The sequence below is a fragment of the Serinus canaria genome, chromosome Z, assembly GCF_022539315.1.
Source record: "Serinus canaria isolate serCan28SL12 chromosome Z, serCan2020, whole genome shotgun sequence".
In the NCBI taxonomy this organism is placed as follows: domain Eukaryota; kingdom Metazoa; phylum Chordata; class Aves; order Passeriformes; family Fringillidae; genus Serinus; species Serinus canaria.
Window position 1 is genome coordinate 422,022 of NC_066343.1, and position 64,976 is coordinate 486,997.

A 64,976-nucleotide genomic window follows, 5' to 3' on the forward strand; every position below is an offset into this window, starting at 1 on the left:
GATGCTGTCTTCAAGATAAAATAATTTCTTCAGGCTTATGCACTGTGATCCTCTAGTACTAAGACAAAATGTGATGTCTGCACAGTGAGAAGGAAGACAGAGGTATCCGCTAGCCTTCCCACACAAGGACAGTGAAAGGACTGTCCATGGGTTATGTTGCAGGTAAAATGGACCTATGGCTACACCACTGCTGAAGAAGACTGAGCATCACGGAGAGCAGAGGCTAGAGGGATCAGACAGATTCGTGTATTAAAAGATGCTCTGTCCTACCTTATCCAGTCACATTACCCACTGCCCATCTGCATGTTACATCAGAGGTTCCCTTCCAAACAGTCCCTGAAAATGTTCCAGACCAGGCTGGACGGGGACTTGAGCAACCTGGTCTAGTTGAAGGTGTCCATAGCAGGAGAATTTGAACCAGATGATCTTTAAGATCTTTTCCAATTCAAACCATTCTGAGATTCCATGATTCGTATTTGACCCCCTACTTGGGCTACCAATAGCTGTAAGAGCAGTGGCCAGACAAACCTTTTCAGCATATAAAACTACCATATCAGCCAATAATGCATGAATAAGGGTAAGCTTTGTCTTTTGGCTTCAGGTCCACAAGGAGTAAACAAGCACTGCATCTCACCCAGCTTACAAGAAGGTGTAAAATGGAGATTTCCAGTTGAGACGTGGGACTGAGTTTGTCTTGAAATTCTAAACCCTCTGCAGCTTTGTCCCTGCAAAATTCAAATGTGAGCTTACCTAGCAACAACACGTAAGATGTGCCTGCTCAAAAATATCCAAAATACAGCCTTTCTGGAGGAAATAATTACAGCATTTTGATTATTGGAATGTGTCATAGTCACCTGGTGGGTGTGCTCTACAGAGAAGAGTCTATATGCTTGTACACATCCATCTGATTTCCCCAGGTGTGCAGGCAGAACTTCCCTTTTCATTTCACCTGGAAAATGTCTTCATAATGCTATTCATCAGTTCCTGAGGATTTTCAAGCCCCTTGCTGTTAGCACAAAGTATTTCTCCATTTCAGAGGCATATGTTAGCACCTCAACTGTGCCACCATTGCTGTGAATCCCAACCTGTGAAACAGTCTTAAAAAAGCCAAAACCAAACCAAACCAAACCAAACCAAACCAAACCAAACCAAACCAAACCACACTGCTAGAAATTGGAGAAAAATGTATATATAGATGCACAGTGCAGCTGTGCTGTGGTTTTATTTTTTTATAACAATATAAGACACTAAGTAACAGATGGCCCAACAGTGACTAAAAAGCAGTAATATGTGAAGGGCTCTGATCATGTTATGAGCAGTGAAAGCACAGATACAGTGATTTAAAATGAGAACTAATTAATCTGAACAGATAAAACCAAAACTAACTAGATTCTGATTTTAACTATACCCAATGATGTTTCCTCCTCCCATCCCTCTCCAGGAAAAAATAAATTAGTAAAGTTAAACCAGCATAAAAAAAAAAAAAACACCAAAAGAAAAAAAAAAAGGAGGAAATAGGCTGTTCTTACATAATTTCTAGTTTTATTATTTGCAACTCCTAACTTTGGACATCTAAGATATTGTAAGAAACGAAGGCAGTTCAAAACCAGATACATTAATCTAGTTTTTCTAAAAAGTAAATGTGAAAAGTGAAATGAAACAGCCCATCATTTCAGTGCCACAGGCCTAAAGATTTATTTTAATATATTTTTCTGAGCTGAACCCTCTCTGGAGTTCAAAAATGCCAAATGTAGAATAACAAACCCTTTGGCTTCTGAAGTTCCCTGCCTGAACTCTGCAGCAGAAAGCCTCAGCACTCAGAGGTACAGAGTTTTGTAAGAACCTCAGACAAATATAAATCGTATCAGCAGAAAACAGGTAACAACCACAAAAACTGTGCTGGAAACCTCAGCCTAGTGCCACAAATTTGAGTGCACTTCAACACAGTTGGAAGGTCATTATGCTGTACTGATGAAAATGCAGAAGTGCAGGAAAACAAGGCTGTAGAAAAAGTTTAAAATCTCTTATTTGACAGACAAATATTGTGGGAAAAGATAGAAGGGTTGGGCTTACAGTCCTTTCCACAGTTACAATAAAAAGCATAAATATCCATTCTTAAAAAGCATAAATATCCATTCTTGACTTTCTGCAGTCAAGTTCAAGGCATAAATGATGACAAAGTATTAAAAATTATAGTACTGTAAATCTCTTGATGTATTGCTCTCCCTTCCCATCTACCACCTACCTTTCAAAAGGCAAGAGACCCCTTTCTTCTTTCACCAGGTTCAGTGTAGCATACAGCAAACACACCTGTAAACAATAGCTTAGCAATGTCAGGAGCTGTGCTCAGGTCTCGGAGTTCTTGGCAAGGGACTTTCTCCAAGAGGGCCAGAAATTTCAGATGAGGGTCTCTTCTTCAGTGGTCCCCAATGACAATTGTGAGGCAGATGAGAGAAACTTGGGACACAGTCTCACAGCGGGTGATATCTCCTCCTAACACGTGCACATCCAGGCACACAGCAAATTACAATATATGGTGACATGTCATGTATATTCATTGTTTTCCTCTGAAAAGGTGTGGTTATGCAAAGTACTGAAATGATGCAATTCTAAATTAAAAAAAAAACCTTTTTGCTTTTATAAATCAGTCTTTAAAATTATTTGGTTAAGCAGCTGATTAAAGGTACAGAAGTATAAGGCTCTTAGTAATTGGGCTCTCTCAACTTTGATCAGTCAGCTACAAAAGTATTTTCACTTTAATAATGACATTTACTTAATTATGCTTAATTAAGTATATTTCAATTAATACTTAATTATTCTTACTACAAAAAGTGAGTAATTCCGCTCCCTTCATCAATGCATATATTTAAGCCACTTGCAGAGCAACAAGGAGATGTTGCCACTGCATTTTCCAGTCAATTCCAAGAGAAATTGACAGCACAAATAGATTGCCTTCACCTTTTGGTGTATATTTACTTTTGTAGCCAAAGGCTCTTATTTCTCTCAGAATGTGAACTTGTTGAATGTGGATCATTTGGTAGTATAAAGCATATACAATGCATTGGCTAAAATGGATCCCAGCAACTCTAACTTCAAATTTCAGTCTGAGCACTGATATTTTTGGTTCCTTCATTTTGGGGTGACAAAGAAATAATTAAAACCAAAATTCAGAGTCAGCCAATTATTTTACATTTCAATGATAAGTTCCCTGTTTTGGACCACTGAGGTTGGCCATGTAGATCTACTTCCTTACCAGAGGTTTCACAGTATATTCACACATAATTGAAAATGAAAATACTTGAAAAATCATTTGAAAACCATTAAAAATTAATTTTTGCCTTTGAAAGTTTGGCTGTGAGAAGGTTTCTTACACTGCTGAGATCTTTGTCCTGCTTAGAGTGATTTAGCAAGGGCTTTTTCTGAGCTGTAAATTTCAAAGCAATGCACAAGAAGATGGCTATTAATATCGATGAAATGGCATGTTCTAGATGCAGCACAAAGTTTCTAGAACAGTTTTGTTAGCATTCTTACATAACAACTTCATTTTTTGCTGTGAGTGGTGAGGAACTGCCAGAGTGCCAGAGAAGCTGTGGGTGCCCCAGCACTTAATATCCACGCCTAGGTAGGCAGGCTAAGAGCAACCTGGTCCAGTGGAAGGTCTTCTTGGCCCTGGCATGGGTGTGGAATGAGATGAGCTTTAAGGTCCTTTCCAAACCAAAGGTCCTTTCCAAACCAAATCATTCTACTATAGCAACAATGACCACAAAACCCCACTTCTCACCTGATTTCCCTCTCCCTGTGTTTATTTTTGTCATTCTTTGTCAACAAAACAGCTTAGAGGACCCAGGCAAACCAGACAAGACAGGTTGAAGCTGCAAAGAGAACTTAAAGGGAAGAGCAAGACAGTTGTCTGGTACAGCCATAACCCAGCTGTGCACTCTGAATCTCTCAAAACTAGATGAAGGGAGTTAAATTATCTTAGAAGATGATGGCCTTGACCCTCATGCAGGGAGACATATACACATCCTCTGAGCATTACCACTGTGACATCCATAAGCACTGATTAATAGCTCAGTGGGAGAATGAATCATCTATCCATCAAATCCTGCTGCTGGGCCACAGCAAACAGGCAAACATAAGGTTAGGGAGGTAGGACCAGATAATCCTGCAAGTGATCCCTTGCAACCTTACTGTGGTTCTGTTTATGATCTAGGGTTTACACTCATTCAGAAGACAAAATACAATTTGAAGCACAGCTGAGAAGATGTTGGATTCCAGAAGATAAAAGCAATCCATGAAAAAAAGGCACAGATCATTCAAAATGTGTAATGCTGAAAAAAAAATCAAGCTTCTGCAACAAAGTTAGAGTAAATTTATCAGGAAATTTTACTTTATTCTGTGTAACATTGACTAGAAAATGCACATTGATAGGATTTGTAAAAGCTAGTAATTTCAGGGCAAAACGTCTATATTATAAATCCACAGCTTTGAGGCATTTCTGACTGACAAGGATGGACAACTGAAATTGCTGAGCAAAACAAACTATTTCTCATATTGCTTTTCAAAATAAGATGAAAAAATTGAGGCAAAGCCATGATTTACACTCCAAATATCCAAACCACACCATTGCATGATGAGACAGTTTCTCTACCATTCCTAAGACAACTTTGAACAGGAAAATAATTTCATGTCCTGGATAGTTAGTAAGAAAGTGACAACTTTGGGTTTTTGTGTTTGGGTTGTTTTTGATTTTTACTAGCATGTAATTTTTTTAAAACTCATTTTTGCAAACTGTTTAGTCATCAGATATGTGAGGGTAAAATGCACCCTCTTTTTCCACAGCAAGGGGGTGATGTCCCTCTCACATGAATACTGTCACCATCAGGATTGGGGTATGGTGGTAGAGCTGCACTGATTCCCCTTCCTTTTGCCTGACCAGGCTGAGACTGGGATGCTGAGGCTCACCAGAAATAGTTATACAAGCTGAGGGAGACTTACAGCAGTAGCACCAACATGCACATGGGGAAAAAAGACAGGAAAAATTACAAGACCATTTATTGGTTGTTCACACAACCTTGCTAAGAGCTTTACAAAACTCACTACAACACTACTGGAGTCACTAACTTACTGAAGCACTTTACAAAACCTGTTGCTCTTCAATAATTCTGAATTGCTCTGAAACACTTGTGCTCCAAACACTCATACTCCATAAAGTCTCCTTCAACCACTGCAGATTTATAAAAGGAATATAGTCAAAATTATGGTAATTCAACTCCTTCAGTCACAGGTTCTGTTGGTTCTGTGGTGGTGGCGTTCACAGGGGTCCCAGGACAAGGGAAGAGATGAGAATCTTGACTCCATGTTTCAGAAGGCTGATTTATTATTTTATGACATATATATTATATTAAAACTATACTAAAAGAATAGAAGAAAGGATTTCATAAGAAGGCTTGAAAGGAAAGAAATTGAATGGAATGATAATAAAATCTTGTGACTGACCAGAGAGTCCAAGACAGCTGGACTGTGATTGGCCATTAATTAAAAACAACCACATGAGACCAATCAAAGATCCACCTGTTGCATTCCACAGCAGCAGATAATTTTTGTTTATCTTTTCCTCTGAGGCTTCTCAGCTTCTCAGGAGAAAAAATCCAAGCAAAAGGATTTTTCATAAAATATGTGTGACAATTCTGTATTTTTCTCTTGTAATTTTTGCTAGGAACCAAATAAAAAAGTGGATTATAGAATGCAAGAAAAAAAGAAAAAGAGAATTTCTTTTTCTGGATTAAAAAAAAAAAAATCAGTTATCTTATGCAACACTGTCTAAGCTATCATGAATTCTTTTTCTTTACTTAATATCCACTTCATGAGCAAAAATACCTCAAAACATGGAGGGGCTGGACAATCTTCAGAGATTTTCCTTTAGCATTGAAAGTGTTTTATGGTCAGGAGAAGATGCACACTTGAAGCATGTTGTACTGGAACTGAAAATATATTAGAAAATATATTAAGTTTACCACTTTTTTTCCTATTACATCATACAGCAGAGTGCAGCACTGAATTGTCTAGATCAGACATTCTTAATTAGGAAGTTGTGCCAATAAGACTTATCTCAGTTTAGCTACTAAAACAAAAGAGTATTGGTGTGTGGAAAGAAAAATTTCAGAATAACTCAAAAGGACGGGAGAATTTATTCAGCTTCAATTAAGAAACCAATTACAAAAACATCCCAAACTCTAATAAAAATTAAAATAATTAGAAAATATGGGTTTCACCACAGTTATTAATTTAATTCACAAATATCTTAGTTCCTTGAAGAGAGTGGTCCTTTGGATTTTGATTTTAAGAAAACACCACTTCCTCTCATGCTGGTTACTGATGAAGTATAAACTTATCTTCCCAAGAAAACGCATTTCTGCTCACACTGTTGTTCCAAAAATCCTCCTGTCTCTGCCCCAAGGAGAGGCTTGAGGAGACATCTGCTGAAGCTGATTATCATGCAGTGGCACAGTATGGGGGTATATGAGCAATCCCACACTTAAAAGGTGCAAAAAACCAGAGAAAGCTGTAAGGGAGAAAAATGAATGCATTGACAGAACTGGATGCAAAAACTTCTTTCTTTTTTCTTGTTTCCACCCCCATCCCCTCTTTTTTTTTTTTTTTTTTTCACCTTTTCATTCTTCCCCTCCTACTAACTAAATTAATCACAAAATCTAGGTCAGCACAAATGAACAAGGTGACCCAACTTCAAACTAAATGGGTAAAACAGCAACAAGTGAGGTAGCTGTGATATGCCCCAGAGTTCAAATTGTTAGGGAACAGCTTCATGCACTTCTAACCAATTTTTATATGTGCTTACTCTTGGTTTTTACAAGTGAGTTTAAAACCACATATTGAACACTAATTTCTGGAATATATTTTGAATTAAACAACATAATAAACCAGTCACTAAACTGCAAAAAACTTCAAATTAAGTTTCTTTTCTTTTTCAAATTAATCAAAAACCATCCCTTTTGATTCAGCACGGACTGAGAGAGCATCTCTCTTGGTTTGAAAGACAGGTGTCAGCTAAGGAAGGCAGGAGCCTCCCTTGGAATGGAAAATGAAAACCCCTTCCCTCTGAATTACTGTAATTTTGAAATTAAGGGGCTATCAGGCAAAGATACGGGAAAAAGGAGTAACAGTTATTTACTAATATGTATAACAAGGCAAACAACCAACGACAATGGCAGTGAAAAAAGCCAGAACCAGAAACCCAGTAACAGCCTTCTTGGCAGCAGGCACTTTACCCTTTGGTGTAGTTATGGTCACAGCCGGCAGGAATGAGCAAAACTCCTGGTGTGGTGGATGATGTATCAGAAGCTCCACAGCTGCTCTCATAAGCAGAGGCTCACCCCACAGCAGAGAGAGAGAGAGAGAGAGAGACAGACAGACAGAGACAGAGACAGAGACAGAGACAGAGACAGAGACCAGAGACCGAGGTTTCCAGTGGGAAAGAGATCTCTGCCCTACACTGGAAACCTCAGGTTAAGAGTGAGTAGCCAGCTTCAGAGTAGTACAACTTCTTTTCTATTATGTACCCAGTTGTTAATGTCTCCTGGTAGCGTGTATGCGGGAAAATTCCTTAAGAGGAAAAATACAAAAGGAGAACTCCTAGAACCCCAACAGCATTTGTGCCCAGATTCCCTTAAAAGCTTTCCACACATGAAGTCTGTAAAACATGTATATTTATCAGTGAAAAACAAGTTTAAAAAAAAACAAACCACAACCAAACCAAAACAAACAACAACAAAAAACACCAAAAAACCTGCTGTCGGTACATGCCAATTCTCTCAAAGAGTAAGAAAAATTATGGGATACAGGAAGACCAGAACAAGACACTTTCAGAAGGTTGCATACAAAAAGAAAACGCCTGCAAAAGTAAACTACATGACATTCCTCAAGAGTTCAAAACCAGTTCTGTGAAAAGGAACCACACGTCCTACATGAAACAAATGAAGTAACTCTCATGTAGTGATGGATCTCATACCCATCTTTGTCCAGAACACAGAAGGGGAACCTGCTGCCTCCTGGATTGTTCCTCATCCTTGGGGCAATATCCAACCCTCATGTAAAGGGTGACTGTTCATGGGGAAAAATAAAGGAGAATTCAGTTGTGATTTGCAATGGGCTATACACTGCTATATCCAAATCCAGTATCAATGTGCTTCTACTTAACCAACAGAAGACCAGTTAGAGACATGCCCAAGTATAAACCTCTGTGGTAATCACATATTCTCTGAACAGAGAGAGACATAGCTGTCCCAGGATTTTCTTGGGAAGCTGTGAGAAGCTGTGAGAAAGCTCAGAGAAAGAATTAAAATAATTATTATCCCTCTTTCAGTAACTGTTGTTTATAGATATGATTCTCCAGAGTGTGCTATTCATAGTTCACCAAAAGTGTGAGAGAAGATTTCTAAAGGCCAATCAGGTCTTAAGTCCAACATTGCTTCTAGATGAATTGTAGATTTTTAATAATAAAGTGTTTTTTTTCATGCCTGCTGATGATGGAGTCTGTATCATCTTTGTCTGCCCCCAATCCCCCTTCAGTGATAAACATCTTCACAAAACAAGACCAGGGAATCCACAAACATTTAAGAAATCCTTCTGAGGTGGACAGGCTTGAACACTTCACCCTGTAAAACTCTCTCCCTATGTTTCTAACCATGTAACGGTCTAGCATTTACCCACTAAACAAACTATTTAGTCTTGTTCCTCACACAGTGGGCACCAATTGTTCAGGATACAGAAAGATGGAGATGAGGCAATTGAAAGAAGTTTTATTGGAAAATCAGTCTTATGGAAGGGTGAGACTGAAAGGTTGTTACATCCGAAGCCATCGCATCAGAAGCCATTCTAATTGTACAGCTTCCAACTCTTCACTGTAATTCTAGTTACAATGTCTTTTATAAGTTCCTTATCCAATCAGCTACTTCCACAAAGCATCTTCATAAATCAATTGCTGATTGCTACGTTTTACACAATTTGCCGCAATGCCTATTTTTCTATCCAATCGTATAACTCTACAGAAACTTACTGCTGTATCTTCTACTTTTTACCACCTTTATAACAAGTTCTATTGTTAGACTTGAAAACTATTTTTTTGCTTACCAAATTTATTTGCTTTCATGAGGCATATTTCTACTTGCTTAAAACATTTCTGCTTAAACTACAAATCCTTATTTTTATTTTGTCCTTGTTTCACTATTCTATTTAAAAACCTTCAACCTTTCTCCAAGTTCTTAGGTGAAACACTATCCATCTCTATCTCTGAGCTTCTATGTATGAGGCCTTGGGAACTCTCGGTGCTGCATTTCCCACACACTGCTAGTTCAGATTCATTGCAATATTGCTTGTTCAGGAAACTTCATGTAAAAACCTTTTTAATTGAATGACCTCCTAGAAGTATATTAAAGTTATGTCATGATTTTAAAATTTTTTAAAAGAAAGGTCATTTGCATAGTGATAATTTTTCACATGCAAGACCAGTGGCTTTTTTCAGCATTCAGATTCCACCTCTTCTTTCCCACCTTACACTTAATTTTCACACCCAGTAGCAGACAGGTTAAAGAGCCACCACAACCATGAAATACAGTCAAGTAATTTTAAAAGAGTTTAAAACGCAGTTTAAAAACTAATTTTATATTTTATGTCTATGAGGCACTTGTACGTTGTCATTTTCTCAGAGGGAAGATATGTATAGTATATTGTATATATATCTATATCTACAAATATACATGTATATGTATATGTGTCATGGTTTGACCCCGGTGCAATGCCAGTGCCCCCAAGAAAATATATTCCCTCTAGTGTCTACTGTGAGATGTGACCAGAAATTGAGCAAAGCAGGCTCCAACTTAGGAATAAAGGGGAAAAAAAATTTATTAACCTACAACTGTTTTTAAAAAAAGAAACACACACAGAACTCAGAATGAAAACCTTCCAAAAACGTTCCTCCTCCTCCCACCAAACTCCCAATACATCACAGTAGAACAAAACCTTGGATTCTCAATTCAGTTACCACCCTTCCGATCAATAACTCTCAGTCCAGCACCACCCTTCAGATAATCAATTCTCAGTTCATCAAGAAGAGAGGAGTCCCTCTTGTACCACAGGCTTCCCCTGGAAACACAGTTGAAACCTCTTGTGCTTCCATGTCACATGTGGCACCGCCTGGAGAACATCTGCCATCTTGACATCTTTTTATGCCTAGTGCTCTCACCACTGTGCATGGACCAGAGCTGCTTCCAGGGTTTTCCTTTCAAGGGTGCTTTGTCCAGTTCCAAAGGAGCACAATCTCTCACTTTCAGGACACCTGTCCCCCCCTGTTTCACCCTCTGGGGCCGAGGGGTCTCGAGAACAGAGATCTTCTTCTCCACTGAAGATTGAGGGCACCACCACCCTCCTCACCCATCGTCTCTGTTCACGCACTCCTTCACATAACATCACTGCACTCTCTTGGCTCCAAGCCATTGCCTCCCCCTAAATGCAGTCTCTGTGTCACAGGAAAAATGGTTTTGTCCATGGCTATACAAGAAAAGTCCAGCCAAAGGCCACTCCATCATCTCCTCCCACCTAGGATTCTTCTAAACTTCTCTCGGACACCTTTCACTTGCACAAACTTGCTACACACTTACCCATTTCCTGCTATTCCATCTCTGTCTCTCTCATTCAGCTCTGGGAGGATCAGCATTTTTAAGGTTTCCATTATCCCAGAAAAGGGTTAAAATACCAGGCTCTGCCTGCCCAGAACTCCCACGCTGCCCTGCCGGTTGCTGCCCCACCCTTCTCCTTCCCCGCTGGCCATGCTGCCAGCACATAATATTGAATTTCAAGGTGGCACAAGCTCTCTCTCTCTCTCTTTCTCTCTCTCTCTCTGGTGGGCTGCCTGATGTCTCTCAGGGTTCCTCCATCCTTCCAACCTGCAGGGGCCTTCACCTCCCTTCTCTGTCCAGGTCCTGGCCTACCTCACCCAGCTGCATGGCTTCCCTGGCAGCCAGGCAGGGGAGGTCTGACCTCTTTCACGGATGGAACCCAAGAGAGCTTCCCCCTAGGAGTTCTCTGCTTTCAACCCCGCTGTGTTCTCAGAGATGTAACCATGTCTTCAGTGGCCACACCAAGTGCCAATATTCAAATCTGAGCACCTAGTGGCTTGACCACAGCATCCCAAAAACTCACTTCCTCTCAAACCAGGACAGCATGTATATATATATACACACTATATACAGATATATATTGTACGTTGTTATTTTCTCAGATATATGCATATATGTCTCGCAATAAAGACTTTGCCAAAAATAAAACCTTTACTCTATGTAGCTGAATCAAAAGGTACAGAAGATAGAACTAAAAACAAGATTGTAGAGACTGAATGCAAATTGAGGAAATAAATTTTATTTAAGCAGAATATTCAGCCTACTTCAAAACTTACTCTTCAGTATTTCAGGTTGATGTTTACATAGCTAATTTATTTGTTAGAAAGCAGAAATACTACTAAATCCACATGAGCAAAAGAAAACAACTTTTAGGGTACTTCTGTCCTGCTGAAGAGCTGCTCTACTCCGCATAGCCGGGCATTGCAGGCAGGCATCAGCAGCTGACCTTCAGGCACATGTATCTCTATTTAATGCACATCACATATACTGCCTCCTTGGCAAATACCACCTTCCTTGGTACAGCTCTACGGTGGAGAGAAAACACCAACAAGCTTTTTTGTGTTGTTTAGCAACTTAAGAGAACAGAGACAGATAGCACTGTGTTAATCAAAATCTGGTTAAAATAATGGTAAAGCTGAAAGTAACTAATAATTTTGTAAGAAAAATCCTTTTCCTGTGAATTTAGAATAACTGTGTTTTGTATAGATGCAAACATCAGGAATATATGGAGCTGAGAGATTGGGGGTTTTTACAAAAGGCAGCAAGCCTGGACTAAATACAGTTTCCCAAAATGATAAATTCATGCTCTCTATGTTTTTAAATCTTGCAATAGCTCTTTCTCTAAAATATCTAAGAAAAGTGACTTTTCTAGTGGGAGTGAAGAGAGGTGATAAATAACAGTGGACAGAAGTAGTAACATGGAAGGAGAAAATCAGCGCAAGAAGAAAGCAGTATTTCTTTAATAACCAAACTCAAAACAAAAGCAGACAAACAGCACACCAATAAGAGGAAGCATAAAAAGAATCTACCACATGAAGACAGGGGAAAAAGCCAAGAAAGCTGAGAATGTCTAAGGGACAACAGAAATAAGAAGGAAAATTTATAGCTGTCATTTGTGGTGGTGTTTGCAGGTTTCCCAGGATGAGGGAAGAGATGAGACTCCATGTTTCAGAAGGCTGATTTATTATTTTATTATATATATTATATTTAAAGAAAATTATATACTAAAACTACACTAGAGAAAGGACACATCAGAAGGCTAGAAAAGAATGATAATAAAATCTTGTGACTGACCAGAGTCCTGACACAGCTACCCGGGATTGGTCATCAAGTGAAAACAAACACATCAAAAAGACGCACCTGCCATATTCCACAGCAGCAGAAAATTGTTGTTTACATTTTGTTTCTGAGGTCTCTCATCTTCTCAGGAGAAAAATCCTAGTGAAAGGATTTTTCAGAAAATATGTCTGCGACAGTCATTTAAGATGGAAATTAAACAAATAAGCTGTTGTGATGCCAGGATGATTTTCTGCCTTTTCTTTTATATATCTTTTATAAAACTTTCATGTAACCTCAGTATTCTTATATGCATACTTGTAATTCCTTAAGTCTGATAACAGCGTATTCCTAGTATTTTGTTAGGCCAAGAGATCAAACATCCTAAAGGCCTTGTAGTAGGAGGCCAGAAAATCTTACACTATCTTGAGAAACCAAGGCCACCTCTAGAACATATCCTGTAAACTAGAGATTTGGCCCATCCAGGAGGGTATTCCTTGGACGGGGGAGTATTATGCCATTCATCCAGGCCTTCCACTGGGACATCCTTGTTAGATATGCCAATTTGTAAGGTCTATAAATTGTACATGTGGTCCATTGTGTGTGTGCCTTGCAGCACATGCCACCTTGGTGAAACAGAGCACCATAAGTATCCTTATTAAAATACAGAGGTAAAACCCCATTATTCTCTTAACCGTATCTGACTTTCAATTTTTTCAGACCAGGAAGAGGCATTAGCTGGAATATTCTTGTTTGTTTTTCAAAATGGCAGGCCAGGATACAGGGAAAAAGCCTAGAGAATATTAAGACAAATTAAATGTATAGGCATAATTAGGAATGCTTGAGGAGTCACTGGGTACCATGGAGTTGGTGGTTATATCTTAAAAGACATATGTAAACTTACATATAATACATGTGTGCACGCCCTTCTGTGAGAGCAGCACATTTCAGTGTTTTCTTTATGATCTTGGGTTCAGGACTAGATGACCCTAAAAGGTCCATTTTAGCCCAAACTATTCTATGACTGTAAGATCCTAGTATGTTTCTGTAGAAAACAAACAAACAAACAAAAAGTTAAAATTAGTTTGAATTGAAGTAACTTTGATGCATTGGAGAAATGGTCTAAAATTAGTATTTCTTTAAAAAGAAACACAACAAAGTGCTAAGTACTACATTTAATAAAAATGAAAATGCATATACATACAAAAAAAAGGGAAACAATTGTTTTGCAATTAGTACTGTCTAAAAGGAGCTGAGAATTATCAAATATCCAGGTAAGAATCAGAGCTGCAAAGTTGTTGCAAGAAAACAAGTAAAGTTAATTGTGTATTGCATTAATAAGGCTACCTAATTAGCACTTGAGAGGTTGTTATCTTGGGGGGGGGGTAGCATAAGGGCTGTCATGAAAAGACCATGAACACAGGTCTATTTTGTATGAGTATACACAATGTAACAGTTTTGTAAATCTGTAATTACAGATTTGTGTAGGAGTATTTGTGCCTGGTGTACTTCTTTGTGAGAGAGGATGACAAAGGTAGGGGATGCAAAGAGAAATGGTAAGCATGAACCTGGGCTGCCTGACCCACTGTGTCTGTGGGAGGACACAGTCGGCACCTTTGGAGGCTGCTCCACGAAAGCAACACTCTTCAGCTAAAAACTGTGGTCAATGGAGTTGAATTCAGCAGCATTTAGAAAATGCTGCTGAATGATTTTCAGAAGAAAGTTTGCCTTTTAAGATATCATGGTCTTTAGATAGCAAAACTTTTGTATTACCTTACTTTATATTATTTTCAAATTTCTAGTACCTTTTACTAGACGCCAGCAAAATTTTAAAATCTCTTACCATTAAAACTTATTGAAAGCATTAAAAGCAATGCTGTATTAAAAAATGACAATGCATAGTCTGTGTCAAAGAAATTAGATTTGTGCCTTTAGTGTGGCAAACCAGCCACAGTTGTGCCAACCCAAAATTCCAAAATTCCAACCTTAAGATAGAAATTGATTAAATAGTGGTTTATTTGTTGATCCCTGGTGCCCTAGTTTTCCCAGACTTTCAGATGAAAAACAATACATACCACCTTATCCTCCAGTTTTACAGCATTAGTCCTACTTGTTCTGCAGTACACAACATCATCTCCAGCTTGCCCCTTGTATTTTTTAGTAACTGTCATTCCTCACATGGAAGATGATGTCTAGCAGCATGCACTGGACTGACAGAGAACCACATTATATTTTCCTGTGGAATACAAATCCCTGTCCAGAACAACTACTTTTACTTTGTAAATTGCAGCCCAAATTCCTTGATATATCTAATTCAGCTGGTGTCCCTCCCCATGTCCCTTTTCCCAATTCTGTGAGCTCATGCTGTCTATGAAATGGCAGCAACAGCTTAATCCCACTCCATGAAGAAAAGAGGAAATGGCAATCCAGAAAAGATACATATTTTAGTGCTGAAGATTTTTGTATTTTACTCTTCTTCTCAGGCTGATACCAAGATTTCACTCAAAAAAAAATGAGATTATATGACCAAATCTTGAAGGTTTGTCCTATTCACAGTATAAGCCAAATGAATGGGAAGCAAATGGACATTGCTGATGCTTGAAGACCAACCTTACTTCAACTAAGAGCCTTCTTTTAGTTTCTGACACAAATGCACAAATTCTGCACAGTATATTTATATATATCTATAGAAATGACAACTTTGGGAAATCATACAAATTTTATACTTCTTGAAAAGCTGCTTTAAAATCTGACTGTTGAGAGGAATGTGAGAGGTTGGTTATCCAGAACCACTGAAAGTAGCTTGTGAAGCTCATAATTTAAAGAGAAAAATTCTTTATTTTCCTGTCTGCTTTAAAAAGAGACATATTATGCTCCCATTTAATGAACTGAAAAGCTGACCTTCCCTCAGAGTCAACAGTGCTGCACCCCCTGGAAAGCAAAACTCTAATCTCAACTCCAGAATTATATGTTAAAAAAATACTTTCTTTTAATAAGGATTTAGATGGAACATGAATATTCCTCTAAAACAGGCATTTTCTGGTCCATTTCATGGTCCAGCAGGTAATAGCCTATTAAGGATGCAAGCCACACAGTTCTTGTGTTATGAAACACAAGAACTGTGTTTTATAATCTTTGAAAAATTGACGTGAAATCCAAATCAAATCACCAACATCTTCAACATTTTCTCTGCCCTACCTAGACCTAGCACAGGACAGGTGCCAGATTGTTGTAGTGTGTTTTTATACTTTGTAATACTTTGAAGTAGTTTTGTTTTTTGTATCCCCATAGTTTTCCCAAATAGTTTACCCCAGACTCTACCCCCTTCCCTTTACCTATGTAATTCCTCTCCCTTGATGAGATCATCCCTAAATCCCCACCCTGGCTCTCTGTCAATCACCCAGCATCCATCCCCTTCATCTAGAAGCTTCGGTCCAAGACGTCGAGCGATTAGCCAGAGGCCAGGGGTCAGCCCCCTGAGACTTGCCCTATACGCTGTCCTAAGTGTCTATCCCTTAGTGCCCATCCCTTTGGGTCATTTATTGGTTGGTAAAATGTTATCTACTTTTGGTTTCCTCCTCCCTTTATATGTAACCTGGGCACATCTCCTGGGGCGCTCAGCAGGAGTCCCCCTGAGGTGTAGGAGCTCCCCAGAGCTCCTGAATAAAACCTTGGATTAACCCCTGCTTAGAGTTGGCCCTTTATTTTCCACCTATGTCTCTGGTGTCTCCTCTGCTGCTAAGGGGACTGGCCTGGCTGCCCTCAGCACCCTCGGGGCATGAGAGATGTCCCCCCGCAGTCGGCCGCGTTGGGGTTGCTCCCCTGGTGTCTGCCAGCTCGGAGACTCTGTCCCCCCTGGGAGTCTCTCGGGCTCCTGAGAGGCTCCCAGGGGGACAGAGACACCAGATGCTTATGCTTTTGTCTGGAGGACACTTCCAGGCCTTCCTCTCCCACTGCACATACTTAGCTAAAATAAACATTTCAAAAAATTGAGTACTCCCTATGGAACTACACTGAATCGTGCATGTTTGCACATGACAGCAGAGGTCAGCTGAGGACCTTTTAAGTCCTTTGAGTTACACAGTGTGGGCCTGGTGGATTCAAAAGCAAGATTTCATGTAACCCTTAAAATCCAAGGCTTGCTTTTATTCCAGAAGCATACTGCCAAAGTTTTCACTTGTATTTTGGGCTAAACCATTCTACTGCAAAGTCCAGGGACTGTGGATTTCAAAGGCAGCCTGAAGCTTCAGGCTGCACGGATAAAGCAGAAGGCTAAGCTGAGACATAAGTAATCTCCCACTGTAGTTCTGTTCTTTCCTCATAACCATCACTTTAAACCTCACCATTGTTACACTTTCAGGAACGGGTCCCACAGCTAAAATGCCTTGTAGACTTTCAAATTCCCACCCCAAATGTCACCACTGGCTCTTCTCAGCACCATGCCATGCTTGGCTTCTGCAACACAACTGATGGCTATTGCTGAAGGGGTCTTTGGGTTTAGGCTAAAGAAGGATGTTTTCTCAAGGATTTTTTTTTTACAGCTATAGAACTGTTTGTGCAATTTTGGCATAATTCACCTGCATTTGTTGCCCACATGGAAAGAAAATGCATGCATAACTAAATCTGATATTCCAAAAATCAAATTCAAGATCGTTACAAGCTCATTAAGATTATTAAGTATACTCTTTCTTAGTGCTGCTAAGATGAAACAATTAGGAGAGACCATGTAATGCTTTTAAATAAATTTCTTTTTATAAGAAGCAAATACAACCCCTTTCTAAATGATTTCCTACTACAACAGGCGACAGTCAAGAAGGGTGACAAATCCTTTGAGTGTAAAATCCAGAAATTTCCTCCACTTATCAGGGTGTACAACCAATCTTTCTCTAGTAATGGTTCAAAAATTTAAATACTGAAATACACAGAAATGGAAACACTCATATGAAATCTCAAATGGTTCTTTGTGATTAAACTGTTTTTCACATGAATAAGACAGTACCCGCATTTAGACTCAAAAAGTATTTTTCTGCTGCACCCAAAAGAAGGAGGGAATAAATGGCCTACTCAGTTATTTCTAAAAGAAGCAAAAAATTTAGACTAGTAGAAAACTGATAAGAAGCCTGGTTATTACAGGCTCTTTGGAGATTTTACGAGCTGATAAAGAGTAGTATATACCACAAAAAGTAGGGAAAAAAGCACACTGGTAGACAATAAACATTTATTGATCTTTGGCTTTAGAAATTGTCTTATCTTCGATATGGGAAAACCTATATAAAATAATGGGTTGGTTTTTTTAAAATTATTTACAGTGCACAAGTGCAAGGCATGCAGAGTACATGTAAGGATACTAAAATACCACAGGAACATTACTGCAGTAGACATTATATGTCCAACGTGGGTTAACGCTTTACAAAGGCAAACAAATTGATGGAGCCATTTGATAAACAGCAGGTATCACAGTTTCTCTTATATTTGCTGTGGTATTACCATAAGCAACTAAAAGACATAAATTTCATTTTAATATGTGTGCATTATAAAGTGGAGTTAACACTTCAACGAAATGAATAGGGAATAGGAAAGTATAACCTTGTTCAGTTTTGTGAAATTTACTGCTGTTAAAGAAATTTAGGCATTTAAATGACAAACCAATTCTTATTATTTTCACATTAATATAAAATGAGCAAGGCAAAACTAGCTTCTTAAATGTTCTACTGTAACAAATGTAATGTAACTTCTTACAAATAGTGTAAGGAAATATTTAGCAAGCTTACTGTACCAGGTTTTCCCAAAGAGTGTACTATATACAGTACGGATTTCTATAGCCACTTTTTAGAGCTAAAAGCTCAACATGCTGTGACAAGCCTTCCTCAGAAGAAGGCTTCCTTTGGTAGATTTGAATCAAGAACACCATCTCAACTTACAAACACTTCACATGCAGAATGTATAATTAACTCAGGAGCAGGGGCCTGTTGATTCCTCACTTTTTTAACCCCCTTGCTGAACCAGTCAGGTTCTACCTTCAGCTCTAGCATTCCTGAAGGTGGACAAGCAGTTTTAGAGTAAGGCTGGTTTCACTACTGAATAACAGAATTCTACAAAATTCTACAAGGTTCAACTTTTGGAAGCTTAGTCTCAGCGGTATCACAATTGCTACTCTTTGTGCTCCAAATCCATACAGATTCAGCGACCTTCAGTGTTGCCTTCCTGAGCCCAAGCAGAACTACTTACCTGGCTGAAATCACCCAAGTGCCTGGGGTATAATTAACACCCAGGTGTCACTACAGAACTTTGTAAGTGAAACCATTCCAGATCTTGTAAATACTTGCCCTCAGTCATAAAGTAAACAATGCAGAGGTGGCAGGTGGCAGAGGGAGGAGTGTTAATTTAAATTGGGGGTGTTCAATTATCAGTCAGATATGGACAAAATCGTTAGATTACCATTTAAGTAAGAGGAATGGAAAAGATTTCTTCAAAATCTTATTTGTTTCCAATATGTAATAGCACAAAACCACACATGGATATTACATAAGCCAAAAACTGTATGAAAAAAATAATTTCATAGCAAACCCTATTTCAAGGGCTACCAGAATCACCCACGATTATGCACTTTACAGTGTACAAAAAAAGAATATTATTGGAGGTGGTTTATTAGCTGTAGTAGTTGTATCCAAGTATTATCTACACCACGAAAAAAAACCCAATATAACCAAAACAACACCCCAAAGTGAGATTTTTCAACTTGTGCTGTACTCTTCTGATCACATGAAGATCCTGATGAACATTTAAAAGCATAAGAGCCAATTTGTTTTAAACAGCAGGTAATGCAACACCAGATCCATATAATATAAATATCATTTGACACCATCCCCATTGTGAAGCATGACAGTCTTAGTACTTGTAAAGCTGTAACTATAAAAATCATATTTTAACAGTATTGTAGCAGTAACAGGAAGCTAAAATTTATACATATAACACCAGAGTCTTTTCCATTTGGCAAATACTGTAATGAAGGTAGGGGAAACTTTTTGTCTTAGGTCTTATTCTAGAGTAGAAAGTATTATGTGCTTTTCACTTAAAGACAAAAATAAAAAAGACTATTAACTGAAGAGCAACATTGAGTTTCTGTGTTCCCAGCAACAATGAGACAAGTAGATTTAAAGAAAAATATTTACAACTTGGAAGATGTGCCCTGTGCAATGTGTAACAAGTCCACCTTATGAGAAATTGTAGGCTGAAATTATTTAATAGCATATTTGCATTAATATTTGCTCACATAAATGGGAAGTCTGAAACATCAGACAGCTTTCCGTAACTTCTATTACAGAATGTTTCCATGTACATTCCTCCTAGAAAGGCTTACATACTGTTAACAATAGAACAAAGGAATGACCAAAGATAGGAAAAACAAAAACTGTTGGCACATCATGACATGGGTATGAACTGCAGTTACGAAATATAATTTTTGGTGCCTTTTTCTTCGTCCTATGTTTTTATGAAAAATACTGTGAATATGTATTCTGGAAGCTTAGAACACATACAGGAGGCAGAGTTATTATGAACAGAGGAAGAGAGAGTAAGTCTGACTTTAGGAGAGAAGAAGTCTGACTTTAAGGAATTTTAGCCAGGTTTTAAAAAATATATTGCAGCACAATAAAAGAATCAATTACTACTAAGGAGTTTGTAAAAACCTATTCAAAGCTCTTTTGAGATGTGTATTTCATAGATAGCAGGGCCATTTGGATAGTATGTTGTTGAGAAAAAATGCTGCAAGCACAGATTCTAAGGGCTCTTGACTGATGTGTAATCACATGGAAAAAAATCTGGTATTTACAGGCGGATTTTGGACTTTGCTATGAAACTGCACACCTGCTAATACTTCAGCCTAAACATTAAGCTTTAAAAAAAAAATTAGTGTAGAAGTTTTTGACTTCTAATTACAGGCACCAATATTAATTTTAAAAAATGAAAATATGAGCCATGGTATTAGGATTAAAAATAATTTCCATTAAAAACATCATTGAAATCAAAGGTATAAAAATACATATACACCGGCATGCAAAACAACATCCAGTGCAATATTACCCTCCTGGCAGTCCACAGTGAGAGACTGGAAAAAGTTAAGTGCAGCATATACAGATGTCAGTAAAAAGCAGCCTGGAAATGACATGTTGGCTTCATGATCTCACCTAGAGGAGGAAGACCTTTCAGTCTAGTAGTCAGGAATGCAAATGAGACACGCCATCTACGTCATACAGCACATGACTGTATGTGCGGCACAGGTCACACAGCATGGCAGGCCTTCCAAAAGAAGGAGTTGCACAAAAATCACTCTGAAGCACAGGTACCAATCTGAATCAGCCTGTTCAGTGAGATCAGACATCTGGCTTCTAAGCATCTGTAGCCTAGATGCTCTTTAGAGTAGGTATCTGCGAGGTCAAAATATTGCTCTTTATTTACCATTTGGGATTTAGGCTGCAGATGCTAAAAATAACAGTCATACTCATAATTTACATTTAATATTTGATTTAAGATTCGAGTAACCTGCTGTTGCCTTCCTCCATTAAGATTTTGCTCAGGCTTAACAGAGTCCTCCAAGAGAACACACAGTATTCTTTGGCCTCATTCTTGTTCAATGTCTTCATTTTGTCTGGGGACTCAATTCCTAAACTTTTATTTAAAGTATCGAGGAATCTAGTGAAAACATTAACTGTGGGGTTAAGTCTGGGTGTAGAGGGGCTGTGTCAAACAAATTAACGTTCAAAATGTGTAGTGAGAAAAATCAGGAAGCATGGTATTTAAAAACTGATCAAAATTGTCTCTGTGAAAAGCACAGCTATTTGCCTTTTACCTTGGAGAACTTTCCAACAGCTTTAAGATCAGATGTACTCAATTTTCTATTTGATATAGTCCAAATGCCTGTTACCACTTAGGTGTAGTTACTGCAATGAAGCACAGCCCTTTGAATTGTTCCTTGGAAGTTAACTGAAATTTCCATACTTGCTAACCCCTCCACAGAGTGAGGTTATGCTGCCTAAATGCTGTGTTGATGTCTTGGTAGCATTTTTGTTCTTAAGACAAATTTGACTTTACAATCTAGGGAAGAGCGTATCTCTGTTTAAACACCTTACAGTACTTGTGATCCAAATTAGAACAACTGCAACAGAAATTAACTTTCTGTAAGTATCTTCTGTACAGGGATGTTCCCTTGTACTGATGCTACTATTTAATCTGTGGATTCTTTATGCAAGCAAATTCTAGAAGAGGGAAAGACTGCACAACTAAGAAAACCCAAAACCTAGCATAACCTATAGCTTGGGAAGGAATTAAAAGAGGTCAAGCGCTGCCTGAGAATGTCACTTACAAAGTGTAAGAACAGGCTTTCTTTAATCTATTCTCCTGTTTGTAATCAACTTCTCTTAGCTCAGAAATAGCCCAAACGTTATGTATGGACCTCCCTGAACCTGCTGGAAGACTTGGATTTTTCACTGTCTAAACCCTTTGTCTAAAGGGACCCACATAATAAAAGTGTAGAGTTTAAACAAATGTTAACAAGTTTTCTCAAGTTTCAGATGGAATTTTAAGTTATTTGAACTATTTAAAGGAACTAATCCTTCAAAAATAGATAAATTTTAACTAAACAGAAGTCAAAATACAATCTTGAACTATTTTAGCCTACTTAGTTCTGAGAAGGGAACATAGGGACAGCACTGTTGATCAGCAATGGAAGTCACATCACTGAGAGAGGAAGTGAGATCTGAATTTAAGAAGAAAGAAACAGACATGGATTCTTTGCAAAAGGAACATTTCCTTCTAAAATCTCTCAGAAACTGAGGAAAATCTCAGTGTGGCCTCCCAGTAATTAAAGGGGGCTCAAAAAAAAAGAGGGAGCATGACTTTTTGCACAGGCAGGGAGTTACAGGACAAGGGGGAACACTTCTAAACCAGAAGAGGGGAGATTTAGATTAGGTGTTGGATGGAGACCCTTCCCTGTGAAGGTGGAGAGGCACTAGATAAAGTTACCCAGAGAAGCTATGGCTGCCCATCTCTGGAGGTGTTCAAGGCCATGTTTGATGGGGCTTGGAGCAACCTGGTCTGGTGAAAAGTGATCCATTCCAGATTCATTACAATCCAAACCATTCTACAATTTTTTTATTAAGTAGTGGGCAAAAAGCAAGACAAAATGTTTAAGAAACCTGAGTAACACCTACCAACCTTTCAGTCACATTTTATTGCTTTTCCATTTCTGCAAGATGCTTTCCCCCCATAGCCAGGTGTCGATAAAGGTCTCCATGAAACAAACAAAAAAAAAAAGCATTTGCCAGCTGCTGTTTCAAAGGAACTTACTACAGAAGCAAGCAGATATTCCTTTGAACCTTACAGAATATAAATGCAAGTCAGGACTATCAGGGTTGCTACTTTACTTTAAAACACATTATTGATCATATCACATACTTGTCAGAAGCACTGCTCACAACTTTAGCAATATGGTCCCTCTGGTTTCACTGTCACCATATGTTTCAAAGGATTTTATTACCATATCTTAGTTTTTCATAAGCCTTCTGGACTAACATCAGGATTAAATGGATCCAAAGAAAGACCATCTCCCACTTACTGCTGACGCCATTCCATTCTGCAGAACAATGGTCTGTAGAACAATGGAACAGCTCAGTGGCTACAAGCACTGATCTTCATGTTTGTAACACTAGGTGCCTATTTTTCACTGTGATCAGTGCAATGTCTGAATAGTAAGTCAGCATGAGCTCTTAGCAAAAGCTTTGTGAAGTTCAGCTACATGAACCTTACTAATTATGCAGAATGCATTATTATATAACCACAGTTCACTTTTGCTCATAAGCTTTCAGAATGATTATGTCAGCAAAAACAGTTAACATTATTTTGAAGTATTCTCAAGTATCCAAAATTTACTCCTTCAGATTTCAACAAGAGGTTACATCTCCTATATAGTGAGCTTCATCAGGCAAGTTCACTATCAGAATCAAAGTGTTTTGCATTGTTTTATTTTTCTGAACAAAAGACTGGCATTGAACACCTAACTCTAACTTAAAAACTGGCCTTACTAATTCTGTTAGTAATGATGCATCTTTTTCTAATGATATATCTTGAACTAATATGAAAGTGGCTGCAGTATTATTGGACCTATCATGTTTTGTCATTCAATTATTCATCTGAAAAATACTTCCAAGGAATGACTGAAATTTTAAATGAATATGAGGTCAAATATTATTCTTTAGGCCAATTCACAGTTAAGCCTTTGTCCCAATTAGTTACAAAAATCTGGTGTGAAAACGACAAAGCTTGCAGTCCCAGTCACACTGAAATACTGCAATGCAGCCAGTAGCATCATGCAAGGTGTTCTCAGATGTCCCAAACACATGCAGTAGGTACTAGGCTGGTGTACACAAATCCTTCTCCAATAAATGCAACTTAATAAACTAATAAATAACTTTAAAGGCTTTCCACACAGCAAGATAGTTTATCACCAGCTTAAAAACTTGACTTTCTGCATTCATTGAGTTTGTTCTCCCATATGGTAGGTTTGCTACATATTAAAAAATTAGTTAAGCTTTTCCATTTATAAATGCTTATTATATGCCAAAGCTGTACACAAATTCAAGAGAAAAAGAACAGTAACATAAAACCAGCTAGTATTAGCTAAAAACCCACTGACCTCTGTGAAGTTTAATATTAACTGTTTAAAAAAGCTACTGCATATAAATCCCCATTCCTGTTTTGCAAATACACAAAACATCTGAAAAACTGTAAATAATTTTATAACTGGAATCTATCTATCCAGTTAAGCAAAAATTGTAAAGCTAATACTTTGCTCTTTTTCTTATTACACAGCTGTTTTATTATACAGAAAATCTATTTCTGAAGCCAAGATATATTAATTATCATCATATGGTCAAGTTAGCACAGATTAAAGTGGCAAAAGATGATGATTTGACAGAACAGAAATTTTAAGATTAACAGTTTAGGCAGATCTTTTTTTCCAAGACATTTTAAGTTCTTTAGTATAGCTAAGTACCTCTGCAGAGGCACAAAAACCAAATAGCCCTTCCAACTGAACTAAAAAAAAACCAAAAAGGAAAAAAAGAAAAAGAAAAAAAAAGAAAAAAAAAAAATTTAAAAGTTGAATTTCAAAAGGGAATCTTGAAATTATTAGTTACATATACACCCCTCTCCTATAGCACTATAAGATACATTCAGGAATTTAAAATAAAGATTCCATATTTCATACCTTCATATATATTATATATTTGATATATAATATATATGTACATTACACATATACATACACTATCAGCAGGATTAAACTGTTTTGTTTTGAAATGTTTGACTGGTGTTACTAATTATTTTCTATTCTTTTGTAAAAGAACTCAAAAACTCAATGGAATTTATCTACTACCTCAAAAGAAGAAATTTAAAAGATCCAGACACAATGTGTGGATCAATACTAGCACCAATACAGATGGCCATTACTTCAAAATGACTGCAGGGACTGAAATAATATATTTGTTATAACTCTCTTCTTACTGTACAAGCACTCCTGCAAAATATGTAGGCAGCAATACCTGTCAGGTACATATATCTACTCCTGTTAAATTTATATTTTATACAACTTTCCTTACTGTAATATACAGTATCTCTTTTGTCCTGTTGGATTTTTAATTTTCCAAGGAGAAAAGTGATCCATAGCTATCCAACAGAATTTTTTTTTAAATCCCCTCTTTCTCCTTTCACTAGTATGGCTCAGTTTCAAGACTTAATCAATAGGCAGCCACCATCACTATGTCCAGTACCCTTTGAATGCACTTCAGTCAGTGACTGTTGATGCTTAAAAAACAAATTTTTGAGTTTGGCTTGCTGTTTATGGAAACCAAGATACTCAGAGGTCACATCTTTTCAGCATGCTTACCACCATCTACAACACAATAATGTCAGTCAGTCCCAGGACTATAACTGAATTAGTTACCTACCATTTGGGTAACAAAAATAACAAACCCAGTTGCAATTTTAAACATTTTAAGATTATTCGCCCTGAGAACACCAAGGAAGTCTTTAAAAATAATTATGATATGTTTTCTCTTCACATATATAATTTACTTTTCTCTTCATCTCCTCTTGGGTACCTGGGATACCTTGTATCTAGAATCTGACCTCACACTTGCTCTGTCCGTTGACTTGTTCATGCCACAGTCAGGTACTGGTGATAGAAGAGGCCAAAAAGGCTTGTAGAAAAAAGGCAAGCAGCAATCCACCAAGTGAGGAAAGACAGGAGTCCCCGGAACAGGAGAGGAGTGAAAATATTCTTTAGGCTTCCCAGAGCCATTGTTATTTGTACTACAGTTACTTTCATCTTTCCATCAGCAGGTGGAGACTCAGAATAAACAGAATTGGGAAGCAGACTGTTTTCTACTGGAGTGTCAGAATTCAGTCCAGGGTAGATGCCCCAAGAATAATTACCTGTTAAAAATAAAAAAGTAACAGATTTTTGTAGAATTAAATTCAATTTCTGTTAATTCAATCACTCTACAGTCTCTGGTATATTTTTAATACACACAAAATGCTAAGTTTTTATTACTTAGTAAATACAAACTACAAATTCATCTGCATGACTTCCTGGTAATACCAGGAAGTAGGATGAATCAATCCTAGTTCATCCTGGGGTAGGATTCATCTTGTATTTTGACTTCCTAACATCTACATGTGATATAGCCACCTTGAGACCTCTGTATGTCCTGGGTATGACTGATCTTACCAGATGGAGATGTCTACTCCAAGGCAGGATGAATCACAGCCCACTAAAACCTATCTCTACCCACTGCCTCTTTGCAAAGAGAATGACACAACTGCATAGCAGGCTATGAAATACAAGTCTCACAGGAAAGAAAGAAAAACACCCCAAACCAGAGCTACTTCAGATCTCCCAGTAACTACACGAACCCCCCCATCTCACAATTTCCATTCCAAAAGACTACTAATGATAAAAAAGTTGAAAAATTCATTTATGAGATGCTCAAGAAGTTAAATCAATCATACTTTATACAGTTCACTTTTAAAATACTTCTAAAAAGACAAATATTTCAACAGAAGTAAACAGTTTAATTGGTTGCATTACACAGTTTCTCAGAAATAAATAAAACAAATTAGCATGTAATTGGAAGATATCAAAAGCAGCAACAGAAATAATTACTTAAAAGCCACATATGAATGTTTTAAAGTACTGGAAACTATAAGATGTTTTTGTATTGCAAGTACCCATGAATTTTAATTCTCTTTAGTTAGGTGAAAATAAAAAAAGCCCCGTGTAGAACAGAATAAACTACCGTTGATCCAATTTTGCCTACCTAGTGTTTTCAAGAGCAGAGTTGTGTGAAGAAGCATTACCAATGGTGCAACATACTGCAGTGCAATTACACAGAGATAATAGAATACCCGAGCCACCTAAAAAAAAGAAAGAGTAAAAGTTATCATTCCTGGTTGATCAAAGCAGACCTTTATGAATATATCTAGAAAAAACAATTTATTAAAAAACCCCAGTATTTATACATTAAAGCCGTTTTAAGAATTTTCTAGTAACTCCTGGCGTGTGACATATTGTCCTCAAAAGACCTAATGAAGAAATCCCCTTAATGAATTCTAGTTTCAGGACATTTACAAATCTGAGAGGAAGGGCTGAAAGAAAATAATTAAAAGCATCAATTCTGTTAAAAAAAAGAGAATCAATTTTGATTCTGCAAACTGTATGCCATCAATGATTCCTATTTTAATAAACCAGAAACAAATATATATGTTTTATTTTTTAAGTTCCCAGTCATTTACAAACTAAATCCTGTTTCAAAAATGAAGTAGTAGTCACAGTCCAAAGCCCCATAAAAGGTAAATAAAAGCTTAGTTAAAATTACAGTCCTTTTTCAAAAGTGAGATATTTTTAAGATTTCCAACTGGAAAACACTTGTATTTTAAAAATGATGATAAATTGAGTTTTCATTAGATCAATGACAGCATTTAAATGGTCTTTATTTCAGTCCTACACCATGGTTCATCAAAGTCCATTCATACATATCCCTCCCCCTGCTCTCCCATAGGTTCCCTTTTTTAAAGATTGTAACATTACATATTTTTATCAGCTATTGACCGAAAAGATTAAATGAAATAAAGATGGAAACAAGTGATAAAATAATAGCAAGCAAGCAGTGAAATAAAACTACCCATGTTTTATAAAAGAACAAAATGCAGGTTGGCAAAAAAGATGAAGACAGACGTGACAGTTTTGGGAATATCTCTCAAGTCTCAAAGGGCTTCTTAACAAGCATGCATCAAAAAACTAACATGAGAAAGCAAAGTAATAAGACACTGATGAAAGAAAAAGCGTGAGACAAAAATATTGTAAAAAAATTGATGGAATATGACAAAAATAACAAATTAAAAAGAAATTATCACTGTATAATGACAGACAGGAAAGAATTCACTGGCAAAAGTTCCTAAAAAAGCTGAAGCAGATAAGATTAGTAAAACAAGACAAGACACAGGCCATCTAGTGACTATGGCCTTCTTAAAGAGAATATATGAAGATGGAGAAATGGATATAAGAAATGCCACATGGAGAAGACATTAATGTTTCACAGATAGGAATAAAATTCCCAGTATTAAAATAGCACATTTACAGCAACTGGCAGTTCCATCCTAACCAGCTGCTACTACATGTACTTCTTAGGTTTTTTTCTGGAGCAAATTCCTAGCCACTTTGTAAATAACTATTGCACCTTCAGACACTTAGTGTTACTACATGTAATAATGACTATCCTAGAAGAGGAGTCTTTGTCTTACAGCATGCTTCAAATACTCCTCCTGCAACAGACACCAACTCAGCAGGATCATTAGACAGCACTATCATACAACAATAGAAATTTAAGTTTATTTTGCAGACAACACACAACAGCCATTCTACCTCATCCATTTGTTCAAGGTATGCTTTCCTACTTTTCTTTTAAAAAAAGAATCCTCAGAAGTTTCACCTTTTCCACAATATGATAGGCAATTTTTTAACTAGGCTGGTACACTTCTAAGTGGTCTGACAGAATTAAACATCTGTCATTTTATTCCAAAATATAACCACCTTGTCAAAATTTTTCCCTCAATTTAAAAATCATAATTGGTAACAATATGTTACCCTTCTGTAAAATCCAATGTTTCTTTCCCATGTTGTAGTTACAGATCACCACTCATTGGAAGGGATCTTTTATAACAACTCCCAAATAACTAAGGACAAACGATCTGCATAGCACAAATGATACATCTCTCCATATTTTGGTTTGCAGAATTTCTCTGTATTTTTATAGGAGATAGTCTAGAAAGCTTCATTTAGATTTGAGCTCTGCTGCCACAGATGACAACAAATTGAAAAAAAAATCATTTGCACAATCAAAATACTACGAATATATAATCTAAGTGCCATCATACTTACCATTTTCTGTAAATCAACCATACTTATTCTACCAACTTCCTTTTTCATCTGATCCACACTTTTCTGGGCTAAATTCAGATAGGCCTGTAAATGATGACGCATCATAGCCAACCGTAAAACACACAACAGGATTATAATCCACAATCTGATGGTATCAAATGTATCTTCTGACATTCTGTGGATAATAAAAAAAGGGTAATGCTGTTTTCCAAAGACCACCTACTGCTACAGTTATTTGTTTGTATCATCTGTAAAGTAATCTTGAGGCAAACTGCAAAAGCAGTTAACACAGAAACTACAGTTATGAAGTTCACATGCAAGTAATATTTACTTTTCCCTTCTATTTCTCTTTCCTACTACTTTTCAGTAGCCCTACAGCATAGATCCCGATTAGTATTCATTTGCTGTTACATGAGCAGTTCTTAACTGCCTAAATTCTGAATAATGAAGGCTGGACACTAAAAACGAAGTTTGCTCAGATAATTACAGGTTTTCAGACACACAGGACTAGATAGTAAATAGTACTAGATTGTAAATGGGTACTTCAGTTACCTGAGATACCCAGTTACAGCTCAACCCTCATTTTAAGATGAGCTGAGGAACAGAAGACATACAAAATATTTATATCTGTTGTGTTTTATGTAATAGCTCAGTGGTCACAGGATCACTTCAGAAGCTTATCTCACCTCTTTCAAGTCTATTTTGAATTAGCAAGACTAATTGCGACAATGACAATCAACTATACTTATACATTACTTTAAATACCACTCTTCCTGGAAACTTTTTCCCTTTTTATATTTTAAGTATTTTACCTATCAATTCAATACCACTTAATCAGTATGTAAATATTACGACAAACCTACTAGCTTAGTTCTCATGCCAACATATCTTGACTGTTTTCACTGAAACCACTTCTCTCCTGCACCAATATGCAAGACACAAGGTTCCAGCAGGTAGTGAGGTGGAATTCCACCCCTACAAAAAACAACACATTACTGCCAAGGAGATGTCAAGAGACAGCAGTTTTTTGGGAACCACCACCTTAACACTCAACTTCTGCAACTCATTCTTTTGAAATAACAGAAGTTCCTTATAATTCAGCTGCACCTTCCACAATACCTCAGACAGCAGATGCAATTAAAGTCTTTCATGTTTCTTCAACTTGCAAAGAGTTCTAAGACAATGTTTTGTTCTCAATACCCCAGAAAGAACTCTTAAAGGAAATCTTACAAAGGAATGCTCTCTTTGCCCAAAGGCGGGCTCATAATGTAGTCCTTAGTGATTGGTTTTACCCACAGTAGAACCATAAATAAAGGTGCCAAGAAGTTTATATGTAGCAATGTTCTGAAAAAAGAAAAAAAAACCAGAGAACTTAGTAAATGAAAAACAATGACCGTAATGTTGAAAGTATATACAGACTCAAAAGGAGAAATATTACTTTAAAATAGTTGGAAGAGAGCTAAATAAGAAAATTTCTTCCTTATTTTATATGTAAGGCTTACATTTCAATTGAATGACAACATTATATATTGTGAAATTGGATTTTGGCTTTAAAAAGAACGGGAGAAATATTTTCAAAGGTCAGGTTACAAAATTTAATGAAGCATTTTATTTAGAAACCCTGATTAAATTAAACTTGGTACTTATATAAAAGATACTCAGACCAAAAAAAAATACTGTATGAAACTGCGCAACAAAAATAAAAGTAGTACTCTTTAGTAATCTTTGAGGAAAAACCAGCAGAATTTAAAAAGGGGATATAGTTTTTGGAGTTCTCCCTTAATTAATATCATTCCTTATTTTTAAACTTTTAAATTTTCTTCTCTATTTCTAAACCCATTTTCCCGAATCATTTTTCATTACTAAAATTAAATGAGAACAGTTGAAGGGATTGGGTTGTTTCATAAGCACAGTGTTTCCTCACTAACAGATCAGGTTTGTCTCCACCTTCACTACAGTACTTCTACACTATAGAAAAAATGATGTAATCAAAAATTGTTCTAAAGAACACAAGACCTTCTTGATTGCAAACTACCAATCTCCCTAAAGCCACTAAAATGTCTGCATGTTACAGAAGCTGTCATCACAAATAAATTTAAATCTTTGGTTTCAGATGAAGAAATAAGCTCTGCTAGCTAATAAGTGGTGCATGGGAATGCAACAGCACCACGGATCAGTCCAAAACATTTAATTAGATGGTGAAAGCCTTTAACCTGAGCTCTACTTATTTAGGAGATCCTACTGAGTTAATGGACTGGAGTGATGGACTGCAATGTGCCAAAGGGTGGTGAGAATCTCTGTATTTTTTGTTCTTTTGTTTTGTTTTTGTTTAATGGAACAGGCAGGAAGGCCAAAATACTCTTGATGCAGACTTGGCAAAGGAGGAAATGTGTATGAAAACTGTACAACTTTGTTAAGAAGACTCCAAATATATGCAAGGAAGGATAATACTGCCAAAGGAAAAAAAAAATCAGACCAGTTCTCAAAACCAAGAGGGACACCAGATGATTTTTATTCTGCTTACCCAATGAACTTACTCCCTACACTCATAAAAGAATCACAATAATAATTTTGAACATATTAGTGACATGGTACTTGATCATTAACCTTTAAGTTTTCGGGCTTTTTTTGGTAAGTGCTCCCTGAAAGCTAAGTGTTCCATTCCATTAAGAAATAGATTTTGTGTTAGGTATTTTTGAGTTGTATAGTTTTGGTTCTTTTGTTGGGTTTTAAGAGAGATTTGTGCCTTTTTGGGGCAGCTTAAGGAATGTGGGGGCTTTTAGTTTGATTACGGTTTTTTCTTTGGTTTTAGTTGTTTTTGTATTTTATTTAGTTGGTGGCATTTTTCTTTGCAGTTGTTTTGACTGGGGTTTTTTAAGTAGAGTATGTATTTGACTGCAAAGATAGACATTGTTTTAGTACCTAGTTTAGAGAGCTTTCTATCAGTGACAAGTCACTCTCATTTACAACCCCTCTTTTAATCACTGTCAAACAAGTGTAGTCAATAAGATTAAGAAAAATGCATCGGCAAGGACAAATTATGTTCTTCAAGTTTATTAGAACCTATCACTTGACAAATATTCTTTATAATGGCTTTACCTAATTATATGGATACCTTATGATGTTTTAATCCATTTAATGTAATTTTCATGTCATTCCAGTTGAATAGTCAAAGTATTAGTAGACTTTCAAAAATAACTTGGTGGTGTTGAACAAAGTTATCTTCAACAACCAGTTCCAATATCATCTAAAGAAACTAGAGAAGTTTTAATTTTAAAATAATAAAATAATTTTAAACTATTTATTAATTAAATAAAATTATTTTAAATTATTTTTAAATTAATAACCACACTTCAGTGGATATTAATTGCCCTTTAGTTCTTAATTAATGGATTTTTGTTTCAGAGAGTTTATTTTTCTGCCTAGGATGTTATGTCCATTGATCAAGGAATATGCTGGAATATTTGGAGAAAAGACACAAAGAATTTTAAAATATTGAGAACTATAGCAATTAAGAACTAAGTAGCTTATCTGTCTGGAAAGAACAGATTAGGAAGTGACTCAGTCACAGTCTGCAAAGAGACAGAAATGTAACAGCAGATAAAACAATCCAGTAGCTGGCTGCTACATAGACAACTACACTGAGTGCGAGTGAACTTGCTTATAAATTGACCAAGACTGATGGACTCACTTCAAACAGATTAATTTTTAAGCTGAGCATTCCTGAAGGGGAAGAAAAAAAATGCAATTTGAACAAAAATTATTTTCCTACTGGAAAACTTACTGGTTCTCAGGAAATTTACCAGACTGAAATTTACTACATTGCCCTATGCTGCAGAATCTGTCATTATCATATATTAAACATGAACAATCAAGATCTCTGAAAGCCACTTGGAGTTTCACCCTCTCAACCAGAGAATGCTCAGGAGAAATAGTTCAATTGGACAGGACATTTTAGTACCAAATGGTAGGGTGGCTGAAAATGAAAATACTCCTTTAAATTGGTATTAACATATGACCCTAATGAAATATTCTGGGTCATTTTTGCATTTTATCCTATGCTAAATTTATTAAAGGAATAATGCCCAGCTGTAAGAGCGGTGAAAAAAACCAGTCTGTGGTCATATTTGTACTTCCTGAATGTTATCTTAACTTCTGGAAAGACATGATGAGGGAAAGAAAGCTGGACACAGAGACATTGATGGTGGAGCTCTTGTAGGAGGAAAGGAAAGCTCCTTTAATTGGGACCCTTAATTAAAAGGCAAAGAATGTAAGACTGGCAGAGCACAGGTTGAGCAGAAAGTGGCAGGTGGCAAATCTGCTCAAGATAGAAAAAGCAGGCAGCAACAGAAGTCTTAAGTCAGTACCTTCTTGTTGCTTAGTTTATTTTTAGACATAAAAGATTTAAGACTGAGTAGCATATACCTATTTGCATATATTTTTCTCTTACTGTGTTATTTTTTCTGTTGCTAAATTCAGAGCATCCAGATGCATTTGAGCCAGTCGCAAGCCAGGGAATGTCAAAAAAGCACCAATAAGTGAACACAGAACAGCCAGGAACAATTTGAAGGTTAGTTTAGACACAGGACCCCTAAAAGAAAAGAAAGGAAGTAAGCCTTTTCTTGGGGAGGAAGTTGGGGGAACGGGAAGTATCAGAGACTACTTTCAACCCAACAGTATCTGACATTAAATGAAAAAAGCCAACAGTATTCTAAAGGCTTCCTCCAAAATACTAGCATTATTAAAAACCAATCAAAAATTAAAATTTTAAAAAATACTTTCAGACTCAAACCAAGTAATTTATTTATTTCATAGGAAAACAGAAAATCTAATTTATTGACTGTGAGATGTTAATTTGTTAGCAGAGAAGAAAAAAAAGAATAATTTTATATTGTAATTAGCAACAAATTATATAACAGAAAAAGCTAAAATAGAATGAATTTAATGATTGTGTTTTTAAGAGGAACAGGTGTCTCAGAAGTTTAACTCCTTGAATACAAAATGGATCCTTTCTTCTACCATTATCCATTAAAAAATCTTTATCAAACTGTTATTACTGCAGCTTTTCACAGAAATGTACACGTGGTCATTAAGATGTCTCTTCCAAGTGATTAGAATTGTACATAAGAAAAGCTACAGGAAAAGTATCCAGGATCAAAGAAATCACAGAATTAATCACATAATTAACAAATACAGGTTTACACAAAGAAAAAAGAGAACAAAACAAAATTCTTAAACAAACAACAAAGCCATCATAGTTACAGTGAAATGTAACTAACAGATCAAAGAGGAGCAAAACCAAATCTAGTGATTCAAATGAGTTTCAGATTCTTTCTTAATCTTTGTCACCTAAACTATCAAAAGACACCATAAATAACTCTGGTGCAGCTAAAAAAAGGCAAAGCACTGCAACAGTTTATAACTAATCAAACACTTAACATGAAAATTAATACAGAAGGTAGAGACTTTGCAATAGCTTAGGATAGTTTGGCAGATTAAAGAACGGCTAAGAAACGCATGGGATTCAGTTAATGGTTTCCCATGAGTTTATTCATAAAATACACTAATCTAGTTTGAGGAAACTTCTATTCCTCAAAAATAAAGATTTGCCATGACTTCTGCACAATACTTAAGACCTACCAAGCAAGAAATTCAATGTGCTCCCAGTGATGAAATGGTCCCTAAATTTTAGCACACATGTATAAGGAACTGTAACAGAAATCCATTTTGCAATATACAAAGCTTGTCTACAACAGTGTTTGTGTATTTATGTAACATCACGAGCTATGGCATGTCCTTTAACAGTCTATATGAGGTTTGGATGTCCTGTAGCAAGCAGATGTTTTTGCATGATAGGAACACAGCTATAACCTGAAAACATGAATAACACAACTTATTCCCAATGCAAAATTTAGCAAACTCCATCTAGTAGCTTTTGCATGCTCCTCCTCTTACATGCCATAGGAATGCCAAAAAAGAAATACTTCTCTATTTAAACAATCCTTTTTGAAGAGAAATACTGTGAAAAAAGTGTTTACAGTTTTAAACTATATTTTATGAACTACAATCAAAATGTCAGAAATTATCTCCATATTAAAATGAAAAAATTTAATGCAACTTCAGTTACTTGTGAGCACCTTCACATCTTTTCATTAATCTCCTTAAACTTTTATAGGGATTATAACCATGTACAAAAGCAAAACACGCATGACAAAGGCTTGCTTAGAAAATCCAAATGGTTCATAAATTCACATATTAACAGACAAGTTATAAATTCACATATAAACAGACAAGTGTATTTCCAGAAACTTACTGGGATTCCAAACCTTGTTTTTCAAGAAACTGCATAGCACTTTCTGAGAAATTCGAGAATCCTGCAGGGACACATATTTCTTTTATTACAGTGCAAATGAAGAATCCCTTTTGTGAAATAAAACACTGGGTAACAAGTAATCTTTTAAACAATTTGTCATGTCTAGCAGAGCTCTTTCCCGTGCTAGTTAGTTGGCCACAATACAGTAAAGCTTGATTAACAACATTTGTAATATTTGGACACTTTGGGAAGATGAAAAAAGGTAACTTTTTAAATTCTTTTCCAATAAAAGAGCTACACTTTACTATGAAAGTCAAAAAGAGCTAAATCTCTAACTAGACGGCAAATACAATTAACAAAACAAACAACCTAGGCAAAAATTAGACTATTTAAGAGAATGGCAGGAAATGTACAGGATAATATTTAGAATCCTCATTTCAAAGCAAATTTTCTTAGAAGCATATAACTTATACCATTCATTTTAACACAGCTTTTCTCAAAAACTCTGGAAATAATTTTTTTTCAGATCATGCAATCACTACAGCTGTTTCAAACACTAAAGAAAGGAGTTACCTGATTCCAATCCAAACTCTAGATAATTTTCTGTCACAATGAGTATTGCCATGGCTTTCACAAAGAAGAAAAAACCAAAGGTGACACAGACTGATCTTTCACCTCCATCTTCAACTTTGAAATAGTGGGTAGTCAATGAAAACAGTACCTTACTACGTAATAAAAAGGTCAAGGAAAAATAAGTTTGTAAAATAACTATAACTAAGAATTACAGTCTTTTATTCTGTTCGTCTACAGGGTTGTTCTATGACGTGCATTTATTCCTTTTGAATGTAGTATGTGTTCAGCCAATTTCAGGTTAAATACAGAACACATTAAAACATAATAACCACATAAAGCATAGCCAGGAATACTCTGGAGTAGAGTTTTGATCTAGGCTTACTTATAGTAAGAAAGAAGACACATGCAAAGATGAACTTATATTTCTCTCCTTTGAGATAGAATAATTTTGTTTGGAAAATACTTTTAAGATCAAGTCCAACCATCAACCTAACACCAACAAGTTCACCGCTAAGCCATTTCCTCAAGCACTTCAACTATGCACACATTTGAGACTTTAAGCTCAAAGAGAGTTAAGACAACAGCACACTGAGTCCTATCTATGAAAGAAAAATCTATCCCACGTTCACCTTGGAAAAACAGTCAGTCTTAAAACCCCTCTATGATTTTGTATGATATATCAAATCCTTTTATCTAGCCCCACTGCCACAAAGACAAACACTTAAGATATCACCTGCTATCAGGGTGTTTTAAAAATATTTTTTAAGTATTCTTTTTTTACACATTTTTAAATCAGTTTTCTAAAGTGTAACAGATTAGGATAAACTTCTCATGATACACTGTCAACTCTTATTACTATGAACTGCAGCTCATTATAATTTAAATGGTAAGCAATATCCAGTCCAGATTTAAATAAAGCATTTGGACATAATTCCAGGCATTATGTGATTTCAAAAAAATACAGACAAAGAGAAAAAAAATATTTTAAGTGTAATCTGTACCACTTTTTTCCTCCAGTGTGCAATAATGCAGTTGTATTTGCCTATTTCTAATACTGAAAGAATATTAATATGTAGAGTACATATATTATATATTCAGTAAAACATTTGAACAGTCATCAATCTCTCAAGAAACTATGATTCAACAGGCAGCACACACTTAACATAAACAGCGCTGAATTTCAGGTATATGCAGAGAGATTCTAATATGCAAAATGTGGTCTAAGGACAGCATCTAGTAATTTTAATATCATATAATAATCACCTTCAGACCCCTCTATATTTTACAGAAAGAACTGATACATCAAAAGGAAGATTTAAAAAGAAGTACACAATAGATCATATAGACTGTGTTCTGGACTTTGTTTCTCTAATAACACATGGTTAAACCAAGGCTCTTTTTACATCTTGGGACATAAATCACAAATTGAAAACACCCTGAAGTTATACAAAGAACTTAGTAAGTTTGTGACCAACAAACCTAACATAATCTATCATCAGATTTATGACCCCCTAGATACTTCATGACTTCCAGTATGGATTGTACCTGAAGGATTTTGAAAATTCAAGGAGGAAAAGAAAGCATACTAAAATTATAGTGCAGATTCAGAACTCAATAAATAGATCCATCATTATGCAAACTACACATGACTGAACCCTCTGTTAGTTAAATAATCACCACTGCTTCTATTTTAGGGTTGGTGAAGATTGAAGCATTATGGCTTGCTTCATCACTTCCTTCCACTGCAAGACCTAATATTCAGGATCTACTGAAAGAATAATTTAGGAGTATTTAGTGCTAAGTTAATAGAATGCCTGCACCAGTTCCCCCTTTCATTCAGTTTTTTTTTGACCACAAGAGGCATTATAGAATTGTATACTTTGCATATAGTATATAGTTGCAGGCATTGTAGAATTTATGATATATCCTTTTACAAGAATAATTTTGTTTTTTAAACTGCTACGATTATGGAATTCTTGAATTTCAGTTCATATGTTGAAAAAGATCCATCTTCTGCTCCTACTAAAACACATGAAAACTCACAGAAGCAGAGAACATTCTGAATTGGACGGGACCCATAGGATCATCCAACTCCTGGTCCTGCACAGCACCATTCCCAAGAATCACGCCCTGTGCCCAACACCACTCTCCAAATGCTTCTTGAACTCTTGTCAGGCTTGGCGCTGTAAGCACTTCCCCAGGGAGCCTGTTCCAGTGATCAATCACCCTCCATATGAAAACTTTATCCCAATACTCAATCTAAACTTCCCCTGACTTAACTTCAGGCCATTTACTTGAGTCCTGTCACTGAGCACCACAGAGAAGAGATGAGCATCTGCCCCTCCTATTCCCTCACAAGGAAACTGTAGACTGCAAAGAGATCTCCCCCCTCAGTCTCCTCTTCTCCAGGTGGAACAGGCAAAATGACCTCAGCCACTCCTCATACAGCTTCTTCTCCTTCATCATCCTTGTGGCTTATTCAGACACTCTCTAATAGCTGAATGTCTTTCTTAGTGCAGGACAATACCCTCCCTTGCCTGGCTGGCCATGCTGGGCCAGTTTGCACTCCTGGCTGCCAGGGCACTGCTGACTCACACTCAACTTTCTGTCAACCAGCAGCACCAGGTCCTTTTCCATGGCACTACTTTATAGACTGCTGTTCCCTTGTCTGCCCATACAACCAGAGTCGCCCCATCCCAGTTGCAGAATCTAGCACTTTCCCTAGATGAACTTAGAATGGTTGGCAATTGCCCATATCTCTTTGGGTTTGAATTTGTCGAGGTTGCTCTGCAGGGCCACCCTGCCTTCAAGGGAGTAAACAGCTCCTCACAGTTTTCTATCATCTGCAAACCTGCTTTGTATCCTCAGTACAACTTCGCACTTCTTAAGACACTGGAATGAAACAGAAGAAACAGAACACAAAATTGCTCTATATTTAACTTTGACATATCATGTTGACTGCTTTCTGTCAAAAAAATGGAGGCAACCAAATTCTTCTGAATCTTCCATTATCACAGAATCATTTCTGGTCTTGACTATTGAGTCAGTGAGCAGTGAGTAAGCTTTAGGTATTTTCTGCATCCCAAAAGCTTGATGTCACCACACAGGAATGAATCTCTTCTGAAATCTCATCTAACTAGGTTCCAGTGACCACAGGAATTGTTACCAACACCCTCTGCATTGTACCTCTTTCACCCAAAAAGCCCTGAATAAGTTATGTTACATATTTATGGAGATGTTAAGGCTAATATAAGGTTTAGACTCTGCTTTCTGGTACTGCATCCTTCTACACTGCCACTAACTCATACAGGTACTAAACACAGATTAACAGCTATTCGCACATTCACACTACTGAAATAAAAATCTTGCAGTGACAGGCAACTTAAACATTTTTGAATATGTGGTCATCTGAACTGGTGATTAAATGAAAGCAATGATAGAACAGTGTACAAAGCCTTGATAAGAAAGTGTTACTGCAGTGGATTTTCCTACAATATATAATTCACAATCCTGTTTCACCTAGAATTGCAATTACTATAGTGTTGTTTAAATTTATTATTCCTGACATACAAGAGATGAAGGAAACAAGGCATTGTTACCAATAAATCTAAGAGTACATTGTGGCTTTTGTATCAGAAGCTTTTTTTTTCCATTAGGTCTATTAAAGTTCCCCTCATCCTTAAAAATTGGAGTGAAAGGTGTTGGCTATCACTTCTGATTTTTGAAACAATAGCCACCTCTTTCTCCTTCCTTCTGCAAAAACTAAACTAAAATTCTCAACCTCACACCAATAAAATAAAACAAAAAATGTGCAGTAACAATTATATATTACCTATAGTATAGCTATAATACAATTAAAAGGTGCCCAAGAGCCAGACATTGATTTTCCTCTCAAAGTAGACGAGAAAAACCACCTTTTGGACTGTGGATCTGTTCACTTACATGTCTAAGGGGAGATACCTAATCTTGACGCATGCTACTGACATTCTTTTTTCCAAATGTGAGTTGACTTTCTCTTCTAGCGAGTTTTTATACGTTACAAGGAAAAAATTCTGGAGAAAGTCTATGATTTACATTTCATTCTACTAAGAAAAGAACCTCTGTCCATACTATAAAGGCAGCATACATTTTAATAATTATCAAGGACAGGCAAGCATGAAGCATATTGAGAACTCTTAGCCAAATGTAACCAAACATTAGAGTTCAAGGTTTTATATAACACCACCAGCTACTGCTGATATTACAAGCCAACTGAAAAAAACACAACACATTAAGAATCTTTAAAGCTAGCATTTATATAGATGAAACAATTTTGAATATTCAAGAGGTTTAGCAATTATAACTTAGCTTTTTATCTGTTCTCAGCAGCAGAAGGAGCAGATGAGCTGTAGCAATTCACTTTCCAGTTCACCTTTCTTAAATCTGCTCTCTTAAAAACCCTTATTCCATTCCCCTGCTTTATCTCTGATCATATCTTTGACCTGCAACTTTCCTCCCTAGACCATGTGTCTGGATTCATATGTGGTACACAGTTACTTACCATACAAGCATCTATGTCTGATACTGCTTTTTCCAGTAAAAAAAATTAAAAAATAAACTGCCTGCACCATAACAAAACACAAACATTTTATGGTTTGATAATGCCTGTTTCCTAAATACTCAACTTCTGTTTGCCTCAGTTTCAGAGGTGAGTTTAGCTTTCCACAGAGCTCAGTTTCTACAATTGTTTATATACCTTTTTTTCTATAAGAATACCTTGAATGTATTTTAAAATTATGAATTCACACATGTATTCTTGCAGTAAACTAGTATACACATCACTGTGCTATTTTGATCCAGAAGCATCAGATTAAACATATTTTTAAAAAAGCACACTAAATTTCCAAACTTCTTCAAAAGCTGTACTTTCTGTACACCTAACTATTTCTGATTGCCAAACTGAACAAAATCAAGTTAGTTTAGAACTACTACATACTACAGATGAGCACTGACTATATTTGCATACATGTATTCTTCTCCTAAATGGTCTGGTATTAATATAAGCAAGCTAATGGTACCAGCATTTGCATAGAGCTTGGACAGCATATACATTATTCAATGTATAATGCTATAACAATGGCATTAGCTTACAGGACCCTTTTTCGAAATAGCAAATAGTTTTGTGTCCCACCCATCAGTGGCATGGAGATTTATACGAACTGCAGAATGATGTAAACTATTTGGAACAGGTAGAGGGGGATTCAACAAAATAGAAAAGGATACACTGCAAAACCCAAGACAAGCAGACACCACACTATGCTGATATTCATTTCTTGTGAGGGCTTCATAATGCTATAATAGGCTTCTGTCACCACATACACAACTGTAGCTGCAACAGTGAAATCCACCAACCACTGATATTCCGGAAAGTAATGCAGTGCTGAAAAATATAAGTTTGTGAATGTTAAAGCTATGTTTTAATGCACTTACTGATGTATATAGAATGGAGCAGCAATTAAAAGAGGTTTTCAATTGTGTATTAAGTGTATTAAAGTGAATTTTAGGAAGACCAAAATCAACCAAGTGAAATGCAACAATGAAAAAGCTACTCAACAATGTGAACTTCATTCTTTACTTCTGTCATCCAATACTTAGTAACTACTCAAATTTATAATGCTATGAAGTTTTACTACTTTATCACCTCAGCTTTTATACATTAACATCCTAAATCCAAAAAGCATACTAAATTTAGATTTCGCAACACAGAAAGTAAACAGTTTTCTAGTTGAGTCTGACTGCAATTCCAGATAAGAAGGTTTGTTTTGACCCTTTGTTAAAGACTGAAATCTCACTGGCTATCATTTATTATAGTACAAATAAATAGTTCTTTTTATTTTACAAACCCCACCATCTAAGATAACCTGATGGTTTGCTCATCGAGATTTTGTTAATACATCCTATAAAGCAATAATCGTTGTGTTAACTTCACTGTAAAAATTCTGGGGATAATACTGTGCTGCATACAGGCTAGATGTTATGGAGAGAGTTCCCATAGGTGTTGGAAACTCCGAAGAACCATTTGTGACAACACAAATTGTCTTCCCCAAACACCTTCCCTACATGTACACAATTTGAAAGTGTGAAAACATTACTGAATGTTTGACTTAACTAGAAGCTATATGTTGCCAAAGATATGAAACTGGGCAAACTCAAGTATTTCCAAGTCCTACACTTACTTTGAAATCACAATCTAGTTACATTTACAAATAAATTGTATATATTATTTTTCAAACACAGTCAAACCCTATCTTGTATCACTCAGGTTGACAATTACATGACATAATTTCAGGAAAGTAACACTAATTGAAACTTGTGAATGTTTTGTTTATTTACTTCAAAAACTTGTGTTACACAAATGCTGTCTCCTACAATTTAAGCTGTGAAGTCTCCTGCGTAGGAATATATATCCTTTCTTTCTATATTTATCCAGAGTACACATAAATATAAAAATGTAGGTAGAAAGAAAATATGTATCAAATACATACTCATATATGACCTTTCTGTACAGAATGACTGATTATGATTTTATAATCAAAATTGCCATCTAAAAAACAATAGTCATACTTTCTGCTTCCTTTCAAAACCTTCCAAAACACTTAGTGCTGCATATTTCTGTACTGTCACTTGCTGTTTTTAAGCATTTTACCTGAATGCTTGAGATGTATGGCTGAAAGAACTTAGGTTCCAATACTTCAGCACATACCCTATGTTAGATGAGCAGAAATATGACTTGACATCTGCCAATTGTTATTTTCTTGTACAAAGCTAAAAACTCTATTTTGAATAGATAATTATGTGATTCTTTCAGTGCTGCCTCATATTGCTATAACTGATAAAATTGTACTTTATTCTGGATTTCATCTACTCATCCTTTTCCACAACACTGCTATTAAATGTCACTCACAGAACAATAAAGGAGACTTAGTCCTACTACCTGCTTTCTCATTTATGACCAGTTTTGCATTCTATTCATCCACATTCTACAAAAAGACATTTCAGCACTAATTACAAATGAATGCTTGATAGAAATAATCAGGATATATTGGAAATAATATATTATTGTTGCATACTCTTACCAATAGTGTCCCTTTCTGTTACAGATTTTGTTTCCAGATGAAGATCAATATCTTTTGGAATGGTTAAGGGTTTGTTTTCAATATGACCATTATATTTTCTGTAAAATAAATAAATAAATAGATAGTACAAGCATGGGTATGACAAAATAATTTTTTTGAATACAGAATGACATTTCAAATTTTAGAAAAATTCACAATGCTTTTTTTTTCCCAAACACAAGTATTTTTATGTCTGTAACTAAAAGTAGCACTTTAAGCTCAAATCTTGGAAAACAACCAGGAATGTCAATGGCTCCCAGCTATAACTTGACAGACTATGACATACTACTGTGGTATGGATTTAAATGGCTTCCAGATGCTTCAATCTGAGCATGTATTGGATCAAGATCCAGGGACAGTATTTATTTCAGCCCACTGATTTCATCTTTTCAGAGCTACAGGGTGCTACCAAGGTCAAAAAAAAAGAAAAAAAATCTTGCATTAGTCCTTCTTGTCATAACAAGCAGGTACATCACATGAGCTGAACTAACCTAGATCCTTGAAAAGTCCAACCTACTAGCCATGAAGCAAAGGCAATTTAAGGTATCTTTCTAATCTTAAAGATTTGTATTTAGACCAAAAGGTGCTTTTCATCTGGAGTTCTCAAACTATACCAATATAATGTTTCACTTCCCTGAAATTAAGTCATACTAGAAGACTTCAAATTAAAAAACCCAGCACACTCTTAAAAGAAGATGAACAAAGTTAAAGAATTTGGTCTGGCAGACCAGCATTACTAACAAATGTAAAATTTCCTTCTCAAACTATTTAAAAAGAAAATCATTAAAGAAGATCAGAAGATGCTTTGTTACATAAAAAAATCATACCTAAAACTTAACACCTCTAAAAGGCTAGAAGAAAACAATAAACTGCCACATTTTAGAATATCAGCTCTGAAATTAGAAAAGGAGAGGTGAATTTTCCATAGGAAAACAAATTATTAAGATATTAAGCATTAAAAAGAAATCAAATCAATCATGAACTTAGTTTTTAGGAATGCTTTCATCTCAGCTCATATGTGAGAGGAAAATACAAGCAGAAAATATTAATAAATTTTTTCAGGTTATATTAATGCTTAGCATAACCTGAAGAACAAGAATTCTAATGGACAAACTAATAAATAGGAATCTAAAGCATCACACAAAAAATTCTGTAGATTCAGTTGAATCTACAGAAGTCCCAAACACTGCCCAAGGACTACCTGCAAGCTCCTGTGTACTTCCATGCCTGCAGTTGTACTCCTGATTATTTTCCTACTGCCTGTATACAGGAGTACTATCATATTGAGTGAGATGAGCATTTTTACCACTGAAGACATTTCAGATCAACAAAACTTGGTGTTCCTACACTTCAATTATTCCAGGGCCCCTCAATCCAAGAGGCACAGACAGAATATACCTAGGACCAATGAGTGCTTTAGTTCAATGTAATTCACAGTAGCTATGGACCTTTTCATCAGCCTAACAATTTCGTACAATACAAACTATTCAGAAGCAGAAAACCTGCCTAATATTCTTGTGCTCCTAAAGCCTACAGTGAAGGGTAATATGCACTGAATAAAATTAACTAAAATTTCACACTACAGCTGTTTCTCAAGCAAATGTTCAAGCAAGCTCCTTGTATCTCCTTTAATAATTTCTTTTTAAATTAGATCAGGCTGAGGGTGTATCTAAGGAGCAGGTATTACACTTTGCAAGACTATGGTCTTGACAAAGCAGATTCTTTATCTCGCAAAGTATTCTTTATTATGGGGAGTATCAAACAGATGCATCTTTATTTCTCCCACACTCCTTGTTTCACATCTCCCTGTTGAGATGACTCAGAAGATGTACATTCTATTTTGTGCAACCTAAATCAGTAAATCCAAACCAACTGGACAGGAACAATTCCCACTTAACTATGGTTCTTCATGAACCAGAGTCACTTCTTTCACAGACACAGAAGTACACACATTCATTAAAAAATAATTTATTATTCATTCAGCTGTTAAACAAGCAAAGCAAACATCATTTAAGCCTCCATATTACTGCTTAAGTTTCTCTGAAGTTTTATATTCCCCTTTGATTAAAATTCACCCTGGTATAGCCACCTACTATTACTATTGCAAAAGACTGGCAAGGCTGAGGAAAGGCAATAAGAACAAAGGCATAATAATTATGTGGCAGTGCAATTGTGTTTTTCAGTTTAAGGCTCCTACGGGTGGATTTAACTTATAATTACATAAAGTTATGTCACATATGAATAAATGCCACTGGTTACATAGACAATTATAAATTATGCTCTTATTCACAATTATTTTGCCTCATTTTTGTCACAGAAAACCGTTAAGATAAAAAGAGATTCTTAATTTTAAGGAATGTTGCAAAAAAAGAGAAAAAATTACTACTTTACAAGGAAAAACTTAACCCAGAGAATGGCAGTGAATGATGCTGCATCCAGGTGGCAGCTGGTCACTAATAGTGTTCCATAAGGCTCAGTACTGGGCCCCATCCTGCTCAAGACCTTTACAGATCATCTGGACAAGGCGATGGAGGGCACCCTAAGTAAATTTCCAAACACTAAGGTGGACAGGAATGTTGATCTCCTGAATGGCAGGAGGCAGGGATCTGGACAGGCTGGATTGATGGGCTGACACCAAAGTACTGGGTCCTACACCTGGGTCACAACAACCGTATGCAGTGCTACAGGATGGGGCAGCGTCACTGAGAACTGCCCAGCAGAAAAGGATCTGGGGCTGCTGGTTAACGCAACTGAACATAAGCCAGCATGGGCCTAGAAGGCCAAGAAGACCAGGGCAGTGACTGTATTCTGTAGTCAGCACTGCTGAGGTCATACCTGGAATCCTGCTTTCGGTTTTGGGTCGTTCACAACCAGGAAGACATTGAGATGCTCAAGCAAGTCCAGGGACATGGAACTGGGGAAGGGTCTGGAGTACACGTTAGATAAGGAGATGCTAAAGGACATGGGGGCTCTCAGCCTGGAGAAAAGGAGGCTCACATGGAACCTTCTTGTTCTCTACAACTGCCTGAGGGAAGGCAATAGTTATGCAGAAAATGGTCTTTTCTCAAGGTTAACTAGTAACAGGATAAGAGGACTTAGCTTCAATCTGTGCCAGGGGAGGTTCAGGATGGACCTCAAGAGAAATTTTGTTGCGGAATTGGAATGGGTTGCTTAGGCATTATTTGGTGAAGTCATCATTACTAGAGGTTTTCAACAAATGACTGGCCCTCAGGGCTGCAACTGACATGTGATCAAAGGTTGATCTCAGAGGTCTTTTCCAAATGAAGTAAATACAATTGCTAACCATGCTGCTTAAGAGCTAGGAAACCGGAAGAAAATTAAATTACAATTAACAGATTATATAAGCAGTGCAGAGATTCATTCAGATCTTAAGATTTATAAGAGGGTTCATACTGGGATAGAAGAAACAGAGCTAGAAAAAACCTCCTGTGTTGCCAAAAAGAAAACCACAGTGGATTGTTTGGTTCTAAACAAAGTCAATTTAGACATATTTCATCAACATGGACAGCTCCACCATCTCAAGATGTCTCAGTTCTTGATGCAGATGTACTTCTGGTATGGCTGTTCAGAACTTCACGTCTGAATAACAGAAATCTATTTTCAGCTTAAGCTGACAGGCAGCTATCCATCCCCTCAGTTGTCTTTTGATAGTTTCAGGAATCCCAGCTCTTTTAGCCCCCTTGAGTAAGACAGACTTTGTTTCCTGGATGATCCTAGCAGCCTTCTTCAACTGTTCACATACAAAATTAATTTTTCTTGAACAGTAGTGATCAGAACTGTATACAGTAATCCAGATAAAGTTCTATGTTGGTGTCTTGTCCAAGAGGACTATTATTTCCCTCTCTCTTCACTAGAAACATTTAATGTAATATATCCTAGGAGCCCATTTACCTTTTTCACAGCTGTGTTAAGAGTGGTGGCTTACAGTAACCCTATGTTTAACTAATATACTCGAATCTTTCTTCTCTCACTTCAAGATGAAAAGCTACAATCCTAAGATTTGTTTCCACGGTTTTTATCTAAATGCATACATTCACTAAAAAACCTTGCCATCAAATTAGCATTTCACAGAGTGTTTTGTGGATGGAAATTAACCAGTTCTACACAATTTGGGAATGTCCAACTCTGATAAACTGAAAAAACATGTTTTGATAAAAAATTGTGACAATTAATGAAACCAGGGCAGACATATGCAGTTTTTAACTCACTAAGACAAAAGTAGGCTGGTAAAGTTACTAGATGAACCATGTCATGCTGAACAAAACCCAAAAGGTGGAGGAAGACAAGCTTAAAAAGAGTATTTACCTATCTTTTTACTTCTCCCTCTTTGCTTCCCTGCAAGAATTCGCAGTTCTTCTTCAGTGGGATGCTGATACCACCGTAAGCTAAAGAAAAAGAAAATCTCAAGTAAAACAATACCATTATTAGCAATTTAGAGCATGGCTTTCAAAATTCTGTATAACAGAGATTATACACTTACTAAGACACTTGTAATTTGTCACTCCTAAGCAAGACACCTTTGTGTGCCAGTACCAACACTGCCCGAACTGAATAACAGCTAGAGTTCAGTTCTCTACAGCAAATAAAGCATTCAGACATAATTAGAAAGCTTTGCCACTTTGTCATTTACATGAAAGCCCTTCAGTTCTCTAAACACCAACTTTTAAAGATATCATAAAATACAGCAAACACAGTCATATAAGTGGGAAAGTTCACTAGAATAATTATACCTCTACAATTACTCATTAGAACCATATTCTAAACAACTTAATTAAGTATATTATATCCTCACCAAACCCAGTAATTTCCCAGAATCTGAAATATCTATCATCTAATAAACATTACCAATGTTTTCTCTTAAGCAGAGCAAATCCTAACATCAACATCCCTTTCCTTAAACACCTTCTCAGTGATATCTTCAACTTCTACTAGAAAAAGTGCTTTTTAAAAAAACAACTAATTTATGCATAGTTGACCTACAAGTGTTTTCACTTTCACAGATCAATGCACCATTCTTTGCTCATTCATTTAAAAGACAAGAAATGACATGGAAATTTTGAAGAGGACAGACAGAGATGGTTAAGTGTCTAAGATGGTATATTTTACCTAAATTTCTAAGTATGGCAAAAACCTTAGTAGCTGAAACAAGCCTTTTCCACATTCTGTCCAGATGTGGGAAGTCACTATGATCTCCACATGTCACTATGATCTCCACTCTGAAATGCTGCGGTAAAGGAGACCAAGTATTAACAAGGACAGACATGAGAAATGTGTGTGGAAGTAGAAGGCCACTGATTGTCACCAATGGTGATATGGGTCAACACATGATAAAGGAATCCACAACCACCAGCTCACATAAGATCACCAGCTCACAGCTTCACCAAGCAGGATCATTCAAATCTATATTGGTGAATTAGAGATGATGTCCGATCCAATTTCAAAAGGTTAGCAAAGGCAAATTTGGAAGGCACCAAAACTCAAACAATCTCAAGCCATTTAATAAGACTTGATTCCCAGCTCTGTTTTAGAAAGGCTTCCTTCATCTTGGGAACTTTTCAAGAGAAAAGAATGCTAGTACCAGCCAACAGAACATCAAACCATTGCACACTGCATATTTCCATTGAAGGAATTCACTGCCAGTTCCAAAACTGAAAACAGCAAATAGTTCAAATTTTGCATGAACACAGTTTTGGATGGGGAAAAAAATGAACTGAATTTTGTGTAAGTAAGAGTGAAAGGTATCTCATTAATTTAATTTTAATATGTGTGTACAGTTGAGGGATCTGTGATTTGCAAACTTTACTGCAAAGGAGACTTTAGGACTGACACACAAATAAACCAGAGAAACAAACTTTTCATCCAAGAAGTCAAAATACTCTGGAGATGTTAACTTCTGTCCTTCACATGACCCAAAGCAACTGTGAAAAAGCAGAGATATATTCTCCTGTTTTGTCATTTACCACATCACTCTGATATGTACTTGGGATGTTAATGACGAAAGCCACCTATGTGGTAAAGAAACTTTTCAAAATCTTTCCTGCACAGACAGAGAAATGGTACCTAATGCAGCAGGACAGACAAAATTTTTGTTCTGTGTAGCATGCTAACACAAATCAAACCACAATAATTTGCTCCTAATTATACTACAAAATGACACTGAAGTGATATCTAATTACAACTAATAGGATAAAAAGTTTTGGTATTTTTCAGTTGATAAACCCTACACATCTTGCATTTAAAATCTCAAAACCAAAGACTTGAACAAACATTTTCATAGAGAAAGAGATAATAAAAAGTAGTTTATATTTGTTTTAGCTTACATATGCTTAAAACTGAAATCCCACAACTGATTACTTGGGCTTTGACATATCCAAGTCATTCTGAATAGCAACAGACACATAGACGTGCCCTAGTTAATTTGAATAAAGGTCATTAATGAATCTACAACAAAACATCCATTTTCTCCTGTATCCTGACATGGCCTGAAAACATAGTAGCTGAAATAGCTGAGCAACTTAAAAGCAATGTTTTGGTAGAGAATGTTTTATTTGTTAAAAATGATGCAAGGCCGATCCAGATATTTAGGCCGTCAAATATTTCAATAAATCTATTTAATTGCATTCAAGCTCTGAAAATAGCACTGATTGAAAAAGCTTGCATTTCTTAACAAATTTATGTAAATTGCTCTTCATTGACTCTCTTCAAGAGTCAACGATAGCTATTCATTCCATTAACAAATAACTACCTTAAGTCTGTCAATTTTAACAATTCTTTTAGATTTTGAGAAGTCTTTGTTTCCTTTTAACAAACTTTCCATAAACACAAACAGCCATCTTTAAACAAACTAGTCTCTTAATGTTTCTGTCTTGTCTGATAAGTTTATCCTCCCTCCCATTTAGCAAGGACTATCTACAGACATTACAGATCCATCTTGCCTGCCAATCCTTTGGAAGCAGGATATTCAAACAAAGTCACTTAAAAAACACTGCTGGATATCAAAGATTAGTTGAAGTTTACTAACAAAGGTAAGGAGGAGCAGATGGTAACTTTTCCTTAGCAACTGGACTGCTTTAGGAGTGTGCCTGTACCTGCACACTTATGTGTATAAAACCCCCTATAAAACCCATCCCATCCACACAGGTCTGTCAAATATTGCTGGCAAAAGACAGCACTATGGAGAAATGGGTTAAAGATAAAAGATAGTTTATCAAGTTAACTAAGAAAATAACTGCTTTTCTTTCTACCATTAAAATTCAGATTTTTGTTGCAGTGAGTCTTCTGACTTATTTTTATTTCTAGGATACAGGATTATTTCTGACTCTTTATACAATTCCTGTATTCAGGGAATTATTCAGAGTGCCTAAAATGACAATGCACTAAAATAGTGCATTAAAAGAAACTGAAATGTAACAACAGGATAATAACATGGAAGTCAACAATAAAATTCCCACTGACTTCAGTAAGAGTAGAATTACCCAAGCGCTGAAATCCTGCTAGAAGTATTTATCAATCTGCAGATGCACAAAGATAAATGGAGAAATGGATTTGAAAAATATTTAAACAGCAAACTTCTCCGTATTGCTGCCACGTGCCATGCCTTAAAACAAGGATACAGTAAGTGAAAAGGTCAGAAAAATTAAGAACATGGGCATAATATGGACAAATTATTTTGCAAGAGCAAATATCCTAAATTTTCAAATAAAAGTTTACATAAATCTTAGACATAAAAGGTACAATATGCAATTTGGGTAATTGCTGATAAAAAAGACTCTCACAGTGACACACTTTAAAAATAAATGGTAGGCAGTTTCATATTGATTAGTGTCATGTTCTTTTTAGAGCACAAGAAAGGTGATCGACACCCTGTCAATATGGTTAACAGTGAAACTTCACACAACAATTAAGAGTATGATTCCTGTTTGTGTTATCCACCTGACAATTACTGTTTTATGTTATATCAAACATACATCTAAACAACATTTACAGTCCCTTTTCATTAGCAACTTGATGGGTGATGAAATCTGAAATATTAAAAAGGAACAAGTTGATAATTATGAGATGTAGAGAAAAAAGTCAATGTAAGACTTGTTAATACTCCTATGGAGTACATTATTATTCAAGGATACTCCTTCAGAAAGTAGGCAGTAAAGATCTGATATTCTCAAAATTTTAACAGTTGCAAAAGACAGCACACTATCTGCTAATCATACAAAGTGTTCTTCTTACCAAATGAAAAAACACATTATCTATGATTTCTTTTAATATGTAACAAAGTGATTTTCATTGCTGCTGTTTTTCATTGTTATTATGGATACAGCCACACAGGGAATGCTCCCCTTGCAACTCATTATGTCTGTTTGATCTATTTTTACAAGGAAGTAGTGTACTGAAATTTATATTAATCCTGTCCTTTGATGTATTAAAGAGGAACAGAATTTTTATTAAATACCTAAGCACTCTTCATATGCGAGGCTAATCAGGAGGCAGACTATCAACAACACTGAGACAGCACAGAGGAAAAGAAAATCCTTTTATTCTTCAGTATATTGCATTGAATTTAGCTATTTAATATTAAAGGATGCACCTTGTACCTTTAATGTAAGAGCTGAACAACAATTAACTTTATGACTGATACAATTAATAGCAACAAACAAGTATATTCTTTTACAGCAACACTGTCATTTTACCTTGAGCCCCCAAATCAGGTGTAACAATGTTATGGTAATAAATTTAATAAAAGTCAATTGCTTAAAGAAAAAACCCAAACAAAATCAGTATGTTTTACTTTTACTACCCAGATACATAATTGCATTAACATATTCACATTTCTCTTACCTGCCACTACAGAGAAGCCAACGAGCAAGAGAATAATGAGGTATGATCTTCTGTATGACACTAGCCATTACCATGGTAACCACCAACTGTACACCTATCACACCCTGTAGAGAAGTAAGTTAACAAGTCAGTATGTGCTTTAGAAAAGTGGTGAAGTATCTTTAAAAAAAAATAAAATAGTAACAGTCTGTATAACAGGCATGGTACACTGGGGAGGAATGGGGGGAGTGAGGGGGCAGAATACTAAAGCTGTTAAAAAAAAAAATTCTCTTACAATCACTTACAAACTTCATCAAGGGGAAAAGGCATTCTCAAGTCACCACAGCTAATCTCCCTGAAGAGGTCTAAGATCCTCCCCCTCATAATGCTGGCCTCATTTATGTATGTACAGACAATTTCTCTTTGTTTACCTACATGTGTGGGTTTCTATCTACTCTGATTAGTCGTTTTCAAGGACTCCTCTCCACATCATCCTCATCCTTACTTTACCAGCTCAGTCCACCACCTTTTCCTTGTGATTTGAGAGTCATCACCTCTTTCATCTCTAAATCCTAGTCTAAATACCAGTTTGGCCAGACTACGGCAAAGAGGCACTTGCCCCACTTGGTCGGGTGGATACTGTTCTGCCTTAGCAGTCCTTGCGCCTCAAGAGGGAGTCTCATGGTCACATAAGCCAAATCCCTTCTATCAACACCTGCTATGCAAGGAGCTGATAACCTACAATTCCACATCAATGCTCCCTCTCCCCCTCTCTACCAGCAGTAAAATCTTTCATCCTAAATAATGCACTAAGGAAAGCACATGCACTCTTTTCTTCCTTTAATGCTTTCTCCCTTAGTAAAACACAAATTGTGCAGATACTGCTTTTATTTAAAAACATAGCCACATGAAATGCTTTTGGATATACATTATTATCCGTAATTCAACATGATTGAGGGAGAGAGAGACAGCACAAATTATCCTTTAAGTATTTATAAACGCTTTCAATATGTTACCATGTTTCATAAAAAAAGTGCCATGTGCCAAAAAAAAGAGGTGCTACTTTTTTATACTTTGAAGTAACACCTTTGGAGGGCATCAGATACCAGCAAGTTTCTTTGGTCTCTTCACCTCCTCCCTCCTTGGATTTTCTACTGTTTCTACACTTTGATGCCATCAACTCCTTGAGGTATCTCAAAAAGTAAAATCTCACTTTTGTTTATGTTCTATTTCACCGATATCAGGATCAAGATCTGTATGCATTTGAACACTCAAGCTTTATTAAGGATTATGCACAGTTCTGCACATAGATTATTCAAACCAATTCCACCAGCTCCCTAGCTAAGGAAAGTGCACTCCTAAGGAAAAAGTGTTATCAGCTGCATTCATAATATATATGCTATACTTACATTACTAAATTGCTAAGTATATACTCTTTGGGCACAAAAAAACCAATCTTAAAATCAAATGTTTCTTTTGACCATCTCACACTAAGCCCTATAACCACTTCCACACAAAATAAGCAAGAAATCACTGTTCCTTCATCTAGCCTTTCTACTAGAATTCTCAAAATTCACTCTCTCAGGGTGAACTTATATTAATAGTCCTCTAGAATAACGTATTTATTAGAAGCACAGCCTAATCAGATGCCAGTATGTCTCTTCATTTACTCCTAGAGCTTCTTATCTGTAAGGAAAAGAAATTGCCTTAAGACAAGAGAAGGAAAAAAGACACAAATCGAGGCAGTTATTTTTATATAAGGCAGCAGGTCCACTAGCTGAGCTAAAATACTTACAATTCAAGAGACTACTAAAAGTTTCCCAATAGAAACTAATTTCTTACTCAAATAAAGCCTGCATGTTGTAGCAGAACCCATCAGGAACAATTTCTCTTAGCCACTGAATATCTTCCTGTACCTATACACCTGTTTCCAGCAGATATTTATAGTACTCATTCCCATAAAGTTACTGATGTATTTGATAAAAACAGAAATAACTACAAACCTTTCAGTGTACAAATAAAAACTACTACCTAGCAAGTTTTAAGCCACTCAAGAGAAAAACAAAAAATGACCAAACCTAAACCAATGATATCTCTAAACTTAATTTCGACTTTGTGGAAGAAATATCCTAATACCCTTCTAGTATTTTTCTACACTTTAAGCAATTTAAAAACGTATATATATCTATATATACACATACATGCCATATATAGGCATTTTTCTCAATTCCTGAAGGTTAGTATTTAATCATAAGCAATATACTAACACAGAAAAGCTGTCACAAGAAATTTTTTTTAAAATTCACTGCATTAATCTTCCTACAATCCATCAGGAACACTACTCACAGGAACACATTAGATGATACAGTGAGTCCAAATAACATGCTGTGTGCACAGCACAACTTTTTGTCAACTCTACCTTATTGCCTGGATGTATTTACACTCTACTTCTAGGTTAACTAACACACTCCTACAACTACTGTTGTAGAAAAATCTACAACACCTCAAAATACCCCATATTAAAACACTAGAACACATTTTCCTTCCATCCCCAAATATAGGGTTCAATTCAGGCTCTGTCTAGATCTAGTCTCCCCCAACTTCTAAGTCTTCATTTTACACTAAAATCAGATTAAATTCAATACAACTAAATTCAGAACCATAAATGAAGATTAGGTACTGGTTTCCAACAATATCTTACATCCTCTACTTGCACAATAGAGGTCACAGGGTTCAGATCTTAGTCAGAAATCTACAACTTTAAAAATCTAGAGTATGAAAAAATAGAGTGACTTGTATGAGGAAGAAGATGCTCAATGTCAAAGCTGACTCCACAGAGGGTTTTGAGGACCTCTGGTAAACAAACCCCAGAACCTACCACTTGATCTGTGTTGAAGTAATAAGCACATGATCAGTGACTGGGTTGACTCTAAGAGAAACACTACTCACTGTTAAGAGGTGAGGAACTGCTGCACAGATCAAATAAAGTGTGCAGTTACAGAATAGTTTGTGAAATTGAAACCATTTCATAAGGCCTTCAACACTGATTCCACATACATCCATGTCCTTGTCATGCTCCAGCTTTGCAGCTTGAAACTTGAAACCAAGTTCAAGACACTAGAGAGAGGGATCTGTATTCTGCTGATCAAAGGCATTTCTGTCAATCTCTCTAATACTGGGAAGCATAGGGACCAAAGCTGACTACGTAAGTCAGTTTCTCTGCAAAACACAGGCTGGCAAGCAACCTCCTGGTCAAAAACAAGACTGAAATAGCACAACCATGCAGCAACAACACAGTCTAATAAAATGCAGTCTGGCTGTCTTTCTGCCACAGAGGAAGATCTTTGATGAGAAGTGTCTCAGAATTCTTGAGGACTGTGTTCACTTTGTGATCCTCCAGCAACCATGGCATTCCTACCTTTGTTTGAATAACATAACATACTTTACATAAAAGCTTTAAATAAAACATAGCAGAGAACACATTAAGTGGTCCACAAGAATAGTTTCAGCAGTTACACTAAAGTGAAGTTTGACAGATTTCTTAAAATTGGTAGGAAAGAAATGGCAGGTTGAAAATGCAAAAGTCTAAGGCTGAATAAAGTATAACCTGGACTTTGGTTTTCACAGTCTTTTATAGTACATACCTGGAGACAGACTTGCTGATTAGCAGAAGAACAAAAACTAAGAATAAGCAATTAAGATAAAGTTACAATACTCTTATCTACACAGTAAGTGTACTTATAAAACACCAACAGCTACCTCACAGTAACAAAAAAATTAAACCAACAAAATTTTAAAAGTACTTCTTCCTAAAGAACATTTTTTCATTATTCATGATTTATAGAACATGAAGTAAAAAGATAGATAAGGTTGATTGTATTATTCAAAGCCAACACTCCAGTCTCCTTATTTTACCCTTGCCCAAGGTTATTCCTCCTTACCTGAAGTAAAAGGGCATGGATTTCCGTCTTTTTTTCCTTTTAGCCCTTATCTACCCATTACAAATAATTCAAATACTCAGCTTTACACAGGACTTTGAAACTACTTGTTCTCATACAGTAAACATCTCCTCGATTACAAGATGAGGGCCTTGAGTTGAAGCCAACTGCTGTATGCACCAGGACTGCAGTAGGGATACAATTGCATGACTGAAAAACAGCTGGTAGAATGCCATTCACAACTTCACCTTCAGAAATTTAATGCCCACATGCTTACTTTCTGAAATGTCATGTATTGTAAAAACAAGATTTTAACACAACTGTATTTGAGTATCCTACAGCTGTTAATACAGGGCATAACAATATCTTTCACACTAACATGGCTGATGATTTTTCATGTAAGACACTGAAAAGGAATTGTAACAGTAGTGGCCACCAAGATTTTTAAGAGAATATAAGTATCTCCTGTAATTTTAAAAGTGCAATGGTCTTTGCGAAGTCTGGAAGATAAATCCACCATTTAATAGCTGACATATTATTGCTTTTGCTGTAAATGAGACTTTTCCCCATATAAATTTTTCTTCATATGCAAATTTCTCCTTATTTCTATGCTAAAGCTCCAGCTTGCAAAAGCAAAATAGTGTTCTCCTGAAACATAAATGCAACTCAAAATTGTTTCCTAAATAGTAGAAAATGTTATATAGGATGGCAAAAAAAAGTGAGCTTGCTGCGCAACATCTTAAAGTGAATGCTTCCTGAAAAGGACTACTTTCACAGAATACCCAGTCATTATGATAATCAGCAATCTGAGGCAGTTCAAATCCTATGGTTTGTACATATCAGACATTCACACAGCTATTTTGGAAAAGTAATCTACGGCAAGAGAACTCTTTAAAAAAATCAGATTGTTACTTTTTTTCTATTCTCATGACCAAGGCTTCCCTGAATTAGAATTTTCACACACCTACCATTGTTTAAAAAAATGCTTAAAGGGGCATGAAGAATATACAAGGTGTTCAGTAATATCACCTAACTGCTCACCCTCACAGAGTCTTTCATACCCAAAGGACACTTCTCTCTTGACCAGTGTCTTTCCACAGAGACAAAGAAGAACCATAAACTGCTGCATGGAAGCACTCAGATGTGCATGACTCCCTTTGAACCAAGGTGATCTGTTTGAAACCAAACAGCTTTAGTCAGTGAACAGCATTTTACCTGACAGTCTTGTCTCATTTACCACTGAGGCTCCCTAAGTACAAAGATTACAGAACTAGTGGTCATTAGGCAAATCACGTAATTGCTATAGAAAGCTCAGGGACAGAACAAGGGCAATTATAAAAATGCAAATTTCTCATTATTACTGAAGAGGCAATACAGAATACCTGTTGCAGTGAACACCAATACATACAGAATATATTCTTAAATTATAAGTAAAACTAGTTCAGAGAAATTATGTACTACACAGAGAAAAGAAGGTTACACACCATTATCACCTTTCCAAGATTTTCAAAATTTAGTTTGCCCAGTATTTCCACAAATTAGACAAGTAGGAATTAAAGAAGTTCCCACTCTCTGGAAGATTTGCTTTTTAAAGAACAGGCTCTGTCATTACAGGAATCATTCCAAGTATAAAAAGTGAGAAGACTTTAACGCCTCTGCTGAACAGTCTAAACCACCACGGTCTTACAAAGTATTAAGACATTTGTGCAGAGCTTAAAGTCATGGCCTAACTGGCATTGCAACTGCACAGAGGAGTCCTGACAGTCCCAGCCTGGCAGGTGTTGATGTTTATATCCTGATTTCTAAGCCTCTTGGTACAAAAGAAACTGATCAATGTTTCATTCTCCTGTTGCTTTGGAACTGGAAAATACAGCTTCCAAACAGCCTAGAAGCAGACTATCTTTTGCCTTTGCTTATGTCATGGAGTCACACACAAAGATTATCTGTCCACACTACAGCACACAGTAAAGAAAGCTGGACCTGATTTTTCAACCCCGTTAGGCAACACAAGCAAGCACTCAATTGATTTAAATAAGGACCTACACTGAAAGGAAAAACTTTTTTACTTGTAATTTTCCAAATGTAGCTTCCCGTACTACACCACAGCACTCACGGACTCCTACAAATGAGAGAAGCATCTCAAGGCCTTTTGTGTAAGTATTCTAACTATTCTAACCCCCGCAAAAAAGAAAAAAAAAATCTTCATGAAAAACAATACAATTCCTTTCATATGCAAGAATTTACACTATAAAAGCTACTTTAGTGGAACAACATGATTAAACTTCCAAGTATAAAAAACAGTTAAAAGGCATATTTCAAAAACATACTTGTAAAGAGCATTTCTTAAGACTTAGATCAATGAACAAACATTGGTGCCATAGCTAAAATGACATACTGACACATTCATATAGTCATATGGAAGAGAAATATATTAATGGCACACACATAATACGTTTTTATAGCTGCAGAACCTGTTCCTTGTATCTCAAATATAAGTACGTTCAAGGCTAAGCAAATCAATTCCAGTGTTTTAAATGCTAAGACCTAAACAGAAAATTCAGCATACCTATATAGAGATATATCTTTATATAATTTAATATTCATTAAATACTTAGCCTGCTCTATTGAAGCAACATATATCCAACAAGGTTACATAGTCAGTAGGAATTACACCAAACTTCATTCTACTGTGTTACAAGGTCATTTATTGTGAACTACATTTAGCCCAATAATTGTAGCTGTGCTGAAATACTTGCTGTAAAAAACAATTTGAGTGGGACTTTTTTCATGAGATCCTCTCCAGCCCAATTGTTCTGTGATTCTTCAACACTCACGTGCTACCACAGCACACATGGCAGCTGTGACGTGACCCAGAGCACCAACAGTGAACTTGTGGCAATGAACAACAAAGCGTCTGGCAAAGGCTTCTGGATATATCCAAGATCACATACATGCTCTGTTTACAGAGGATTTAAGGAGACCCGACAAAACAGTTATACTCATAGAATCAATTCCGGAAAAGAACTTAGGATCATCAAGACCAAATGTCAACCCAGCATTGCCACTGTAATCCCTGAACGTCTAAAACACATCACTGAGCACCAAGTCCAAACGTTTCTAAAACGTTTCCATGGATCGTGACTCCACCACTTCGCTGGGCAATTTATTCCAATGCCTGACCACCCAAACAGTGAATTTTCTTTTTTCCGGTATCTAATTTGTATTTCCAATGTCTTAGCTTGAGGTCATTTCCCTGCAGGCAGGGTAGAAGAGACCAGCCCCCACCCCACTACAACCTCCTGTCAGACAGTTATAGAGAGGGAGAATAATCTTATGTATTTATACAGAGACATCATAACACCGTTACAGAGCACTAAGTACAGTGGCTCACTCTAGTTCCCACTGGAAAAACAGCAGAGTGGGGAAAAAAATAGTGGGCAATGGAACAGTGTCGGCGTTAGTTCGCGGAAGGCCGCAGACGCCGCGGTGTTCCGTTCAGGAGCGCCAATTGCAGAGCTCGATTGTGTTACCCCGCTGCCTCCCTGCTCCCGATGCGCCCTGAGCTGTCCCAACATCCAGGGACCGGGGCCTGCAAAAGCTTAGCCCCGATCCCAGGGAGGCGAGCGGATCCAGCCGCCCCGCTCACCATGATGCCCGCGTCGGCCCCGCCAGCCGCCGCTGCCGTCCAGCTCGGCCCCACTCCCGGCACATAAATCCGCCCGCTCGCCGCTCCCGACCAGCGCAACCCGAGGTCACGCCGGGATCCCGCCGCGAACAAGGCCCGCCAGAGCTCTCCGACCAGCTGCCTGCGCGGGCGGGGCGCCGGAGCGCTGAGACGGCACCGCGCCGGACAGCCCCGGCCTCACCGCTCCACCCGCGCCGGCTAGCGACAAGGGAAGAAGGTAGACACGCCTGCCGCGGCGCACAGCCCGCCGGCCCCTTGGCGACAACTCTGTCAGGCGTCGCGGGGCCAGCCTGTCCCGGGCAGGGCACCGCCGTGACCCCAACCACGTGACGCGGGAGGTCGCCCCGAGGGCGGAGTTTCCTCAACTCCCGACCCCCGCGTAAGGCACGGCACCGTCCGAGAGACGGTGAGGGAGAGCAGCGGGGGGAGCGGGGAGGGGTCTGACTCGGCGGCAGCGCGAACGGAGCCCGGCGGAGGAGTGTGCGCATGCGCCGAAGTCACATCGCCCTCTCCCGTGCCGGCGTTGCGTGTGCACGGCGGTGCAGGCTGAGGGCGGAAGGATGGCTGGGCCTGTACCCGCACCCGGTCGTGCCGCGATTAGCGGTACCCAGGGGCGCCTCTCTGAGGAACGAGGCGGAGTCGCTTGGGGCAAGGGAAATTGGTGTTCTCCCTGCGGAATACCCAGTTCTGCGCGCCACCTGGCTCTGTCCGAAAGGGATACAGGTGGATAGTTCGTCCCAAAGGCGTTCTGGGAAATAGTCGCGTTGCTCAACAATTTTGTCGTAAATCATGCGGTTTTAAATGCGTCGCTGTGTTCCCTTATGCATGGGCTGGAAACAAATAGGACCGTTCTGCTTGAGTAGATAAATAGTATTTCTGTAGAAGATACTTCTGTTCATACTTTGTCAAGCTTTATCTGCCTCCTGAGGAACCCAGGAGGGCAATTCATAGAATCACAGGATGGTTTGAGTTGGAAGGAGCTGTATGGATAATCTCATTTCAAGCCCGTACCATGTCAGGGACACCTTTCATCAGAGCAGGTTGCCTGAGAGTCCTGTCCAGACTGGCCTTCCAGGGATGGAGCATCCATCCCATTTCCCTGGGCAACCTGTGTCAGTGCCTCACCACCCTCACAGTAAGGAACTTCTCCTTAACATCTAATCTAAATCTCTCCACTTTTAGTTTAAAACTGCTCGTCCTGGTCTTGTCACTATCTGCCTATGTAAAAATTCATTCTTACTTTTATACTGCCATCTTTAAGTAAAGGGGCTCTAAACTCTCCCAGGAACTTTCTCTTCTCTAGACTGGCGATTGCAAACTTTCTCAGCCTGTCTCCTTTGCACAGGTGCTTCAGTCTTGTGCTCACCTTTGCAGACCTCATCTGGACTCACTCCAGGAGGTTTCTGCCTTTCTTGTGCTGACCCCAGAGCCAGACACAAAACCCCAGGTGAAGGTTTCAGGAGGTCAGAACAGACTTCCTCAATCCTTCAGTCCTCCGAGTTCTCCTTCCATCTGCTGACCTGGCTGGTTAGGTTGCAGCTGGGGATGTGGTTGTCATTCTGTACTCCACATACACCTGGTAGGCTTGTGTCCAGCTTTTCATCCGCCAGAACCTTGAAATCCTTCTCTGCAGGGCTGCTCAAAGTGAATCTAAATCTTGTTCCACACACAAATCCCTAGGAAAAGCTAATGTAGTGAAGTCTCAACAACCATCAGGAAGTTATAAACTCTCATTCTGACATTTTTAGTTGTTCCTCTTACCTCTGGAACTCTTCGGCATAAGATTGCATCACTGATACAAATTTTCATTATTTTATGAAAAATAATCAAAATTGGAAGTGAGCAGAACTTTTTAATTAACTAAAACAAGAATTATCTTGAACTCTAGCAATCATAATTTCAGAGCTCTAGTATTTTAATTCTAGTGTTGTTTTAATTTGTATTTCATACAAAGACAAGGCCAAAGTTGTTCTAATCACTATGGAAAAATGTATTTTTGGATGGATTTATATGGGCTGAGTGGAGCCTTTGCAGCAGCAAGGTAAAGAAAACTGCCCTGTGCGTTACTGCCAAACACCACTGTTAGTTCAAACACCACCTAAGCTATGAAGTTGCTCTCTTGAGCACTCTTGTCTCAAAACAGTGAGTAAGTTTTAAGAAACGCATTAGAGGACACTCGTTTTTACTGCCTGTGCCAAGCTGAGTACAAGGTAGTCTTAAATTGGATGTATGTGCCTCATTATTCAGAATGTACGAAAGTACATATTTTTAATACATTGGTTCACACAGCTAAGCCATGCACACAATATTAATGAATGCATATACCTCTGTATGCATAGAAAACTTATGCTGTCTAAATGTGCTGTTTCAAGTGGAACACAAAACAGACAAATATATGACTGCTAAAACTAAGCACTCCTCATTTCATCTACTATGTGACATTTCTGAAGTCATTGCTCTTCTGTTCAGTTAACCTGAAATATGCTTTCTGATAGCACTTTTTTTTCCCATAAAAAATCATGTTACTGGGCAAGTGCCTTCTTGCTGAGCAGTTCAGTGGTGCTAAAAAGGCCAGTGGTGTGTTGTGATTTTATTTAACCACTACTAAAAGTGTTTAAAACCACTTGTTAAAAAAACGTAAAAATACATGCCTCTGACGGTAGTATTTTCTTTTAAAACACACAGACTGGTTTTGATGCATTTTTCTTTGTATTGTATCTTGAGGCTTCATGTACATTGTTTTAATATACAGTAAAGTATCTGAAAAACAAAGTCATAACAGCATAATCAGAACATAACTATATCTGAAATGGGCTAGTACATGCTGCAGTGTCCCCAGGTGGCATTTGCGTGTAAAAAATCTTGTCCTGAGTCAACAGGCTACAAATTGGCAAAGCAGTCCAGATGTGTAATGCAAAAAAAAAAAAGGGGATGTTCTTTGGTATGTTGGTATTAGAGCCAGTAGTAGATGAGGATCAGTGGACTGCAATCTGCAGTGCAGTTGGGGAAAAGATCTTGTGCTTGTGTGCAGGAGCTAGACCACTGAAGGTCTTGCAGGTCAGAAGCAGAATTTTAAAATTAATCTTCTGCTTCTCAGAGAAGCAGTGTAGTGGGCAGAGTATCTCTGGTATGTTTGGAGGCTTGGAAACAAGCTAGCAGTCTGTCAGGAACATTCTTTAAATACTTGGAGATGGTGCCACAAGCCTTTACTCAGTCTCTCAGTTCCTTGGGCCTTAAGAAGTATATCCCAAGCACTTGTAAGTATTACAAACATTTGTTAGAAAAACCAACCAACCAAACAAAACACTGACTAGAAGAATATTCTCCTTCTGCAAGTCAGAATATAAAGGCAGCATTTGTAAGACTCAGGACTAGGAATTCTTCAGCCCCTCTTGATGCTCTGATCACATGCTTCTCCATTCCTCACAAGAATTATGATTTGTAGAGCTCTAAACCATAGTAGGTGCCCCAAATAGACTGACCATGAGTGGGTGGTGATCAGGTCATTACTTACTCTAGTCCCATGCTGTCAAAGGGGAGATGAGGGTCAGGATGCAAGTTCTGCACTCTCCCCCTAGTCCCTCTGCTATTTATCATGGTCAGTGATGAATTTTTTACTTTCCTATGCTTTCAGGGAAGGGAATAGGTCAGGCTCAGTCCGCTTTGTACAGAGGGCTGCATGCACAGAAAACCAAGCAGCCCCTCATTTTTATCTGTTGTCTCTACCTACCTTTCAACACAGAAGGTGTTGAAAACAAATGATATATGCAATCCTTTCTTCAGAAAAATCCCCAAAAGACTAGCATTGGGAAATCTGTCACACAGTGAGCCCTGAAGAAGTTAGCTGTTGCAGTGCAAAGCACTACTTCTGTCTAATAAATGAGAGTTAATAAAATGAAGTGGTAAACCAACATGTGAGTTACGAAGATCTTCCTTCACTAATGGGCGTTATCTAGTGTCCCATAGATGCTCATTATGTGTTGTTTTATATCAAATAATAAAGTCTTGTTGCATCAGTAGCATAACTGGAAATGGGGCTCTGTGATCACAGAATAAAAGGAGCAGAGGTATTGCAAATCTCCTATCAAGGAGTTTTGTTGCCTGTACTTGCTTCTATCTCCTTTTTTCCCTTGCTCTTCTCTGTGTTTCCTATCAGAATGGTATTTATAGGAGCTATTCTTCACATAGTTTTTTAAAAAATAGCTTAAAAACATCTTGATACAGATGAAGACGTAGGGATGTTAGTAAGAGGCCAAATTAATCCCCATTGTAAATCCATTTTTTCAACACAGGGTAAATCCGTGTCAAAAATGTCCAAAAGAAATTTAGTCAAGATGTAAGACTCAAAAAGTGCAATAGAACAATGCATCTGTTGAGTGTTTTCAAGTGTGTCTTTGTGTGCCTTATTGTGATTCCAACTTAGGCCTGTGGTAAAAATGTTAAGAACTCTTCCATTCTTCTGTAATGTGAAGTGTCACATTCTTCTGTAATGTGAAGGCAGAGTTACTATTAGTTCTCTGGTATGCAGAGGAGAAATCAGTTAATTTTATAAACTGGCTTTGGACAAATGATGCTGAAACAATCGGCATTTTGGTGACAAGAGTGTTTTGGTGTTAACAGGGGTTACACAGTTTTGAATGCCAGGATCCTTTAATTTTGGGACATATTAAAAAAAGCTGAATGTTTCCGATTGTGCCCTTCTATTTCTCTGAGATTAAAGGGAATAAGTTAAAAATTGAAAAATATTTATAAAGAAAAAAAAATTATACTGTCAAATTCTACTATAGAGCTCTAAACTGATTCTCTAAAAGCCTATAATACTGTGGGGAACAGGAAGACTCAAACACACTGTTTTGACTCAAACATGTTTTTACATCCTTACACATTTTAGTCTATTTGATAACGAACACTGCTGTTTTTATTCATTCTATGTTTGCATGTGAGTGTTTGCATGATAGTGTGTCATAGTTATTTCACCTGGTTAGTTTAGGCCTTATTGTCCAATTCCTACCTAACCACCCTGAACCGTGCTAATTTCTTGCAAGTCTGATGAAATTGTGAACCCTGGGGATTGTCAAAGGGGTGTGTTAGTTTTGCATTACTTGATTTTTTGATGAGGAGAGAAGCAGGAAGCAGATGCTCTGGGCATCAGAGCTGAGATTCTTCTACAAGCCATGATGAGGACTAATACAACAAATTGTTTCCTTGTGGTTCATGAAGTGCATGTGTACATGCGGAGATCCACTTGCTGCCCATGAGAAAAGGTGGTCACACTGGAGCGTATGGATGCTGAAACGCTATATTCTAGTCGGAAACTCAAACAAAAAGAAGATAGAGAAGGAGAATCTCTGCTTCCAAACTAACGCTTAAAAACTTAGAACAAATAATCCTTAAGAAACTACAACCCATGAACTAAAATGACCTGTGCCATGTAGTTTGTAGTTTGAGAGTATTTCACCCATGGGAGGGACTCACATTACAGCAGGTTGGGCAGAACTGCTACTCCTGAATATTAG

At 37.1% G+C, this 64,976-nt stretch overlaps 1 protein-coding gene across 1 annotated transcript; it reads right to left on the minus strand.

Moving 5' to 3' along the window:
• Positions 1-19,099: 19,099 nt before the first annotated feature.
• Positions 19,100-59,665, minus strand: TMEM161B (transmembrane protein 161B). Its single transcript, XM_050986523.1, has 12 exons — positions 59,422-59,665; positions 51,859-51,962; positions 47,332-47,408; positions 42,964-43,065; positions 41,111-41,267; positions 35,849-36,000; positions 35,276-35,336; positions 33,413-33,553; positions 30,193-30,306; positions 28,963-29,137; positions 26,843-26,939; positions 19,100-25,958 (listed from the first exon to the last, which is right to left on the minus strand). The coding sequence occupies exons 1-12, from the start codon at positions 59,422-59,424 to the stop codon at positions 25,681-25,683; spliced, it is 1,461 nt and encodes a 486-aa protein (XP_050842480.1). The 5' UTR covers positions 59,425-59,665; the 3' UTR covers positions 19,100-25,680.
• Between the last annotated feature and the right edge of the window lie 5,311 nt (positions 59,666-64,976).

Bases quoted from the DNA above. Each gene is read 5' to 3' on its own strand.
- TMEM161B (XM_050986523.1), bottom strand. The intron at 47,409-51,858 runs GTAAGAGAAATG...CTTTTTCTTTAG, and splicing joins TGGCTTCTCTGTAGTGGCAG to CTTACGGTGGTATCAGCATC. The intron at 35,337-35,848 runs GTAACTCCTTTC...GTGTCCCTGCAG, and splicing joins AGAGTTTGGATTGGAATCAG to GATTCTCGAATTTCTCAGAA.